The 72,089-nt window shown below is 40.9% G+C and overlaps 4 protein-coding genes across 7 annotated transcripts in view; 2 read left to right on the top strand and 2 right to left on the bottom strand.

Moving 5' to 3' along the window:
- LOC125237464 (nuclear factor interleukin-3-regulated protein) overlaps positions 1 to 10,743 on the top strand; it is an 11,227-nt gene extending 484 nt beyond the window's left edge. Inside the window, exons 1-2 of one of the 2 annotated variants that reach the window (XM_048144563.1) lie at positions 1,821 to 1,862; positions 8,591 to 10,743. In XM_048144563.1, coding sequence (XP_048000520.1) covers positions 1,836 to 1,862; positions 8,591 to 9,730 — 1,167 coding nt within the window. In that variant the 5' untranslated portion in view covers positions 1,821 to 1,835 and the 3' untranslated portion in view covers positions 9,731 to 10,743. Of the gene's footprint in view, positions 1 to 1,820; positions 1,863 to 8,590 lie in introns of those variants that run through there. The other variant, XM_048144564.1, reaches the window with a different exon arrangement.
- Positions 10,744 to 18,889: 8,146 nt separating this feature from the next.
- LOC125237481 (protein THEM6) lies at positions 18,890 to 33,487 on the bottom strand. The gene is made up of 6 exons (XM_048144589.1): positions 33,416 to 33,487; positions 24,798 to 24,966; positions 24,240 to 24,454; positions 20,554 to 20,742; positions 19,558 to 19,651; positions 18,890 to 19,216 (listed from the first exon to the last, which is right to left on the bottom strand). The coding sequence occupies exons 2-6, from the start codon at positions 24,961 to 24,963 to the stop codon at positions 19,185 to 19,187; spliced, it is 696 nt and encodes a 231-aa protein (XP_048000546.1). The 5' UTR covers positions 24,964 to 24,966; positions 33,416 to 33,487; the 3' UTR covers positions 18,890 to 19,184.
- A 2,188-nt stretch (positions 33,488 to 35,675) lies between these two features.
- On the top strand, positions 35,676 to 37,827 carry LOC125237521. Its single transcript, XM_048144642.1, has 2 exons — positions 35,676 to 36,052; positions 36,986 to 37,827. Exons 1-2 carry the CDS (start codon positions 35,851 to 35,853, stop codon positions 37,477 to 37,479), a joined length of 696 nt encoding a protein of 231 aa, XP_048000599.1. The 5' UTR covers positions 35,676 to 35,850; the 3' UTR covers positions 37,480 to 37,827.
- A 1,031-nt stretch (positions 37,828 to 38,858) lies between these two features.
- LOC125237546 lies at positions 38,859 to 61,198 on the bottom strand. 3 transcript variants are annotated; one of them, XM_048144675.1, is made up of 6 exons: positions 50,174 to 61,198; positions 49,791 to 49,937; positions 44,266 to 44,373; positions 43,501 to 43,633; positions 42,414 to 42,631; positions 38,859 to 41,437 (listed from the first exon to the last, which is right to left on the bottom strand). In XM_048144675.1, exons 1-6 carry the CDS (start codon positions 61,169 to 61,171, stop codon positions 40,460 to 40,462), a joined length of 12,582 nt encoding a protein of 4,193 aa, XP_048000632.1. In that variant the 5' UTR covers positions 61,172 to 61,198; the 3' UTR covers positions 38,859 to 40,459. The 3 variants fall into 3 exon arrangements, with proteins under 3 accessions (XP_048000632.1, XP_048000633.1, XP_048000634.1); XM_048144676.1 differs by lacking the exon at positions 49,791 to 49,937; XM_048144677.1 differs by lacking the exons at positions 38,859 to 41,437; positions 42,414 to 42,631; positions 43,501 to 43,633; positions 44,266 to 44,373; positions 49,791 to 49,937 and adding an exon at positions 47,477 to 47,531.
- Between the last annotated feature and the right edge of the window lie 10,891 nt (positions 61,199 to 72,089).

The raw sequence follows: 72,089 nt of genomic DNA, 5'->3' as shown, positions 1-72,089 counted from the left end.
TTTTCGCAAATCAAATTAAACCGCCTCTAACGAATTTTCCCACGAGCTTCCATGAAATTTAAATAAATGACTAATAAAAGTCTGACTCAGAATTTCCTGGTCGAATTCTGACTTCATCGGGCAAGTCAATGACTCCGTCGAATTTTTGTTTACTCACGCCTTGCCAAGATCTCAAACGTAACATATTCGTATGTTTCGTATTAGCGAGAACGTTCGCTTTCCCGATCTACCGCGTTTCGTCCGTTACCGTGTTTTCTGTTTTGCTTCCTCGCTTGTCACCTTTGTTGACGCAAAGTGTTTACGATATTTTTTGTTTAAATTGCGTTGTTCATGCAATCTTGTCAATAACATGATAATGATCGAAAAACATACGACGAAACAGAGTCGTTGCCTGATAATATGCACAATAACAAAATAATCTTTACCTATCTCAACACAAAGTACATTCCAAACGGATTAGCAAAAAACATTCACAAAAATGACGGTAGATTTAAATTTCAACCTAACGTTTTTTTTAGAATCCAACGGTTGCAATTCTTAAATCAAAAAGCATAATTCTCAAAACAATTGAAGATTGAAGTCAAAAGTGATGAGATAAAATCACTGGCCAATAGGTAACATTTTTCGAACGCATCAGTTATAAAGAAGTATAAATCGTAAAACAATTGAACTTGTTCGAAATTTGAAATACGTTCGGTTAATTGTTGCGCGTTGGTGTCGCAAGCCGCTGTCGCAAGCTATTGTCGCAAGTGACAAGTGGTCCAAGGCCCGTGCATTCGCCTGCGGAAACTAGAATATGTCAAAAAAATTGCATGTCGAGCTAACTAGTGTGGAAATGGTCTTTCAACAGTAATAGGAGCATTTGTACCTACTTTTTTATTAAAGCTATTTTTCGGAAAGACAGTTTTGATCTCTTTCCTATTTATGTTCAGGATTCTCAAGGAATCATACCTAGCTGCCTAGGTCGATTTTTCGCATTTTTTTTCCACAACTATTTTATCAATTATTACACACATTAAATAATCTAAAACCTTTTTTATTTCTGTTTAATAAATGTTTTTGGAGGGATGAACTACTTTAGAAGCCAGTATGTACTTTATATATGTATAAGTGACAATGATTTTTGTATAGCTCATACGTTTATAGATGCAGGTTTACCGTTTGAATGATAAATTAGATAAACAACTTTTTTGCGCATTAGAACTTTACAACGCAAAACCGGTACTACAATAATGTACACACAGAATCTATAAATAAACGCACAAAGATATAAACAGCGGCGCTAAATAATAAAATATAGAAAGGTGCATTCCGAACGTTATCTACATACAAGCCAGCTTCAAAACAATGTCGATCGATCGACTAAAGGTCAGTTCGGTCTATGTCACGACATGACGCAACGGCCCTGTTGCACAACACACCGCAACCTAACACATATCTGCGCCTTAACGGCCCCAATTCGAAATGTACCAACTTGAACCGAGCGCGTTCGATATTCAACTGTCGTTTTTCACTTACTAGAGTCTAGAACTGTGAGTTTGAATTTGGAACACCGATGCTCTTTTGTTCTGAATGTAGTAGAAGCTTCATAACGCTCCAATTCAAAATGAATGTAATCTAAAGTAAACTGTCCTGTCTACGTTTAGCGTTTAAAATTAGAACACAACTTCTTTTGTTTTACGCGAGTACTAGTTTGTTACTCGTCACAATTGAGTCATATCAATGACGAGCGATATGATAAACAATTGTCTGTCTGTAAGTATTATAATGATAAATTTTATTAGATGATGTAATCAGGAACTACTTGCAAGGCCGGCCGGAACTGCTGAGGTCGTATGCATTTTGATCCGGTACACGGAAATGTAAGAAGATCAGTGTTTGAATCATTAACCTTGTATGTATTTAGAAACGTTTGTTTACTCTTTCTTTGTGAGGAAAAAAGTTTTTATAACCTCAATTATTGTACCTTCGCCTTGAGCTCTATGCAACTAATAGATGCTTAGTTATAATTCATGATCTAATTAATTACATAACTCGAGCAACTAGCGATATAACCTTCGTATCGAACTAACCGAATCACGCAACAAAAACTCGATATCATCACCGTTACATAAGTACACTTGCGATAATTTCATTCGTGCGAGGACAAATGGAGATAACTTGACCTATTTTTTTTATCTTGCATGTAACCTACATACATATACGCACGTGTACATTGCGACAATACGCTTACGAAACTGGGACGCTGAAATATTTATAATCTCTATTGAGTTTTATTGCCACTTTAAAAAGAGACACGCGGTGAACAAATTTGCGTTTCGTTTTAAATCACCCCACAGCAAACGGCGTCGCTGAAAGAGTAAATAGAACACTTAGAAAAAAAACTTTTAGCATTATCTGTTTGACTCATGAATTACTAATGCTTTAGGTGATTCTGACAATTGTAAGTTACACCTATAATAGCAACAAAGAGATGAGTCAGGAGTCATTAGGAACATGTCTGCTTACGTAACTAGTTGAAACAGTATCGAGGAATCTAGAACGGCTAAATAGGTTAAGTGTTTCTTAATACTTGCAATTAGCAGGTGTGGAGCAAGGTCACCCAAGTAGGACAACGATAAGGAGGTAAACAGAGATCCTCGGGAAAATAGGAAGAGCCCTGACACGAGTCCCGATTTAAGTCATTGTTACGCCACGCAGCCTTGACACCAAAGCATTATCGCAGCGACCGACAGAGGCCGCCCCGAAATAAACCGATGTTGAATCAGGTCTTAACGCGAAAATCGGTCAAGTACACGCTATTCGGTACTCACACACGCCAAAACGAAGTACGCAGTAGTTATAGACAAAACAACGGTTATGCAAGCGTTCGGAAAACGCCATAACTTGGCATAGACAATGAGGAGCTGGCGCCAGTGATGGAAACTAGATTATCTCATAATATTGTCCTCGGTTACTGCGAATAAAACTATTATACTCGTACGCATATAAAACTCGTCACCCACTGAACACTAGCAATTTAAACGTTGAGATGCATTTTCAATCCGTTTACTCTTAATTTGGCAATGTCCAATGTCTGACCCTCTGTCCTAATCGTTGATACTATTAAGCGCCGCGCCGGGGAAACTTGAACTTCGTGTTTTTTGCCAATTGAAGTGTTATACAGTTTCTATTTCATAGATTGCCTCATGTTCTGTTTTCTTATTGGCTATGTTTTTATAATCGTTTAGTTATTTAATTAGTTCTGCACTTGAGCGGTAAGGCGGCCTACTTCGCTCGCAGTCTCGGTAAGTGGAAAGTTACCGCTGTTCTACTTTCTCTACTTTTTCCAAGATGGCGGACAGTCTAGTGCTTAAACGAAGGTCAAGTTTATTTATTATTAATTTAAATATAGTCTAGTACAAATATTATAAACCCATAATAATTATTGCAGGCAGTCGCTTTCGTAAAACTAGTGCCTACGCCAAATCTTGGGATTAGTTGTTAAAGCGGACCCCAGGCTCCCATGAGCCGTGGAAAATGCCGGGATAACGCAAGGAGGATGATGATGATGACAAATATTATAAACCCGAACATATCGAAAATAATTCTACCTATAAAGAAATTTTTTTATGTAATTTTTTACAAACTGTTTTACCCCTCGCTTTAAAACTAGACAAACTTAAATTAGTCTATTTATACTCTTTATCAAGACCAAAAGCGTGATTTAATGTATATACAACTATGATAAAATTGTAATTTTCCTTATATAATCAACCGAGTCTATTATATTTTTAGTTTCCACTTTAATACTTGGGAACTAGTCCAAATCAGTGAAATAAGACGCAATATTCACGTTCAAGGACGCAACCACAAATTTTCATGCAAAATTCACGTTTTTCAATCTAGCTCATCACGAGTTTGTATCCTAACTACGCAACGACAATCTAAATATTTATTTACACTAAATGACTACCTACATTTTCAGAACGTCTATTAGGTACGTCGTGTCATTCACTAAAATGCGTATTGTGGCTCATATTGTCATTCTATTGAAGGCTAGATTTTGAAAATCTGTACGTCATTATGAAAGACACAAATCTACAAATAAAAGAACTTTTTGAGGCAACGATATCAGTGTATTTGGATTAGACATCTCATTTGATGCCGGTCGAAAGTTTTCTACTGTGACGACTTATCTACGACACGACACACGACTATACAATTTTAACGCCAGTGAATAGGCGCCAATCGTGGGCTTGTACAAATGTCTTTACAAAAAAATCTAATATGTGTCTATGTTTTGAGGTAGGCTCCTAGAAGCTATATTTGACGTTCTTAAGCGCATTGTAATATGCCTACTTGGAAAAATAAATATTTCATTTCATATTTCATTTCATTTCATTTCATATAAGCGGCAAATCAACCCCCCCACGGTCAAGGACCAAGTTAATGAAAGGTCACGTTTGTGTTTACATAACGGAGCGCCCTACAGTTGCGCAAGTCAACGTGAGTCGCGCACGTGCTGACGGCCGCGTGACGGGTACACGTGGCCAGACCCGGTCATTAGATTAGCCTAGGTTTAATGTAAGGTTTATATCTGTGTCTGTAGGTTTACAGTTTATAAAGGTTTCGTATTTATTGATTAAAAAAATGGTCAAAATAAAAATTGGACTTAATAAAGAGGGTGCTTGTCCAGGCAACCTATTAGTCATTAGATTAGCCTAGGTTTATGTAAAGTTCTATCTGTGTCTGTAGGTTTTTACAGTTTATATAGGTTTCAATCGAGTGTTTAAAAACTGAAAAACTATCAATCGATCTTGTTAAAGAGTGTACACTTCTCATCTTCAGGTTCTATCTGTGTCCATAGGTTTTAGAGTTTAATATTTAATTTAAACATCAAAGAGTTCGGAGATCATCATAATATTCTATAGGTAAGTGACTTTGAAACGGGTAACAAGACGGTTTTTTTTTGTAAGTATGTATTTAAACAAAATGTATTATGTACATTGTATACCGTTAGCTTATTTGAATAAGTATTACTGTTGAAACCTTTGCGGACTTTTTTATTTCTATTGATTTCAGACCGAAAGATGCTAAGGTGTTACAAATTGTGTAAGTTCTAAATTAAAAATAGCGAGTTTTAACTACAATTTAGGTCACGGACTATCAGTTACTTTTAACTAATCTAACGCAATGTCCTGATTTTATTATCAAATACAAAATAACAGTGTTTTATTTGACATTACGAGTGATAAAAGTAAATACTCCACGTTTCTTCAACGTGAGACATTACGAAATATAAATGCTGAAAATTGAGGCTTCTAGTTTTATCCAGAACGGAGTAACAGGGGGTTGAAAATGGTCTGAAATGCTTCGAGAAAAGGATGGTACGGCCGTGCCTCTTTTTGCTCGACTTGGCGGGGGCACTGCCGTGCCCCCAGATAGTCTTGTTATTATTGACTGATTACATTATGACATCATAAAACAAGTTAATTGCTGACATGAACTTTACTTTACCAACTATAGAGGTAGTTAAGTTACGTAAACGGTTAAAGATTAGATTAAAGTTAAAATAAACATACTTGACATGATATGGGATGAAAATATTTTCAATATTATCATGGGGAGATTCCAAGGTTCTGAAGATATGAATCGATGGTCAGCATAACATAAACAAACATATGACATAGACTGATAATGGGATATCATGGGGAACTCTCAAGGTTTAAAAATACATAATTACAGACATCGTTTTTCTAGACGTAAAATATTTATCACATAGCGATTTACAACGAAAATATTCAATAAATATTACCATTAGGTATCTCTCAAGCTACGTACATTATTATACATTACCATATGAAGGTCCATTTACATAATAACTTAAACATTAAAATCTAATTGCGATGTACCAACGCCTTACTAAACTTAGCCTTGACGAACACATTAGAATCGCACTGAAGAAGTAATAATAGCTGTGTCGTAAGAATTACGGGGCCCGAAAAACCGTAAACGTGTACCGTACGCCCAGATTCGGGTAACGGCAGAAAGTTGATTAGTAAACCAGTGTTGTGTAACCGTTAGCGTTGGCATTGACCGCCGCCGGTTCAACAGACGCCGCCATTTTAAAGGTTAAGTTTTCGCGCCAAAAGAGCCATAGAGGTTTTGAGTTTTTTTTAATTTTGGCCAGTTTTACACTGTGCGGAAAATGCCAGATAGTGATGTTCACTGAGTTCATTACTACAATGTATTCTGAAGACGAAAATCGTAAAACTATGTTTTTGCTACACTCAAAATTATTATGTTATAGTGATAAATTAAATTAGAACGTAGATATCTTGACATTTCATATTTTTAAAGTATTGTAGATAAAGATTGCAATTACACACATTCATTTACTAATTTCGCATAATTTGCAGCACTTTACTGTAATTTTTGGCACGTCACCTATCTGATTACCGGTCATAGAGATTTAAACTGTTTTTCTAACGGAATGGACCGTATTGGTTACTCATTGGTGCTAAGTAGTAACTGCTCATCGCTTTGCAATTACAAAAAGTAACAAGTGTACACACGGCGTTATATCCGTGTGTTCTTCTTTTGTCGATGGTCTAACTGTGTGCCCCGAGGCGTAAATTCCGCAACTACGGGATTTTTTTTTTATTGAAAGCAAACGGACGTTTTATTTTACCGTTCGCGATAAACTTTATTAATTTATAAATTATTTATTAAAAACATTTATTTTGATTTAATAATTCATGTTTGAATTTAGAATTAAACCGTTATTGTTTACAGCTTATAATGTAACGGTCACGTTTAAAATATAAAGGAGAAGCTTAGGAATGCCCTTGGCATTAATGAAGCATTCTAGATTCTCATTTATGCATGTAATTAAACAACATTTTTTCCTATCTTTGTATTAATTTCTTAAGTAAAAAAAAACTAATAAACTGACATTTCGAGTACAATCGCGCTCAATTAGAGTTGGCTCGATTTGGAACAGTTAGGCATAACGGTTCGCAAGTGGGCCGCGGGTCAGCCCACTGACACCGATTTGCGCGGTGCCGGTGAAAAAAAAACTCGCATTGTCTTTGAACTCTGGTTGAGGGTGCGTTCAGTTACATCGTTTTTTGAGTCTGTGGCTTTAAATTAAGAATTACAAAGTACGTGGTTTTAATATATAATACGCTTTGCAAAAATATTGAATATGGCATATGTAAGGTACCTAAAAATCGAACTTATATTTAATTTTGTACTATCTTTGAATTAAAAAGGTATTTTATAGTTATATAAGACTATTTATTCCTTTTTGTCTAAATATAGTTAGTAAAACGACTTAATATCAGTTTAATAGTAATTTCAAATTGCGTCGCTATTAATACCCACGGTATAAGCTTTATTTCCATGTATTTGAATACATTAGTATAATAACCTAGGCCCGTGTATAAATTCGTCTAATTATAAAGATACCAATCTAATTTAGGAAGTCTAATTTAGAATATGCCATATTTTAGCATCATAAGATGCTACTGAAATTCTTGCCCGCGTGTATAGGAACGTGATTGACTTTTCCTTTCTTTTTTTTTTAATTTTAGTGCTGCCAACGTACTAGTTACAGATTGCCGCGGGATTGTTTTAACATTTCCATAAAAAAACGGACGCGCGTAATCACACAATAGCCAATTATTAGTGATTCCATTGTTTTATTGGATAACACCATCGATAAGCGTTTTGGTGTATCGTTTATACATCCTGCAGTTGTTTAAGAATCCGTCTAACCTAACTTTCGACGGACTTAAACAAAGTTTTAGAACGTGTCAATAAAGGTTATATTTTCATAACTTTTGACATTTATGATGAGATTGATGAGTTTACACTTGTTTGTTGAACACTAGATTCAATCGCGCGTGTTTCTTATAATGTGTGTCACAGATTATAGAATCACCTGAGTTAGAGGTTAACGACACGAAATCAATCGATAATTGTAATAGCATAATGCTAACGTTCGATCTGCGAGCTGCGCACACGCTGCCGCCAACGTGACCGGTTAGGTTGCGACACTCGGCGGAAACTGAAGTTTAAACTTATCCATACGCTCACATGGTCAGTACCTTGCGGAGAAATGAGGATCTCAAATTATCTCGATTCAAAAAAAATCTAAGGATAAAAAAAACAATACTTTTTATCTGTGGTGTTTAAAACGGATGTGAAATAACGTTGTAAATTCAAATATAGAACAGCAAGTACAGCACCTTGTGTAATACAGACTCGTTTTGTAAGTTACCTTGAAAACTGTTTGAGCTTAGAAACAGCATTGCAATTGTTTAGTAATTATTTAGTCATTGAAGTGATGCGTTAAAATTGCACGATTTGATTCGGAAGTCTTGCTGAAAACGTAACCTTTAAATCGGTTTTGTGTAACAAAGGTTAGGAAATGCGATTTATTAATGAGGCCGAAGGAGTTGTGGCAACTGGTTTCACAAGGAGCCACGTGCGGCGAGGATCTTACGACAGCATTTTTGCAACGTTTTGTAACCACATTACCGCCGTAATAGCAGCTATTTGGACAAGTGCAACGTTTACTTATTTTTCGTTTCTGTTGTTGCAGGACCACATCGAAGACCCGTGCGGCCCAGGCTTAGTCCGCCGCAACATGGTCGCTGAGTTCATCCTGAGTCAGCAGCAGCTCCTAAGCTCCGCCCCGGCCCTAGGGCCCGCCCCCATGCCGCTCCGCGCGCCCCCGCAAGCCCGAGGGAGGCTGTCCGTCTCCCCGCACTTCCCCATGGACCAGTCCTCCAACGGTCCCACGGGAGACCCCAACAACTACCCCTCGGACTTCGATTACAAGAACCGCAAGGACTTCTTCGGACAGCGCAAGCAGAGGGAATTCATCCCCGACAACAAGAAGGACGACGGCTACTGGGACCGTCGGCGCCGCAACAACGAGGCCGCCAAGCGCTCCCGCGAAAAACGCCGCTTCAACGACATGGTCCTCGAACAACGCGTCGTCGAACTGTCCAAGGAAAACCACGTACTGAAAGCCCAGCTGGACGCGATCAAGGAGAAATACGGGATCTGCGGTGAAACCCTCATCAGCATCGATCAGGTGCTCGCAACCTTGCCAACTTGTGATCAAGTTTTATGCGTGACGAAGAGGAGCAAGCTGTCGAACAGCGCCATCTTCCCCGCGCCGCCCCCGCCGCCACCCGCGTCGCTCCCGCCCGCGTCGCCACCCTCCCCCGTGCCCCAGCGCGCTCCCGAGCCCTACCAGGAGCGACTCCCCGCCCCCGAGTCCTACTACCCCCACCCCGCCCACTACGAGCCGCCAGGCTCTGTCCTGAACCTCTCCAACCGCCGCCGTGCACCATCCCCCTACGAACTGTCCTCCCTCTCCGGCTCAGGCGACGAGAACGCCGAGCAGTACGCCCCCGAAAACAATTGCTTGCCACTCAAACTGCGGCACAAGAGCCACCTCGGAGACAAGGATGTTGCGAGCGCCCTGCTATCTCTCCAGCACATCAAACAGGAGCCCGGTCCCCGGTCCTCGCCCTCCTGGGACGGCGAAGGCTCGAGCGATGAGCGCGATTCTGGTATCTCCCTGGGCGCGGAGTACAGGCCGCAGCGTCCCGAGGACAGACTCGGGGAGGAGGAAGACGCCCACCTGAAGGCGGAGCTCGCGCGGCTCGCCACGGAGGTGGCGACGCTCAAGAACATGATGCACCAGAACAAACGCACGCTGGAGCACTGAGCGTCACGAGCGCCCGCGCCTGAACCGCGCCGCGCCAGTCGGAACTCGTACAAACTCTTCTACCCTCCCGTAGGTGAAGTTACCACGTTGTAAAGAGATTTATATATTTGTATGAAGCGCAGCTGCGGCGGTTTCCGCCTATAATCCTTCCTAGTAGATGTCGTGTCGATGTTAGTGTAGATGGAATCGGTTAGACTTTTCGACCAGATCAGACCTATCTACTCAGTGATAGATATAAACGAGTTGCATTTTTAGTGATGAGCTATGTATATGTAATTAAAGTAAGCGTAGTAGATATGTTTCATCTTTTCGAAGACTCGCTAGCAGAATCGATGGCTAAAGACTATGTTCTTCTAAGTTCTAATTGTAAGTTTGATCTAAGTAGTATATGTAAGTCCCAACAAGATAGTTATTTATAAACTCTTATTGTATAGTCTTTCTCAAATCGGAATGAGTTCCAAACCAAAAAAATGTCTTAATAGCTGTCCTGAAATCGCTAAAATATCTTTAAGATTGCCTACAGTTTTAAAACTATCCTATTATATCTCAGATTGTATTGAATATTCAGATTAAGATTACCAGTGCCTTTGACAATACATACCTACCTAAAATAGCTACCTTAAAATTATATAATATTTTTGTACATTTATTAAAAAGCGATTTCACAACACCAATTGTAATACAAGTCAGGCCGGAAAATGTTTGCGACTACTGGTTTCGCCTTGAAGGACGCAAAGCGTACATTTTGTATATTATAGAATAGTTGGTGGGGTCAGGGGTGGTGAACATTTTCCGGGGCCACAGAGCTAATCGTATTGAATCCTAAGAAGGCTAGTTGAAGTATTGCAGTTCGTTTGTAAGTTACTCCTAGTATTGCCCTGAGGGCATGTGATAGGACTGAGGGGAGTAAAACTAAGTATTTATTTATTCGGACCGCGAATTAAAAATTTACAATTTATTATCTTTGTATAAGAAACACATACGATATGAATAAATTGTGTACATTACAATTATTTCATGATTTTATTTCCTTACCCTGTCCAAAAGAAAATATAGATCTATGAAGCATATTCATTTTTGCTCTAATGCCGAAAGTAGCATACATAAAATTCCTTTAAATATTATATAAAAATGTCTTATAAATAAAGCTATGGAGACAAAGAATAAAAATGGATGGTTTCGTGTTAACAGCGATGGTGCTGCCAAAAACTGGTCAAGTAAAATTACTAAAATTAAAGACAGTTTAAACTTTTTCTGGGTTCGATTCCTAGAACTGTACAGATCATATACCTAAAGCCTGAATGTGCAAAATAAATTACAATCGAATACACACTTGTAATGATTGCACAACATATCAATAACTAAACAAAAAAAAAACTAAACATAAGTCGTCATGACATCATACCATGTGTTACCATATTATGCCAGTTATAATTATGGAGATTTCAGACGCATAAAATGTAACATAAGCATGACATATCAAACAAACATACAAACATAGGCAACACATAGGCGAAACAGTTGTCGCGTCTAGTTTCGTACAAAAAAGCAAAGTCTTACAATCAGTAAGTCTATTGGGAAGAAAATTCCCAATGGTTCAACTGTTAAGACTACAGGGAATAGGTCGGCTGGACATGGTACTGCTCTCATTTTGTGAGCTTTTTTCATTGTATGGTGTCATAGTTCCAACGGCCGCCGGTAGCAATAATGTTGGACATGCCCATAAGATGTGTATTTGTGACAATCATCGCCACTCTGTCACGCACGTACGTTGCCAATAAGAGGTGTCAGAAAGCGTGCGACCATATGTGAGTGTATTTAGTAAAACGTCCTAATACTTAATTACTAACTTTATGTAAAGTACCTAATCTTTATGTGAATAAACTGACAAAGCGGCTTTATAACAATCGACAAGGTGGGACGTTTTTCCGTGCACACTCACATATACAGTCAGTACCAAAGACAAACTGCTAAATACAACTGTATTAGCAGATATTTTATATTCTTATGAGATAAGTATATTATCGTAGAAATAATCTGATATTTATAATTATGTAGGACAGTATTCATTACCTATATATTTGATTTTAACATTTTTAACAGTGTTGCTGCTTTTCTTCCCAGCGCGCAGCGTGCAGAAAAGCAGCAACTCCTCAGTCATAAAGTCGATCATTTTTGACCCTGTTTCAAATAAACTAAAACGCCTACCTGTTTGCTGCAAGCAATCGCAGATCAACTACTTTTTATAACAATAGGCGACGATAGAACTCCGCTGTACCTACAGGATAAAATTTAATTTAAATTATACCGGGTGGGTCCTGTAACAAAAGCAAAAAATTAAACTGCAGTTTTCACATTATCCGATCCGATATCGGATGTCAGAAGGATCTCAAAGGCAAAAATCAAAGATGGCGGCTTGAATGTATGGAATATCGGTCCTACATCCGATATGGGATCGGATAATGTGAAAACGCACATAGGCACTGATCCCACCGCGAGCTATTAAGCTATGAGCTATCAGCTATAAAAACGAGCAAAAGATAAGTAGTCCCGTGCAAATAAAAGAGACAAGGCGATTTTAATAGCTCACCGCTGGGCGAGTAACTATAAACATCGCCGTGTCTCTTTTATTTACACGGGAGTGATTGTCTTTTGTTCGTTTTTATAGCCGATAGCTCATAGCTTACTAGCTGGCCGTGGGACCAGTGCCTTATACTGGCCAACATTTGTTCAGCGACTTATGTTGATCAGTTTGAGGAGTATAATACCCTACAGTTTATTTTATTGCTTTTGTTACAGAGCCCACATAAAGTCTAGTGATATCCGTAGAATCTAGACGTAGCGGTTTAGTTATTCTTATTCCTTTTCAGACTTGTACGATTAGCTGACCACAAATGTGTTGAGATTTTTTTCTACCTGTATTTAAGGTTCAAATTACATAAATCGGAATTTCCCATACTGTGACTCATTATTGAATGAATCACCAAAATCCGTATAGATTTTTTGGGAACCCCTTTTATATCGTGCGTCCTGAGAATTCACCTTTTTCATAATACTTGTATCTTGAAGAGTATGTACTACATTAATCTATACCAATATTATCTGATCATAAGTCATAATTAACTTGCTTTCGTTTCATATCATCTCTTACACAGTCCATCCACCTTTTCTTTGGTTTTCCTATCCCGTTACTTTCTTTCAAATTAATTTGTAATAACTTGACAGTATCAAAATTTAGTAAGTATTTCTCAAAAAGGTTGTACTTACATTGGATCACGTTCACGTCTTCGATATTGATAAAAATTGGTAGTCTGATAGAGTCCATGATGCTAAGCAAGATCCACTCTAGGTTTCCCAAAATGTCCCAAGTAGTATGTATGAAACATTCCTTTTGTGTTACCAGATTTTTATACATTTTCGGTAACAAAAAATAAAAGTCATGGACCACCAATTAGCCTACATTTTTATCAATATCGAATACTTGATCCAAATGTACAATTTTGGTACTAATAAAACTGCGATCAGTTTACGTGATTTTTTTTAAATTAAAAACGGGATTAGTCACGATTTGAGATTATGACAGATCAAACCGTCCGCAAAAATGCAACCGCGTGTACTAAAACGTGTGCAATATGCAGGTCAGTGGGTCACATTACATCAGCGAATCGCATAATATTATATGTAATTGTTGGGTAACCTTGAGATCATCGATAGATCTTAAAAAACGTTTTATGAGTTGCTATGCGTAAAAAGTGCCCGGGGGCCATTTCTCAATACTTCCGCTTGTAACTTGTTACTTTTAGTTTAAAACAACCGGCCAAAAGCGTGTCGGGCCACGTTCAGTGTAGGGTTCCATAGTTTCCCGTATTTTCAAGAACTGTTCAACCTAAGTTTAAAATTATTTTCCTAGAAAGTCTTTATAAAGTTCTGCTTTTATGATTTTTTTATATTTTTTAAAGTTATGGTTCAAAAGTTAGAGGGGGCACATTTTTTCTAACTTTAGGAGCGATTATTCCCGAAAATATGAACATTATAAAAAATTACTTCAGTGCCCCTATTTATTTTTAAATACCTATCTAACAATATAGGGTTAGGGTTGAAATGAAAAAAAAAACTAACCTACCATAATAAAACATTTTTTTCAGCACACCAACTGGTAAAGATCAATTTTGCTATTCGAAAACGGATAGCATAATTGCATTTTATCCACAAGAGGGCAAAGTAATTTCATAAAAAATTTAACTTTGTGCCCTGAGCTGGTTGGTAGAATTTAACTACAAATAATTATTTTGAATCATAAACATTGAATAGATTGCTGGAAACTAAATCTAGTTTGATGTTTTATAGTCAGAGTTTTGTTCGTGTTGGTGTGGTGAAAATTTTAGTATTTCACTCGGTGGCAAAGTTTGTTTAACCTTCGTACCTTGAAACCCTCGCATCGCTCAAGATTCCACTTTTTTAACCACTCGCTACGCTCGCGGTTCAATATTGGAATCTTTCGCTTGCTCGAATGTCAATATTGGCACGTGCGGTTAAACAACAACTTTGCCCCCTTGTACAACAAATAACTATTTCCACTTTTTATTTTACCACTTTGCCGGCGTGAATGATAATATATATGTCGCAGTAAGATAGATAAAGCCGTTGTATAGTTATAATCCTAGGGATATAATTATATGTCGTAACATAGTTAAACGAAAGCGATTAATTGCTATCTTACTAGGAATATAACTATAATACGTTACTAGTTTAGTGATATAATTATATGACTGGATTCAGTTTAGTGAAATGATTGTAGGCAGGAGTGCGGCGGTGCGGCGGAGGTATTATATAGTTATAACCCTAGGGATATAATTATATGCCGTAACATAGCTAAACGAAAGCGACTCCTTACCATCTTACTAGGAATATAATTATAATACGTTACTAGTTTAGTTATATAATTATATCACTGGATTAAACTTAGTCTAGGGATATAATTATAATACGTCTCTAGTTAAGTAATATAGTTACATTACTGGATTAAGTTCAGTAGTATAATTGTAGCATTGTAGTGCGTGGGTGCAGTGGAGACGGGGGCGGGGCTTACCCGCTACCACAAGGCAGTCGTTCGGCATCAGTTGTCGTTCACGTCACGGTTGCGTTTTCGTGCATAATTATTTATTGAATTTTCGCCACTTTTTCTGTGATATCGTTATGTCACGGCATATAATTATATCCCTAGGGTTATAACTATTCCTCCGCCGCACCGCCGCACTCCTGCCTACAATCATTTCACTAAACTGAATCCAGTCATATAACTATAAGTTCCGAAAAATTCATTGGTACATGCCGGGGGTCGAACCCGCGACCTCCGGATTGAAAGTCGCACGCTCTTACCGCTAGGCCACCAGTGCTTCCGAAAAAAATCGGCCACCCAGGTCACAGCTGCTGCGAGCCGATATTTGAGTCTCACGGGTTCGAATTCAGAAAATTGTCACTGAAAATAATAAGCTAGCCACCTCTAATGAACACAAGTTAAATTATAATCTATTGAAAATATTTCAACTTGTGCTGTCTTAAAGTAGTCACACTACTATGTATATAAATTAAAACCGAAATAAATTACACATATGAAAGAAAAAGTGACCAAGTCCTCTAGTGCCTGAGGCTGGAATCGAACCAGCGTACTTTCCAATCGCGGGAAATGCCTCTTTATCCGCTCGGCCACCCAGGTCACAGCTGTTGAGGTCGAAATTATCTCTCATATGAGTAATCTATACAAGGACTCGTAGCGCCCTCTGTCCATCCCTAGGGCAGAACGGTATGGTTCTTGCCCCCCGTTATGGTTATGGCACCAGAGGACTTGGTCACTTTTTCTTTCATATGTGTAATTTATTTCGGTTTTAAGCTAGCCACCGTTTTCAACCGGTATTTTAGCGACAAAAACTGTCCATACTGTGTGTGTGTGTGTTACTGTGTAAAAACCAAGTAAAAACTATCCATCCAGTCTCTATTTGTGAGTTCCTATAATTGGCTCTGTATTGCTATTCTAAATGTATATTGTATCATTCATAGCTGTTGGAATTCCTTGTATAAATAAATAAATAAATAAAATCCCGTATGCGAGATTCAAAAATCGCCCTCCAGAGGTTGAATGATAATGATAGTTATAAGATTGTCTAATTAATAAGTAAGTAGACATTAAATTATTGCATGCGACACACATTACACTACAAAATATTTGCATGTCTCTATGACCAAACATGTAGAACTGTTATACCTAGTATTAAGACCTTATTGTAAATACCATGTTTCAGCAAATAAATTTCTGAATCTGAATCTGAATCTGAAATTATTTGACGACCGGTCTGGCGCAGTCGGTAGTGACCCTGCCTGCTACGCCGCGGTCCCGAGTTCGAATCTCGGTAAGGGCATTTATTTGTGTGATGAGCACAGATATTTGTTCCTGAGTCATGGATGTTTTCTATGTATATAAGTATTTATAATATATATTATATATATCGTTGTCTGAGTACCCACAACACAAGCCTTCTTGAGCTTACCGTGGATCTCAGTCAATCTGTGTAAGAATGTCCTAAAATATTTATTTATCTCTCATATGGGTAATCTATACAAGGACTCGTAGCGCCCTCTACAACACAACAAGTTTGAGTTGTTGAAATATTTTCAATAGAATGTGACTTATGTTAATTAGAATTCATAGCTTTGTTGCCGAGTGTAATAAATTCGTCCGTAATTTCAAGATGAGTAATTAAATAAAAAGCATAGTAAAATGTATACATTTCATGCATTACATAATTTATAGACTATGTACATTTGCTTCACAATTATCGTTAGCGTGAAAAATGGCAACAGAAGGCTGTTTGTCGCCAAGAGGAACATTATGTCATGTTTATATAAGTTACATTTATATAAATAACTTCGTAAAAGATAAATTAAGTCTAATAAAAAAATACCTCGGAAAAATCTTTTCATTTACATGGTACTACCTACACCTTTATTGATAAGCGGTTAGATGGCGATATTGAGTAATATTAACATTTTTATCGCATAGGTACCAGTTCAATCATTCATGGATCAAATTGTCAAAGATTTTAGAATTCTGTGCCGAGAGATGGCAGTGCATGTGCTGTGACTGCCACATTTAATATGAGAATAAGCCACAGACAAGTTTTAGTACGTCGTTACCAGAGATAGGATTTTTGTGCGTCATCTCATACTAAAAGTCATTAAAATGACGTAAACTAGTCACTAAGAATGTCGCAAATTCGTCCGATCTCTGGTCGTTACAAATGAAATTTGCATGATATTAAACTGTCTTAAAGGCAATTCGACGAAAATGGAGTTCAAACTTCAATAAACACTCATTTCACCATTATGAGGTAATAAGCCTTTTCTTCACTTTTATAGTAAATGGCAGTGACATCAGAATAAATATCAAAGTGTCTTCTTTTCATAACTGTATCAATACCAAACCCAGTAACTAAAAAAGTTATCCGATTTTCATTAGAACATACAATGACACAGTAGGTACCTATGTCTAGCCGTCATACAGTAGTGTCGTGCACTAATACAGAAATAGAGATCATAAGATAACCATACTTTATTCATTTTATACAAACATTTTATGTAGTAATATGATATCGTGATTTTATCGATGATAATATTACAATTTTAGTAAATAACCTATCTATAAACACTTGTGTGTAGAGTTGTACTTTGAGTACACGTATGATCAAAAATTAAGTGGTACATGGGCGACCAGAGGGTGTTCAACAAACATATATCGTCACTACTTTAAAAAAAACTTGTATCTTCGTCTGTCAATGAAAAGAAATTGTAGTAAGTATGTATGGAATGCATATAGACTCGCTGCGTTTTAACTTTGAGGAGCAGCGTGAGATACGAGATTTTTTCAAAGTAGTGACGATATGTTCATTATCATCATCAACATCATCATCATCATCATATCAGACCTTTATCGCCCACTGCTGAGCATAAGGCCTCTCTTCTAGTACGCCACTTGTCCCGGTCCTGAGCTAGGCTCATCCAGTTTGTTATGTTTATGTTTGTTATAATATAATATAACTACGTACTTATGCAAACATAAATGCAGAAATCCATGCACCACGGTAATCGCTTATCAAGCGAGTCGTCAATTCGCTCAATGGGAGAACGTTCTATGGGAGAAAATATCATAAAAACGGCGCCTATATTTTAGATTGGATTAGGCATTTGTGACGTTATCCGGGTAAAGGGACCTTATTCGCTTACGTCCCGCGGCGTATTGACAATTTCCTCCTTAAAGCCCTTACCGAAAAGGAAATAAATAAACTTAGGTCAAGTAAGTTCATCACCTTTTACATTAATAACTATTTTTTAATCTGTGACAAAAGGTACCATATACCATAGGTAAAATACCCACGTAATTAAACAATTTAGTTCAAAAATTTGTCAATCCCTCTGGTCAACCATGTAACGCTAGGTAGGTACACTACCAACAGGCACCGTGGGATACAAAATAAACTATAATAAATATCAAGAACATTAACAATACAAATTTATGTAAAATAACTTAACAAATATACTTACACGAAAAGACTAGCAAAGGCATACGTTTGTCAGCTTGGCAGTTTTGATTTAACTACGTAAAGGTAGAAATTAATTTGTATTTAGTTGACATTTCTGAGTAGGTAATTATGTTACTTATCAACCCAGAAACAGGCGCAGAATGAGGAGGCACACTGACATTTTATCCAGCCAGGCGGCGCCTGTGTGTGCCTTAGGCATGTGACTGTCATTCATGTGACAGAGAGAAAAACCATCTTCTCCCTCTCACGTATGAAATTCTTTATCTGTGCAATGGACTAATAAGGTAGCGCCATCTGTCATAACCTTTGAGTGTGCCTCCTGCTGCTGACAATGGTCAGTGTCGAGTGTCAATGTGACTGTGGTAAAATAACCCACTGAATGTATGGCTGCAAGAAAAGTCGTGGCAATAGGCTAGTTTCCTATACTTAAAATAAAATATTTTATGCAGTGCACGATATAAAACAACACATAATTAGAAGAAACATATGGATAGTAGTTATGTTTAAGCACAAATTCTATTTAATAAGTAAAAGAGAAAGATATAAAGTAAATGAATTGACCGTGACGTCACTCCTCAGTATTTCATAGTAATTCCATATTAGCAAATCGTTTTGACAGTTCTTAAAAAGAACCTGATTTGACTAGTAGGAAACTAGCCTATTGAATAAAACCGATAACATATTCTCAGAGAATGTCCCAAACTGTTTTTTTTAGGTCTTGGACCTTTTAACAGCCAAGCTGACGTTCACAAAACATCAAATAATGAACTAGGTAAGTTCTCTTCATCCTCTCTCTCTGCGATCCTGATCCTTTTCCCATGTCTTTCGAAGGCTCATTGCTTCCTTTTGGGAAGGTTTCTTCATTCCGCAGCGGTGATTGATTCGCCAGAACCTGGAACAGAATGACAGTGGAATAATAGATCAGGCAGACAAGTATGGTTGCGCGATAAATGATAAAACATCAGACTTTGGCCGTCCCTATCGCACTTACAAATAGTACGATAGGGACGGTCAGATGTTTTATCATTAATCGCGCGACCATGCTTGCCTGTCAAGTAAGAGTAAAATTTGTAATTAAAGAGTAAAATTACAAAAAAATCACTCTGTATACAGGGCTGCCAGAAGATCCAGATTTGGCGATGACAGAAAAAGTTCCAAAATCCCGAAAACTTCAATTATTTTCCTGTTATTCGATCTGGCAACCCTATGTTATGTATAGACGACACCTGCTACCTATTTGAGGCGAGGCTGGCAGGAACGGAGCTGGCACCAAGTTGGACCGCAGGCGGGCAGAACTTAACTCGTTGCTCTGCACCCATAACTCCAACTGGAAATAAGAAAAATACACGTGTAACATGAGGAAACCGAAAGATTTTAACTACCCACGCAGCTCTGCTATAGAAATTGAAGTTGAAATTTCTTTATTGCCACAGAAACGAATTAACAAATTAGCAAGTAGGTACAAAAATACTTAACTAAATACTAAATTAAATCCAAGTACTAAATTTAGACTAAAGTTTAGTCTTAGTTTCTTATATAATTATGTAAATATGTTAAAAACTAACCAAACTAAATTGTTATAGGCGCGACTGCCGTGTCTATGATACGTTGTCGGCACAAGAGAGAGAGCAATAGTGCTATCTCTCTCACCAAGCTTACCTCAGGAGGCATCTTCCCAAGCTGCGGCTTACAAGTCTCAGCACAATGTAACTGGACCAACAGCTGTGCTACAGGCGCGACTGCCGTGTCTATGACACGTTGTCGGCACAAGAGAGACAGCAATACTGCTATCTCTCTCACCAAGCTTACCTCAGGAGGCATCTTCCCAAGCTGTGGCTTACAAGTCCCAGCACAATGTAACTGGACCAGCAGCTCTGCTATAGGCGCGACTGCCGTGTCTATGACACGTTGTCGGCACACGGCCACGGCTTGCACAAACCGACAAACTCGTGCCGACAAACTCGTGCCGTGCTCCATGAAGATTGCCTTGTTGTCTTAGTAGCTCAATACAAGAGAGAAAGAGAGAGCTATATTGTTGTCGCTGTCTCTGGAAGCTCCCCAAGCTATAATGCAATTGGACCAGAAGTTGGTAATTAGAGCGACGCGGTGGGTCTGGTGATATATTTCCGACTTACTAAGGTCACGAAGTCTCTGTGCAGTTATGTAGTTTTACAGTACACAAGAATCATAAAAGATTCAAGGTCTATAAGTATTTAAAATTTTCCTTACTTCTGGAGGCATCTTCCCAAGCTGCGGCTTGCAAGTCCCAGCACAATGTAACTGAACCAGCAGCTCTGCTATAGGCGCGACTGCCGTGTCTATGACACGTTGTCGGCACACGGCCACGGCGTGCACGAAACGGCCGGGGCCGACAAACTCGTGCTCCATAAAGACTGTCTTGTTGTCCCAGTAGATCACCTGGAATGTGCCAAGATATGTCAAGAACATACTAAACATATATACGCAGTTACACAGGCATACATGAACTTGGGCCACTTTTTTCAAAGTTGTCCATCCCACTTTTTTTCTGGGTTTGGTTGTTTTTATGCGGTTTGCACTCAATCGCAAACTCTTTCAATCCTAATAGGAGAAAAAAATGGCCCAAGGTTTTTCCCCATTCCGTTACCATTTTTTCATACATTTTGTATGGCGGTAACGGAATGGAAGGTTTGAGAAATGTAAAATCTTGGGACATTTTTTTCTTTTATCAGGATCAAAACACCGCGAATCTGAGTATGAATCTCGTAAAAAATAAACATGTTACAAAAAAATTGGGGTGGAAAATTTTGAAAAAAATGGCCCACTTATTAGAAACAGGCGTGTTTCTCAAAAGGTACACTACCGTCAAAAAGTTTAAGACCAAACACGATATATGCAAATAATCAACAGTTCATGAAGTTCCTATGAGAATATTACTTTTCAGTACCTACAACCGACAAAATAATGCGTATAACAATTTTTAAAAAGGGATCATAATAAGAAATAAAAGCTAAACGTTTTTCTCATCGAAAAATCCTCCTCGACGCTTTTTCACTTCCGAGCAGATTCTTGGCATTCTTGCTATAAGTTTGTGTAGCGTTTCTTGGCTAATGGATTTCCACTCGTATTGCAGTATCTCCCATAGAGCTGTTGCAGATGTCGGACATTGTCTTCGGACTCTACGGTCGAGTTCATCCCATAAAAGTTCGATCGGGTTAAGGTCTGGGGATTGCGGTGGCCAAATCATATTTTTTAACACACCTTGGCGTTCTTTATTGACTGTGTAGCTTCTACAGATCTTTGCTGAGTGTTTGGGATCGTTGTCTTCTTGCAGAACAAATGGGTTGCCGAATAATAAGATTACGTTGTTTTCTATTGATTACAAATTTAATTTGATGATTTTTAGAAGGGTTTATAACAATCATACTGAACATTGTGTTTGGTCTTAAACTTTTTGACGGTAGTGTATAGATAAGCTCATGAAACTGCTCAAGTTTTACAACACTTTTAGCAACTAAAAGGTTGCAAAAAAAACGGAATAATTAAGAACCTACAAGAGAACCGAAGATATATTCTTGGGTGATAACTTATTTACTCTAGAAGTAAACAGATTCAAATATCTTCTAAGGTGAATTAGGGTAATTACGAATGACAGAAATGCTCGGGTAATTTCGAAAGGGGAATCTTGATATGATGGAAATAATGGTGATTTTTATGCGACTTTCGAAATTAGACGACTTTCGGAATTACTCTAATGCACCTCATTGCGGACAGTACAAGCCGCTTGGACAACCGAACACACCAGCAGATTTTATATTGAAACTAGTTTTTGCCCGCGGCTTCGCTTAAAAAGAGACAAAAAGTAGCCTATATGTCACTCTCCATCCCTTCAACTATCTCCACTTAAAAAATCACGACAATTCGTTGCTCCGTTTTGCCGTGAAGGCCGGACAAACAAACAGACACAAATTGTGTACTTTCCCATTTATAATATTAGTAGGTATGGATATAGTCCTGAGTGCGTAGCCGAATGGCACAAACGCTCACGAAACGAAACTCTAGTAGATATCTATCTCTATCGCTCTTGCCGTATTGACGCGACAGAGCCAGACAACCTTTCGCGGCGTTTCGTTTTCGTTTCGCATCGGAGAAATGCCATTCGACTACGGGGCCAGTTCTCTCACAGAAGTCGACGCGAGCATAGTCCAACTCCCTACATTGTCATTTGGTAGTAACTTTAGACAGTTTAAGACTTTCGACTTACTCTAGAAGTAATTGTGAACTTGGTAAACGGTTTCAGATATCTCCTATAGCGGATAGTGCAGGCCGCTTGGACAACGGAACCGCCAGCAGCTTTTATATTGGAATATAGCCCAGTTCTCTCGTAGAAGTCGGCGCGAGCAAAGTCTAACTCCCTGCTTTGTCATTTGGTAGTAACATTAGACAGTTTAAAAGACTTTCAACTTACTCTAGAAGTAATTGTGAACTTGGTAAACGGTTTCAGATATCTCCTATAGCGGATAGTGGAAGCCGCTTGGACAACGGAACCGACAGCTGCTTTTATATTGGAATATAGCCCAGTTCTCTCGTAGAAGTCGGTGCGAACAAAGTCTAACTCCCTGCTTTGTCATTTGGTAGTAACTTTAGACAGTTTAAAAGACTTTCGACTTACTCTAGAAGTAATTGTAAACTTGGTAAACGGCTTCAAATATTTCCTAAAGCGGATAGTATAAGCCGCTTGGACAACGGAACCGACAGCTGCTTTTATATTGGAATATAGTCCAGTTCTTTCGTAAAAGTCGGCGCGATCAAAGTCTAAGTGCGTTTTCACAATATCCGATCCGATATCGGATGTAGGAAGGTTTTCAAAGGAAAAAATCAAAGATGGTGGCTCAAACATATGTAATATCGGTCCTACATCAAATATCGGATCGGATAATGTGAAAACGCACTAACTCTCTGCTTTGTCATTTGGTAGTAACTTTAGATAGTTTACAGAAGATTTATTGTACTCACTCTAGAAGTAATTGTGAACTTGGTAAACGGCTTCAAATATCTCCTATAGCGGATAGTACAAGCCGCTTGAACAACGGAACCGCCAGCAGCTTTTATATTGGAATATAGCCCAGTTCTTTAGTAGAAGTCGACACGAGCGTCATTTGTTAGTAACTTTAGTTTAGATAGTTTATAAAAGATTAACTGTACTCACTCTAGATGTAATTGTGAACTTGGTAAACGGCTTCAAATATCTCCTATAGCGGATAGTACAAGCCCAAGCCGCTTGGACAACGGAACCGACAGCTGCTTTTATATTGGAATATAGTCCAGTTCTTTCGTAGAAGTCGGCGCGATCAAAGTCTAAGTGCGTTTTCACATTATCCGATCCGATATCGGATGTAGGAAGGTTTTCAAAGTAAAAAATCAAATATGGTGGCTCAAACATATGGAATACCTGTCCTACATCAGATATCGGATCGGATAATGTGAAAACGCAATAACTCCCTGCTTTGTCATTTGGTAGTAACTTTAGATAGTTTACAGCAGCTTTATTGTACTCACTCTAGAAGTAATTGTGAACTTGGTAAACGGCTTCAAATATCTGATAGTGCAAGCCGCTTGGACAACGGAGCCGCCAGCAGATTTTATATTGGAATATAGTCCAGTTCTCTTAGAAGTCGACGTGAGCATAGTCCAACTCCCTACATTGTCATTTGGTAGTAACTTTAAATAGTTTTTAGAAGACTAGCTTTTGCCCGCGGCTTCGCTCGCGTTAGAAAGAGACAAAAAGTAGTCTATCTCACTCTCCATCCCTTCAACTATCTCCACTTAAAAAATCACGTCAATTCGTCGCTCCGTTTCCGCTCCGCACAAACAAACAGACACACACACTTTCCCATTTATAATAATTTTAGTAAGTATGGATTTATTGTACTCACTCTAGATGTAATTGTGAACTTGGTAAAAGGCTTCAAATATCTCCTATAGCGGATAGTACAAGCCGCTTGAACAACGGAACCGCCAGCAGCTTTTATATTGGAATATAGCCCAGTTCTCTCGTAGAAATCGGCGCGAGCAAAGTCTAGCTCACGAAGGTAGCGCGCGTTGTTCATGTGGTAGAGAAGAGTGTCGATGTCGGAGAGGAGAACCCATGCTGGAAACGGAGAATGCATTCTTATGTTAGTCGTTTTAGTTAATTTTACTGGCGTACCATTTGCGTTGGCGCTAAAACAGTGTCAAGTTAGATAAGTGACTCGATGGTACCATACCATAATTACCTACAGTACCTGCACCATTGCTAGGATTCGATAAGGCATCATATTTACAGACAACCTCCGTTGTTACCAGTAAGCACGTACACTTTCTTCCTACTATATAGCTCTTGTAACAGTGAACAGCATGCGAGCAAAGGCAAGCTACAAGCAGCATGGTGCCATATAGCACCATCACTCCCCTCGCTAGGATGCCATAGGGCATCATTACTGCGTCATACTTACAGCCAACCTCCGTAGTCTCCAGCAAGCACGCTTTCTTCCTAAAGTATCTAGCCCGTGTAACTGTGAACAGCATACGAGCGAAGTAAGCTACATCGATGGTGCCATATAGCACAAACGCTCCCGCCGCCACCGCCGCTCCCCATGCTGGGATGCATAGCGGCCACATTCTCTGGAATTGAATGAACAAGGTGATAAATGTTTTTGTATATTTACAAAAGTGGTGTGGCCCATTTGCTGAATAAATGATTTGTAATTTGATAAATGTACCTCGAGATTTTATGTTATGGAGTTCCGTCCGACACGCCATCGAGGACGGACGCATCCTTGTCCCAAAGGTTGTAAAATCTCGGGACAAAACAATAGAGCCCGCGATAACGCCACAGGCAACTGGCCGACCGACGATCCGTTCCTTTACGTCTTACTTTTAATAACTACGAGTGTTTGTGTATTTTCCCGGGCCGGTGATAATGAATACCCGTAGTGCAATGTGTATAACTACATAGTAATCAATTAAATCAAGTGCGTGTAGCCCTCGTCTCCATCATCGTCCCGCGCGAGCGCGGCGGCGCCTGCGATCCAGCGCCAAAGCGCAGTGACTGCGGCCAGCTCCGCCTATACAACGGCCAAATTGGTGAGCTCGTTCCATCTCTGTTACGTTTAGCCCTGGCATCAACATCCTAGGTGCACTTAAGACCTGTGCCCCCAGGGCCCATGAGTATACCTAGTGTTTAAGTGATTGATTATGAATTACGCGTGATGCGTGATCCTGTAGGCAATGACGCTTTTCTTGTTTGCTTCATTTTCATATCTAGCCAGCCAGAGTTGGTCCCTAGTACGTTAATTCAAATCATAGTTAAGTGTACCTAGTCCCAGTTTATCTTGTTGTGAGACTCTAATTTAGCCAGCTTTAATCTACAACCTACTTCCAGCAACCTGAGAGACAGTGTTGGCTCTTAGTACTGATAAATTAAATTAGGTAATTCAATAAGACTGATCACTAACCACATAGTAAATTTCAATTAATATTTAATTACCAATTTTCATCGAATCTTGTCTTGCCGGCTTATCCTATTAGTTAATTGAGCATTTCTTTTTTTTTTGCCACTTTTATGAAGTGTGATATTTTTGAAAAAAAAAAATGCTATTTCTACTCAGAATTACTAACTAGCCTTTTCAATCCTAGTAGTTAAAAAAATTGTCCCATACGATTTTTTCTTATTTTGTTACCATTTTCCGTACATCTTGTATGGGGTAACAAAAAAGGAAAGTAACAAAAATGTATGGAAATTCTGGGACACTTTTTGTCTCCTAGTGAGATTGAAAGTACTCGTGATTCTGAGTACAATTGACATAAAATTCCCTAAAACAATTAAAAAAAAATTATTAGCAAAAAAAAAGAAATGCTCAATTATTACCTACTGTAAATATAGTTAGTAACCTACGGGAAAGTATTGATATACCTACGTAATCCAGTAAAGATGATGTAAACAAAAATCTTTTATCACCTAATATGAACACTTTTATAAACTACGGAACCCTAAAACGTGACTCTTACGGAAAATGTGTCAAAAACGAAAAGGTATATTGAATACCTACTTACCGTAATAGTCCTAATACGCGATTAGTGATTAAGTCCAAACGTCATAAACTAGCCATTTTTTCTTAGCAGTTACGAAATATGAAACTCTGGAATAAAGGTAATGTTATGGACTATTAATTAATATGAAAGCCTGTTTTAGCTTATTTAGATTTAATTATAGGCAACGTTTCGGTAAAATTGTATCTATATCTGCTACTTTTGGGCCGCGCCGTTAATTTTTTACTGAATGACACAGTAAGAGCGTTTTCACATTATCCGATCCGATATCGGATGTCGGACCGATATTCCATACATTACAGGCGCCATCTTGGATTTTTTCTATTGAGATCCTTCCGACATTCGATATCGGATCGGATAATGTGAAAACGGACTAACAGTAACTTTCTTAGGTACTCATTCAAAACCCGAAAATACACCTATCCGGAAATCCCGGAATATCGAAATGTGCCGCCCGAACAAAAGAGTTCTTTTCTGGAGCCTGGCAAGCTAAGGCAACATAAATATATGGTGCACAATAAAACTATTACCCCCTATAAAAAATAAAAGCAGAAAAACAAATACATAATTTAACTTATTGTAACTTCTACGAATTCCAACGCACATATTAAAACAATCACATCTGGCATCAAGATGTAGTGTTTCTGCAAACTAGGGTCATTAACAAAGACAAGCTCATTACGTAAGACCCTTTTGATGCAAGGATTGTTTTTTACCCATCGACGCTATTGTCTTCAACTACAAAATACCAGCGTGACCTTAAACTACTCGTAAAGAGAGAGGTATACAATTTCGGGCTTTTTAGTCAAAATGTATTACGGAAATGGACCGGTAAAACAATAAGCGAAAGGATAATAGTTATTTGTTATAATTGTTATGCAAGGGGGCAAAGTTGTATTTTAAGTGCGAGTGGTTCGAGAATAGAATCCTGAACTTGGCGAGTTTTTCAAAACACGAGAAGAAAAAAAAACATTTGCACCCGTGTTGTAACACAAAACTTTTCCCCTCACTATAGCGAGGAAATTACAACGCAAAAAAACGCGTTTATCACTGCTTCCAGTAGTTCCACAGGTGGTAAAACATCTTCATCACTATAGATTAACCCGCTTTTATCAATTTTAGAGCAGAAAATTTGGCTATATTCAAGGTCAAATTACTTTATCCACTAGTGGATAAAATGCGTTTTTACCCGCTGGCATTGAAGGACAAAACACGTGTTTCCGAGCTAGTGAGGGGAAGAATATCTTCGAATTTGCTATCTGAGGAACCCATAAAAGACATAAGCCTCGAAGCTTCACATGGTACATGGTACAAGCACCAAGGCAGGAAAACTCACTGATACAAGACATGGAATATTACTCACACCCCTCCGAGTGGCTTGACATGGCCGACGACAAAGATGTATCCATCAAAGCAACAGTAGAAATAAATAAACCAAAATAAAATCGACCGACAGCAAGTCAACAGACCCCTAATTTTCGAGCAAACAACATTTCAAGATGATATTAATCCTGCTGAACACAAGATACATATCACGAAGACGGAAATTGAAGCGACGTGTATATTCATCATCAACGCTCTCCTTCGACGACATTACCTACCCCTCCTACCTTCCATATTGGCTCAAGACTGCATAGGCGGTCGATTTACTATCCCTAGTACCTCTCCCTACCCTATCCCTAAGAGTCTCACTCCCTACAAAATTACGTCCACTGGGTATGCCGGCTATAGTCTGGAGCAGGCATGTCCTGGCTGGGTGCTTCGTCTCTTGTCATTTCTTGTGTACCTCGAGATTTTATTAACCGCCTTCCAAATCTCAAAGGAAGGGGTTATCAAGTCGTCTGTATGTTTTTTTTTTTATTTTTTTTAATGTTTGTTCCTCGATATCTCCGTCGTTACTAGACCGATTTTGAAAATTTTTTTTTTTGATTGAATGTATATGCATACGGATTGGTCCCATTTTTCTCAGAACCTAGTTCTGATGATGGGATCCTGGAGAAATCGAGGGAACTCCTCAAATCTGAAAGGCATACATATGGTGATTTTTGTGTTTTTAAAGGAACAGCATGCATTTACGTACGGAACAGTGACATTTGGTGCAGTGGAACTCCTGATGATGGTCAGAATGGAACTCCTCAAATCTGAACGGCACACTTATAGTGACTTTTTTTTTTTATGGGATAGGAGGCAAACGAGCAGACAGGTCGCCTGATGGTAAGCGATCACCGCCGCCCATGGACACCCGAAACACCAGAGGTGTTGGAGGTGCGTTGCCGGCCTTTAAGATGGGTGTACGCTCTTTTCTTGAAGATTTGAAGGTCGTATCGGTCCGGAAATACCGCAGGCGACAATTCATTCCACAGTTTAGCTGTGCGGGGCAGGAAGTTTCTGGAGAAACGCACAGTTGAGGACTGCCAGCCATCTAGATGATGACGATGGAAATGTTGTCGCGTAGGGCGATGGCGGAAAGAAGCGGTAGGGATTAATCCGAACAATTCCTCGGAGCACTCCCCGTTATACATGCGATAGAAAATGTAGAGCGAGGCCACATCTCTACGCAGCGCCAAGGGGTCAAGCCGATCGGAGATATGCTGGCAGTTGACAATTCGAGTCGCTCGTCGTTGGATGCGGTCCAGAGGGAGAAGCTGGTACTGAGGTGCCCCTGCCCATAGATGAGAACAGTACTCCATGTGTGGGCGAACCTGCGCCTTATAGAGCTGAAGGCGGTGGGCTGGAGTGAAATACTGTCTCGATCTATTGAGCACACCCAGCTTTTTTGAGGCCAGTTTGGCCTTACCTTCTAAATGACCGCGAAACTGGACTGCACTCGAAATGTCAACGCCTAGAATTCCTATACTGGCTGTGGCAGTGAGGGGAGTGCTCTCAAAATAGGGTGATGCGACAAACTCTAACTTTTTTGCGGTAAACGCACAAACCTGTCTTGGTAGGGTTAAATCGGACTAAGTTAAGTCGACCCCATTCAGAGACTTCTTTCAAGGAAGTCTCAATTTCAGACACAAGTTTGTTCCGGCTCTCGATGACGTTTTCCCGAGAGATATTGGTGCGGCCGGTGTAAGTAGCATCAACCGTACTATCATCCGCATAACAATGAATGCCGCTGGTTTGCAGCATGTCATTGATATGCAAGAGGAATAGCGTAGGTGATAGCACACAGCCTTGGAGAACACCAGCATTCACAGGCATGGAGTCAGAGCATTTACCGTCAACTAAGATTTTTATGCTTCTGTCTGCCAGGAAGCTACCCACCCAAACAATCTCTCGGGAAGCCCGTAGGATGGTAACTTCGAAAGTGCTTTATGCCAAACGCGATCAAACGCTTTCGCGATGTCCAAACTAACGGCCAATGCCTCACCCTTCATCTCGATTGCCTGTGCCCAACGATGTGTCAGGTTAACTAGAAGATCACCAGCCGAGCGGCCTCTACGGAAACCATATTGTTGGTCACTAAGCAGCTGGTGATCCTCTAGGTATCGTAAGAGCTGGCAGTTGATGATGGATTCCATTATCTTCGAGAAGAGGGAAGTTATAGCTATTGGCCTATAGTTGGACGGATTTGAGCGGTCGCCTTTTTTAGGGATCGGGTGCACCAAAGCTGACTTCCAAGAAGCCGGGACTACGCCGGAAGAGTAAGAGAGCCGAAAGAGACGCGTTAAGACCGGAGCCAACTCAGGAGCACAAGTTTTTAGCACAATGGCAGGGATTCCATCGGGCCCACTCGACTTATGACTGTCGAGGGAACGAAGTGCTTCGGGTCGGGGCGGGGGCGCAAATTAATTTTAATCGGCGTCATTAGACCGCCCTTTCAACTCGCCGGCGGTTTTTGCCCCGCAATTACTCGGGGTCTAGAAATGGCGCAGCACGCGAGGTTTTTGCCCCTCCGTCCTTCCATCATCACAATAAAGCTGCCGCGCGCGGAATCTCTTTGATAATTAAAATAGAAGAGCGTTGTCTGGCGTGGGACGTGACGCGGCAGATAACCCTCTCTCAAGGAGGATTCTCCCCGGCATTCAGGAATCTTGATAATGCAGAGGTATCAAGAAAACTCAGTGACTTTGGTATTTTTATAAGAACAGCATGCACTTACGTCCAGAACAGTGATATCTGGTGCAGTGGAATTGCTGATGATGGTCAGAACGGAACTCCTCAAATCTGAACGGCACACTTATAGTGACTTTGGTATTTTTATAAGAACAGCATGCACTTACGTCCAGAACAGTGACATTTGGTGCAGTGGAACTGCTGATGAAGAGTGAGCCGCCCCTGGTTAGAGTTCCGTTCTGATAATCATTCTCATCTGTAAGTACTTCAGAATCATCCAGTTTTCAAAATTGGTTCTGAAATGACGGAGATATCGAATAACAAACATTAAAAAATATACAGACGAATTGATAACATAATCCAACATTTGAAAGTATTTATCACCAGAACCCCAAAGGAAGGCGGTTTTTTTTCTTAAAAATTATGTTATCATATTCGGGGACAAAACACGATGGAGGCACAGTGTGCGTAGCCAAATTCACAAACGCTCACGATAATATCTCTTTCGTATCTATCTCTATCGCTCTTGCGTAATGGCGCGACAGAGCCAGACTACATTTCTGAGGCGTTTGGCATCGCAGAAATGCCATTCAACTACGGGGCCTGGTCGCACCAAAATTGAGTAGGTATAACTTATAACTGATGAGTTATCGGCGATAGAAACGAACAAAAGATCAAATCAAATAAAAAAAAATCAAAAACAAAAATATTTTATTGCATAAACATGGGTACATAAAGATCTTAGGTAATGTTGTTTCGTTTCGCCATATTTTGCCTTACAAAGGCGACTAAGAATACATATATATGAAACATGACTAAGAATACTCCCGACTAACTCAGCTTTCAGACAAAAAAAACTAAATCTGAATAGGTTCATCCGTTCGGAAGCTACGATGCCACAGACAGACACGGTCACAGACAGACAGACAGACAGATAGACAGACAAACAGACAGACAAACAAACAGATAGACAGACAGACAAACAGACAGACAGACACGTCAAACTTATAACACCCCTTCGTTTTTGCGTCGGAGGTTAAAAAAGAGACACGATGATAGTGCGAGCGAGTTATAGTCCGTCGCCGAGCGATGCTATTCGCTTGAATAGTAGCTTTTGGTGGGGTGGGACCAGTGCCTGAGTGCGTTTTCACATTATCCGATCCGATTTCGGATGGCGGAAGGATTTCAAAGGCAAAAATCAAAGATGGCGGCTTAAATGTATGGGATATCGGTCCTACATCGGATCGGATAATGTGAAAACGCACTTACTGTAAAGCATAATTTAATCTTATTAAAAGTTTAAAACCAACAAGAACTAACTCATATCAAAACTCGTATTAAACAAGAAAAACAAAATAATTAAAAAGAAATTGAAAGAATCCGTACTTGAGGAAGCCGTGGAAGGAGATTGATTGATCGTGCATTCATCAGTTTTATAAATACTTATGTCTGTAGGTATATGTTATAGACTACACTAATAAACTAAAGTAGAATAATAAACTACATATGTTATTACTGTTCTTCAGAAGTGCGTATGATAAAAAAATACTTAGGTTCTGTGCTTAACTGCTAACCATAGATGTTGCAATACTTACCTATTAAAACATTTGGCTTAGTGCCTGAAAATTTAGGTTAGGTACAAAAAACTCGATGTTTTAGTAAGCTCCTGTCGTGTGCGTAGCCGAATGCACAAACGCTCACGATAATATCTCTTTCGTAGCTATCTATCTCTATCGCTCTTGCGTATTGGCGCGACAGAGCCAGACTACATTTCTGTAGTCTGAACGGGAAGAAAAATGTCGTTGATTATAAGTGCGTTTTCAAATTATCCGAGCCGATTTTAAACATTAAAGGCGCAATCTTTGACATCGCCTTTGACATACTTTCTAAGATATCCGATATCGGATCGGATAATGTGACAACGCTCGAAGGGAACCTATACTCATACATTCTCGCCCTAGGCCAGTTACCCTTCGGATTGAAAGGTCAGATGGCAGTCGCTTTCGTAAAACTAGTGTCTGCGCCAAATCTTGAGATTAGTTTTCACAGCGGACCCCAGGTTCCCATGAGCCGTGGTAAATGCCGGGATGAACCAAGTTCGACGAGGAGCAGGAGCAGGAGATCGAGGACAACTAGGCGTCCTCTCGACTCTCGTCCCAAGTCCCTCTACTCACACTACCCAGTCCCGTCTCCCGCGAACCGCGTCGCGTGATGACTGCATTTTTTTGCTTCGATAGTATTTTTACTGAGTACTTTTTTTACAATATTTTTGACATTTTAGTTCCCCACCTCTAGGGAGTACACATTGATGTTGCGATGTATGAATAGCGGTTACATTCCCGGTTGTTTTCCTTGCCGAAGGGCGGCTCTCTCTAATGTTTATTATCGAATAAACAGTTTCCGAAATGACGTGGCCCCTTCCCTACCATCGTATGGTGCTGAATACGCGACACGAAAGGAAAAGATCTTTTTGATAAGGCTGAACTTGAGTTTTTAATACCTAAGTTAATTATTAATTCTTTGTTTTGTAACCAGTGTGATTTTTATTGGCTTTTTTACTAAAAAGCTAATTGTCGTACAATTTTTCGAAGTCGATCAAAGTTTTTAATTATTATATTCCAGCTGGTGAATAATAAAAAAATACATTGAAGAAAATGTAATATTTAAAACATTTAAAGAACAAAATATTAGTTTCTTCTTTTACAGTGTTATTAAGTATTTAAGGAACTACCTTATGTGGGTTTAAAATTCGTAAAATTTAGAAATAGCGCATGCTACCGGTACATAACCTTCTCTCCAATGACGTCACATTATTTACATATTATATACCTACCATATTTCTTATCTACATAATTATTATTTATATTAGAAAATATTAGTTATACCCTCCGCCTTTAAAATAAGCTATAATTAATTATTTCTTAGCCTAACCTCATTAAATAAATTGATTTAAACAACTTACCCTATTGGATTACAAAGAGTACATTTCTTCACACAAAAAACACGTCTTGCCGGTAACAAATGTATACAATTGTGATTAATTTAGTTATTTTGCGCTAGAATAGGTATAAAGTGAGATGTCAACTCAAATATTTTCACGTTTTACGTTTGACAGAAGAAGCGGCGCGCGCAGAAATCGATATGCCTGGTTGTGAAATAAGGGGTTATATACAATGGAAAAGATTTATTTATATCGGAAAATACATACAAATATTTAAATAAAATGTAATGTAATTTGCAATACAACTTACCCTTTTAACTCTAAAGTAATGCAAGTGACCACTGTATAGGTTTAAAAAATCTTAAAGCCGGCAACGTACTTGCAACTCTCATGGAAGCTAAAGTTGTGGACAAGCTGTGTGGACAGCCAAATCGAAACAAATCTCTACAGAGAAAACTTTATCATCATCATACTTAGAAATCTGTTAAAAGGGTGTCCATGAACAACGTTAAGCGGTTACCATCAGGTGATTCGTCTGCTGGTTTGCCTACTGGGCATTTTCGCGAGAAGAATTACCAAAACATTTTTTTTAAGGTAGGTAAATTTTATGGTTTTCCTACCCAGAATCACGAGCCCTTTTGCATACTTTCCACTTTGTAACCGATGTGCAAAGTGTTTGAAAAATAGTAACGAAGTGGAAAAATTAAATTTGGGACGCTTTTTTCCTCTTAATAGGATCGAAAGTGCTCGTGATTGTGAGTAGGAAAAACATTAAATTTAAGTAGGGTAAGGTGGTTGACAGTGGGTCACTGGTGCACAATAGGTCACGCACACTACGACGAATCCAAATACACTATTATTAATTTATTACGCGCCGTGGATACCTCTGGCCAACACGTACCTACTAGCTCAGTGCCCAGGGGACCGCGCGAACAGAACGTAGTGTGCAGGTGTGAACGTGATATCACTCCGCGGGTAGCATATTTACGTAAGTTGGAATTTATCGTATAATTTCGAATTATATGCCATTGAATGTCTTGTTGTCGTTTTTATTACTACCTTGATTAAAAAGCTATTGTGTGTTTTAACATTTTCCGCTATAAATATTTTTTTTGTATTTGTTTTTAATTATTTAATTTTTTTGGCGTGTAGGTTGACATTGGGTCATATGGGTCAAGTACACAATGGGTCAGATTTAGTACACATTCCTATGTTACAGATTGCCTCGAAAAAGGGTCACACCTGTAGAAATGAAGGAGGAATACCAAACGAACGAGTGGAAAAAGCATAGGCTGCCATAAAAAAATCTTGGAAGACTATTTTTATGTGGCTCTTACTTATGTTGTATGGTCAGAAATGTTCATTTCAGAAATATTGATCCCATAAAAGCATTTTGAGTAGTTAATTATTTATATACGCATAATAATTATTGGTCTAATTTTCTTACATTATAAAGTTTAAGTTAGATAACAAGAAATATTTATTTTTGTTTTATTGTATGGCTGTTTACTAAGCTTGTATGGCCGAAAGTGGAAATTCTTAGAAATTGGATCTTTTAGTTAGATGATCAGTACACCTATGTTACTAGGTTTTGATATTTAGTATTGACTATTTTAATAAAAATTAATACATGTTCTGTTTCATTCTTTTTCCCCTTATCTTTCTGATATGATTCTCTTTGGTCCACTGTGGACCACTGGTATATCCATTGTTCACACCCCTGTTGCACAGTGGATCAAATTCCATTTTTTTTAAAAAGCGTTAGTGACCATACATGTCTCATAATATAGCTTTTAAACCACAACACAATAAATCTTAAATAAATGATGTATATAAGAGTCCAAACAAAATGTAAATATGTCAAACCTTTCCTGAGATATGGCCTCCGAAAAATTGAGTGATCCACTGTCAACCATCTTACCCTACCTATTTTAGAAAAAAAAAGTTTTGTATCTTTTTTCGCGAAAATGCCCTACTGTATCATAACACTAGCTTTTACCCGCGGCTTCGCTCGCGTTAGAAAGAGACAAAATGTAGCCTATGTCACTCTCCATCCCTTCAAATATCTCCACTTAAAAAATCACGTCAATTCGCCGCTCCGTTTTGCCGTGAAAGACGGACAAACAAACAGACACACACACTTTCCCATTTATAATATTAGTATGGATATGCAGAAAGTATAGTTTAGTTATAATCGCCCACTTTCAGTGTCCGCTATTACAAACTACCTATTCAAGCCGTAGTAACATGAACCGGTACTCGGTATTTACACCCGTCACGAATCGAGACGGAACGGATGTCCTCCCCGTCCTCTCTTCCAGCCCACTCTATCCCCATACGATAGACAGGGACGCTCACACGGCACGGCCCGATAACGCACGACCGCCCACGAACCGGCACGAACGTCAGTGACGGTCCGTCTATCCGACTGTAGACAGCGTTCATTCCCGTCAAAAATGCCGAAATTCTACAAACCAAGAGATTTTAAATACGATGTGGTTGAATTAATTCGTGGCGTGGAATTACGACCGTGTTTATGGGATAAAACGTTGGAGAATTATAAGGATAGAATAGAAAGAAGGCACGCTTGGGAAGAAATTTTCGCGTCGTTGGACGATAAATACGAGAGCATGACGCCCGAGCTAAAAAGGATTACCGGTGAGAGTTTTTCAATCTTATTTCTTAGTGTTTGAGTCTGTTTTAGATTGATTGTCGATCGAGGATACAGGACATCACAAATGACTAGTTTTGATACTTATTTATTTATATTATTTTGATACATATGTTTTAGGTGTTTTTTTTGGGTTGTATAGGGCTTGACGTTATCGTATCGTATCATGACGTGTCGGGTCGATATCCGGTACTATCATATTTAGCATAGCATAGCGAATGTATATGGGTGTAATAGTCATCGAATGAATTTATTTCATGAATAATGTGTCGATAACAAAAAAGCAAATGTAGGTCAAGGACGTTAATTTCACTCCATTATTAATGCATTTTACTACTAATGATTATTTTACTTTTATTGCTATAGGTAGGTATACTTAGATGACTAATTGGCTAGTGTAAAGAAAATGATCACGTCTGATGTATTCTTCCTACGTAGCTTCTTAGTCAAATCCAAACCAAATCCCCTAAAGGGACCATAAGTGTCGCTTAACTTCAAACCTGGGTAAATCCATTCTGCTTTAAGGTTGAATATATAAAAAATATAATCTGATCTGAAAGATAATCAACCTTATAGCAGAATGGATTTACCCAGTTTTGAAGTTAAGCGACACAGGTCCTTCTCATTTCTCGTCATTAACAAGTAATTTTTGAAACTCTAACCGTTTGGATTAAGCACAATGTTTTTAGACTGATTGTCTGTAGTACCGTAGCTTTCCAACGGATATACCGATTTCGATAGGGTTTTTTGCCTATGTGTAATAAAAATAAATCCAACAGTTTGAAGAGTATCTCAGCTGTTTCCAAAATGATATAACATATAGGTACAATCGCTTGGCGGTTTTAAATTTTAGTTTATTTTTACATTGTTACTTACACTTAAATTCTAAAGCTATTATACTTATTTTCGATTTATTTCAGGCGAGCACATCTTAAACAAATGGACTAACATTCGGGACACCTTCGTCAAATCTCTCAAAGTCAAAATGGGGAAGCCAAAGAAACGGTATCTCCTCTACAAAAATTTGTCATTCCTCTTAAAAGTCATCGACGTTCCAGAGGAAGAAATCAACACTAACATTACGCATGAATCGAGTGACGAATCTAGTGAAGAACCTGTGGCTTACCTTAAACAGGAACAAGAAGAAACGCCGACGCCCAGAAAAAGGAAGAAGATAGAGTATAACGAAGATTATGTAGTGCCTACAAAGGAGTCTGAGAAGAATTATGATACCGGTATAGATTTTGTAGAAGTCGATGATAACGAAGCTAGAGTTATGAACGAAGATGAGGCGTTTTTTGCTTCGCTTCTGCCGACGGTGGTGAAGTATAGTGAAGATGAGAGACTTGAGTTTAGAATTGAGGTTTTGGGGGTTATGAAGAAGATAAAGGATAAGAGAAATTGGAATGATTAAGTTTAGTGATAACTTGATAAGTCTGGGACTCTTGGAAGCGTGAATTGAAATGTCAAGGGCTTTGAATGTGGCGGAATGGTATTAGGTACCTACCTGTGTTGTATGGGCATGCTCTTATAGCCTGTCCGCTTTTCTAAGATCAAGTACTGATCAGAAATTGTCAAGGGCGCGCTGTTATTCTGTGTGCGGTGACAGATCAGTTTATTATGAAGAATGTAGTTCTAATGAAATTCCGAAACATGGCGCGTATTCTGGTCAGGCTTACGGTATATTATATAAATAGCTATCCAAACCGTGACGGCCTGATATTTTATCATTTATCGCGCGACCATACTTGCCTGGCAGAACCATTGTAGGTATAATTATGAATACCTATGAATGGTAAAACAAATGTGTGCTACTCTGCGGCGGCGCCACCTTAGTGAAATTCAACTAATTATATGTTAAAATGATGTTCGTAAGACGTACAGTATGTACGTGTAATGTTATGACTGTACCTATAGCGGGAAATGAAATAATGGGCTTTTATTGTGGCGCCGCTGCAGAGCATGCTCTGCAGCGGCGCCACTCAGTTCTCATAGATAGAAATTACATCATCTACTTTTTTCTTATGGAAATTGATGTACCAATGCTGTTTATTATGTACGTATGGAAAAAATCACTATAACTTAGTAAATTTATGTACTTTCAGTAATTCCGCATTCCGCCTGAACGGTATGAGATAGTATGTAAGGAGGTGTACCTACGGGTAAGCGAGAGGGAGATATATTCCTTCCCGCGCTTCCGCGCTCGGCACGATTTGCTCTGGGTTTCAATAATTATTATTAAATTTATGCCCCTGTTGTATACTCTGCTTTTCACTTCGACTGCGAGGAATTAATTATATTTTTCTCGGCAATTTACACCACGAAATTGTCGCAAAGCGAAAGAACATAATACATAACCAACTCCCGCCAACTTTTTTTTTCAACATGTAATCAGAGTTTCAGACGCTTGGTTTTTTGCCAAGTCAAACATTTTTTTAACGATAAGTAATCGAATCCTATTTTATTTGATTTACTAAATTCAATGAAAGAAAATACGGAATTCTAATAAATTGTAGCAAAAGTAAAATTGTGCAATATTTTTTAACTGTTTGTCGCTTGAGACCGATTTCCTTAGTCTTAGGCCGGCAACAGACAGTCTTAAAATTCATAATTTGATAAAATCATAATCAGTACAAAAATCAGATCGAGTGCACGGAGTTCCATACAATTTATGAATTTTAAGACTGTCTTAATTAATAATTAGTTGAATTTCATTAAGGTGGCGCCGCTGCAGAGTAGCACACAAACAAATGACTATTATTAAGCAAGTAAGCAGTAAATTAAACACCAAAATTATTTAATAGATAAGTTTTAATGATCATTTTCTCTTTAGCATTTTTAAAAAATAATGTTCACATAAATTCACGAAAACACAATCTGGTGATTTTTAAAAAATAAACGATGAAACCTATACACAGGTAGTTTCATTGTATATCTAATATTTTTTATAAACTTCTACTTATGTATGTGAAATAAAACGTAACGGAATACTGGAATCGTAGATAATATCGTAGAGCGTCGCCCACTGAACAATAACAATTTGATTATACAAAATTTGAACCTTAATTTTAAAAATGGCAGATACCCAGAAAAAATGATGACAACTTCTCGAAAGACTTAAAAGTGCCTCTAGTCATAAATCCGAGAAATGATTGCCATAGGGCACGTTAAGAAACTATCTCACATTAACCAATACACTATGTATACGTCTACTGAAGTAACTTCTGAACTATGGATTATTATATTGAGTCGGGCGTAATGACGCCTTATTACATTTCACTATATAATTATGTTCGTACGATAACACATTCTTTTATGTACAATGCGTTACCCGAGCAGCTTCGCGCCAACCTCGGGCGTTATGTACAAAAAGCGTAGATAATGCGCGATGCCCGTTGGTAGACCTCTCTTGGCCTTAACCAACACATTTATACTATTATTACCGGTATAGTGACTAGACGGTCCCCGAGACAAAATTGGGGGACAAAATCTATTATTTACATTTTACTTACTATGAATACCAAATTCACACTAAGGCCTACTCACACTAGCGTTTCTTGAGCGTCAGCGTTTAATCAACTATGGCTCGATGCAACGTTGGCGCGACAGTAGCAACGCCATTTTCCATAGTGCTGAGTGTTCAAAAGACGATAGTGTGTGTCGGCTCTAAATCAACACATTCTCTAGTTAAACCAGTTGAACAGCGTCCACGGAACGCAAGCGCAGGTCGACTACGGTTTGGCACCGATCGTTTATTTTTAGAAAAATCAATTCTCAAAAATAAATCGCAGTCAGACGTACGTAAAAATCATTTTGTGCAGTTTTCCCTTGGAAGTTGGTAATCAACTTAAGCTACGGTATGATACAGTATTCGGGACGTACGGATGGAGGCGAAACACTTCGACGACTACAAGTGAAATTAAAGTCACATTTACCGCGTAAAGGAATAAATTCACAATGAGTATGGCCCGTAATCACTATCGGAAACGCTTACGCTAAAATGGAGTTCACCTAGAAATACGTTTTTATACAAGTACATATCAATACAATATGTATACGGATATATTACACGACGAAAATTTTAACAATCAAATACAAAAGTCTCACAAATCATTCGGTACTCACCGTTAAAAAATAAGATACCCTATTCGAACCGACCGGTGACAAGATATCGCGGAAAATCATACGGCTAACGTCTAGAAATACATCACTTAAACTTAAAACTAAAACTTCAACAAAATAAATCACTAATCGAATCTGCTGCGAACGGAGCTTATAAAAATTATATACAAAACGAGTCAACAAGTTTATTATACTTTAAGTTTATAATACACCTACAAGAGTCGGAACCTCGGGAGTGAGATCGCTTATCAGTCGAGCGGCGCGCCGCGGTCTCAGTTGTCGGTGTTGAAGTCGAGCGTGGGTTTCCTCTGGCGCGGCTTCTTGGGTCTCGGCGGCGCGGGCGAGCCGTTGCAGCAGTGGCACCCGCGCTTCACCACGCCGCGCCCCGACGCGCGCCGCCGCACCTCCAGGTCCGGCGAGCGCTCGCCGGCCAGCGTCTTCCCGGAGAGACTCCTCTCCGCTTCCCCTTCGAGAGGGTGGTACGCGCGCTTGGGCGGGTACGTGCGGAGCGGAGGATGCGTGTCGTCGGCCGACGACCCGTCGGCGCTGCCGCTCCGCTCGCGTGTCCGCGCTTCCTTGATCACGGAGTCGAGCCTCATATGAGTCCCGACCCCGCTCGAATCTGTGGAATTGGTCTCGTCGAACGACGGACTCTTGCAGCATTTGTCGCTGTCGCTGCTGAAATCTAAAGGTCTTCTGCTCTCGGAGCGTTCGGAAGCGGAGTTCGACTCCCAGAATAATTCAGCATGTCGCTCCGGGCTGGACCTGTCGTCGTCTACGTCGGCCATAGACTCTAGAGTCGCGTCTCTGGAGCTGTCTTCGGCGATCATTTTCGCGTCGTCGCCGGCGATTAGATTATCAGGTTCGTCTATGAGATACCTAGCATCTCTTTCTCTTTTATCGTCCTCGTAGCAGACTCTTCTGATGACTTGCGTGGCGTTGCCTGAGGAGTGCACTATGGCGGAGGCTGTGTTGGTTAGGTGTAGTTCTCTAGAGTCTGTGAGGATGCTGTCAAACCTGGTGAGACCATCGTCTTTGACGAGGACGGAGGAGAGGTTGATGTCGTTGTTGTGCGAGCCGGGCATGTTGATCATGTTCTCGATCTCGTACTTGACGCTGTGGTCGGGCGCCTGCGAGATGACGGTGGCCTGCGGCGCGGTCATGAGGACCGTGGCCGGCGCGCTGTTGGAGTGGAAGATGGTCGATGTTATGTGGCGCCCTTTCAGACCGGTTATCGTGAAGGGTTGTACCTGAAATGAGAAAGATCAACCTTAATTAAAAGATTCTTGATGGCTACAGCCAATACTTGTGAAATTTTCAGTGCGGATAATACGTAGGTTCTATGACCAAAACGTTTCGCCATGGAACGTCGTACAGATGTAGTGCGGAAAGATTTGCCTTCGTATTGTTACGGAAACATACGAACGTGTCATGCTATTTCAGTCAGTGCACAGAATATATAATAGTACAGAAGGCCCACTGCTTTGATGTTCACGAAATGCCGCCTTTTTAAATGCCTACAAAATTCTAACAAAAAAACGAGCCGCACGTGCGCGGCGTCGGACGATAGGGTTGCCTATGGATTACTGAGATAAAATGTTGTACTATTATATTCAATTCTTGGGTACTTGGTAGAGGTATATATATACAGTATTTATATATTTTTGTTTAATTTCCAACATCACAAAAGCCTTATTGAATTTTTCTGACAATAGTAGATCTGTGTAAGAATGTCCTAAGTATGGTATTTATTTTATTCATGATGACATTAAACTGAGCATTAAAGCCATTCCACACGCGGACATCGCATAAAAAAAAACTTAAAAAAAACTCGTGACGTAAAGTAACAATAGAAAGTGCGACCGTGCGTTCCGTGAGAATGCACGCCACCCCTGATTAGGCCGCGAACTCGCGGCCGCCAGCATGTACTTGTAGCGCGGCGATTGAATCGCGGAGTGAGCCGCCCCTGGTCAGTGTCAGTACAAGATGTACTGACATTGACTGAACTAGCATGACAAATACGAACGTTTCCGAAGGAAACCCTTTTCGCACTACATCTGTATTAGGATGTGACCTCGCCAACTCCTCCTGATCCAACGCTATGGTAGCACTGCCGTCTTCGCTAACAGCCGCCACTATACCAACATCACCCAGATCTCATCTCCCTCTAGATCTAGCTACTATCCTCAGCTTCAAGTTATAAAGACATCAGATAAGTATTCTTACCTCTCCTTCCGTGGGTTCGCTATGGAACGTCGTATTAGGATGTGACCGTGCGAACTCCTCCTGATCCAACGCTATGGTGGCACTTCCGTCTTCACTGACAGCCACTATGCCGACATCACCCAGACCGAGGCTGACGTCGATTTCGCGCGGGATCAGGTGGTCTGTCGCTATTTGGTCGTCCATGTCCGGTTGGGGTATCGAGCTTTGGTGGGGTTGAGCTGAAAGGAAAAAGTTTTACAGAACATATAAATACTAAAATAAAGGCCGAAGACCCGAGTTTAACAGATCCTGATGTTCTGGCATACTTTGACCCATTAGCAGAACTGATTCAGTTCTGATGATAAAGGTACAAGCCCAATAAAACCGATACGCAACTCTAAAACCAGGCCTCTCTCTGTACGAAAGGCTATACCAGTCATTTGCTAATTTGAATTCCTTCCCTGATCATCAAACCATGTTTTTTTCTTAACTTACAGATGTGCTAATGATGATGAATGGGGCACACGAAGGTCTTTATTAATCATCGCTCCTATCATGTTCTTGCCCTGTCGCATATATAGCAGCTCCGAATCGGGAACCAGTTCTGATGCAGAGGGGATCTGCCCTACCTCACTTGGCATTGAGGAAGTGAGATGTGGACAAGTTTTGCATTCTAAAATACTACTAGCTCGACCTGTAGGCACTGGTCCCACCTCGAGCTAATAAACTATGAGCTATCGGCTATAAAAACGAACAAAAGATAATTACTCCCGTGCAAATAAAAGAGACACGGCGATGTTAACAGTTACTCGTCCAGCGGTGAGCTATCAATATCGCCGTGTCTCTTTTATTTGCACGGGAGTGCTTATCCTTTGTTCGTTTTTATAGCCGATAGCTCATAGCTTACTAGCTCGCGGAGGGACCAGTGCCGTAAGCTGTAGTAGCAAACAGTAAGTACATATCTACGAGTGTGCGAATGATGTTCTTGGTTGTGCTGGTGAGCAAGCTCAATTCTGGGCTAAATTTGCGTGCTATAGAGGAAATGAGAAGGAAACAAGTCTTGCATTGTAACTTGTTTGAGCTATAAGAGTAAACATGAGGTACTTACGAGTGTGCGAATGATGTTCTTGGTTGTGCTCGTGAGCTGGTGAGTTGGCAAAGAGCAGCTCCGCCTCGGGAAACAGTTCTGACGCGGAGGGGGAATCTACGCCCAAGTCTTCGCACTCCTCGGATAAAGATTTCTGGAAAACGAAACATCTTATATTGAGGAGAATAGTCTGGAAATTATGTCCTAAAACGTAGTAATGAAAGTATGTATGGGCATTTTCAAAAATTGGTACCCAAAATTAGTGAAAGTAACTAACTAACTAGTGAAAGTTGTTAACAAAAATTAACTCGATGTCAGTTGTGTGACTACAAATTAAGCATAAAATTTCAATAAAAATATTGCTTTTGTGTTAATTACATAAACTATTAGCAATAATCTACATTTAGGACATGAAAAAAGTTGGTTTTTAGACAAAATTTATTCTTAATTGACGTCATAAAACTGACATCGAGTTAATTGCTGTTAAGTTGTTAACTGTCACTAATATTGTGTCCCAATACTCCCAATTTCTGAAACTGCCCGTATATCTATACTGTCCTGTCACGGATAAGGTTCCAACTTGCGAAATTTGCAACACTAGATCACTAGCCCATCGCTCCACCAACTAAGCTATCGAGATTTCGCTCGAGGACAGCGATTTTTTTCTCGCAATAGGAAATCGCCTTGTGATATCAACTGTAAAGAGATTAGGTCTACCAGAGCTCCAAGTAGTATTGGAAAATCGCTAATAGGAAGTAAATAAAGATAATATTTAGTAAAACTTACTTGTAGTCTCAATTCGTGTTCCAGTATAGCGTACTTGTGCCTCAGGGCCGCAGCCGACACGTGGGCAAGCCTGTGCTGCCTCTGCGAACCGTCTTTCTTTTGCACAACCTACAAATTATAATACTCATTAGTACAGGTTTTGATTTAATTATGCATGTGCCACATTAGACATATAAAAAAGACTTCAGTACTGTAAATATTTTAAGACAATTTTATTTCTTAATCAAATAATTAAGTTTATTAAGTAATGAAATTTCCCCCTAATGTGACACTTTGTGATCTAATTTTTATGATGTGTTTGTAAGTCTGATGCACTGCCCATGATCAAAGGAGTTGTCCTGTTGAAGTATTGAACAGATGGCGCTTCAACCACCTGAATACCTATCATTTCTTACGCTGCATGCTGCATCCACACATATAAGGAGTATGCGAAAATTCGTCCCTTTCATTTTCTAAAGGTAGCAAGGATGTGTCATCCTTATTAATTGTGCCGAACTCTAGTTTGATTTCGTGGTTTTTTTTCTGGATGTCAGATCTCACTTGAAACAAAACTTGGACTTGAAAAAACTTGAAAGACAAGGTTAAGGTCAAGTTATGATGGCGCCATCTATCCAAACCTTTGACAGTTGCCAACCCCAATTATTAATTTTAAAACTTAAAATATGACGATTAAAAACTGAAACTTGGTAAACAAAAATCAGCCTATTAATTTATAGGCGATTTACATCAAACTTAGAAGCGCAGTTTTAAGACCTTGTTTTTACACATACTTTATGGACTTTAAGATTATGGCAAAAAAAAAACTGGCATCTCGGTAATTTTCCAATGAGGTACATTTTGTGTTTTGTAAATTGGCCGAACTATCGAGACAATCAATGAATCAATCAATCATTTATTTTGTTAAACATAGGTTACAAAAATGGTGATAAATGGGCATTTTCAAAAATTGGGACACAAAATTAGTGGAAGTCGGTAACAAAAATTAACTCGATGTCAGTTTTGTGACGACAAATTAAGCATGAAATTTGAACAAAATTATTGCTTTGTGTTAATTACGTAAATTATAAGAAATAATCTACTGTTTTTAGACAAATTTTATTCTTAAGACGCTGACAACACCCAATGACCTTGACGCTAGCGGACACTGTCTATTCGTATGGGTGTAAGTGAGAGCGCGATGTCACTAAAAGAGGGCTGGGTACGAAAAGTACGGAAAAATATTAAAATAAAATAGAAAGATGCATTATTTGTGCAAAATGTTTCGTTAGTGTTTTAGATATGTATATTTTTGTTGTAATTTTAATTAAAGACAACTAAGTGAATAATTAAACGATATAGAACCGTTTAATGACGAACTCGAGACCAATCTTTGCAATTTTTTTCTATCGAGCCGATTTCATTAAATCCTGTATCGAGTACGGCTATGTTCATTGAAATATAATGAATAATAACATATAATTTACTTGCCTTACTAAAACTAATAGTTTCTCTTTAAAACTGCACAAGTAACATCAATTTTGCGCAATTGGGTCATTGTCAGCCCCTTAATTGTCGTCACAAAACTGACATCCAGTTAATTTTTGTTAACAACTATCACTAATTTTGGGTCCCAATTTCTGAAAATGCCCAAATACATTAATGTCAGCGCTATTCTATGTTTTACCCACTATGCAGGTGTACAAAATTGTCTCGTGCGACAAGGCCTTAAAATAGCTGCAATAACTCTAACATGACGATGACCGCGACGAAGCTAAAAAGCTTGAAAATTTCGATGATTTTGAAACAAATTTTAATGACAAGTTAAATTTAATGACTTACAACTAGGGACATAGTTAGATTGGGGGTAACGAACGACTAATGAAAGATACCGTACAATGAAGATCTTTAGGGTGATTCTATGGGCCTATCCACTTGACAGTCCAGCCCGCGCGACCATATTCCGGTCAACCGTCCGGGTTTTTAAGCGACGCGCGCAGCGCGCTGCGCATTCACAACTTTTTACAAAAACATCTGTATCTTCTAAACTACACAAGGTATAGTTCAAAAAAAAAATACTTCGGTATAAATGAACGTACAGTACTTGAAATAAAATTATAGTGATAGTAAAATATGTATGATTATATACTATAAATCAAGGTTAAACTTATGTAATCGAAAAAAAATGAAGAATTTTTTATTTGACTATTACTTAAATTACAGGAAATTTTGAGCGATGACCCCCTTTTTTATTACGTATTAGAGAAATATACTATTTTACCTTTATAATCATACCACAACCAACACATACAGTTCTCATGAAGATATCCAAAAAAATTAAACAAATTCAAAATCAAACACAAACACGCGGAGTTTGACAAGGCACTGCCGAATTTATTTTTTCATTCACTAAGTAACAAGCGTACACTGCCATCTATACTTTTTGTAGCAAACTATGTAGTTAGGCTACGTTATTGTATCAAGATAATAAGTAAATAATGCCGCAATATTTCGCTAGATGTCACTTTAATCAACTGTGTCTCCATCCCCTCTTTTGGATAGTAAGGTATCGTAGGACTGTCTACCGGAATTTTTTTTTGGATACTATGCTATCGTAGGACTGTCAAGTGGCTATAGCCTAGTTCATAACATAATATTTCGCTCTAAAAACAAACAATTGATTTTTTTTGCGCTGTTTTAGCGCTTCAAATGATCGGCCATATTAGAAATTGCAATTAGACTATAAGGAAAAGCTTGGTGCCAGGTGCAGTTTTGTGACAGTACACCGGTATAATTGAATTTAGGTATCTATTTACTTATGTTACTCGCTAAGATAGGTACCTACTGTTTTTATCTAATATTGATATCAATATCCAGTAAAGATGTAAGTATCTATTACTATCTCTCGACTAGGCAAAAAGTGTATAATATCTTCTGTAGTTTCAAAAACTCAAAATGTTCTACTCTAAATTTGACTGGAAAAGGGGATTTTATATGAGTGGTATTTTTGTTGTAAATGATCACAATCATGTAATTATACTTTAACCCCCTTATTCATAAACGTTCACTAAAGTTATCTAGCCGATAAAGTTCGTTTGTCCCTTTCCGACGTATTGGTGTGATAGAAAGGGACCAACGAACTTTATCAGCTTAATAACTTTAAAGTACGTTTATGAATAACGGGGTAGAAGTCTACATACCTAGTTACCTACTTTAGATAATGTAAATAAATCTTACTTTCTTTAAACTTCCTATAGCGATCATGGTAGTTCATATTCTGTAGAATCACCCTAAAACAAGGATCATGCACGATAGTGATGCAGGGTACTCGACAATGGGAGAACCGGCAACATGCAAAATAAAGACATTTAGAGTTGAAACACTAACTAATCCACGAAGGAAGCTTAACCTGGTCAGAACTTCAAAACAACAACTAGAAATGAGGCTGGTTTTAGTGTGACGTGGACCGACCGCACGGAGCGATCCGCACCGGACTAACATGACTGTGTTAAGTTCAGGGAGCGTTTTAAGCTAGGAACATACTGCGCGGACGTCCGTCGTCGCGCGACCGCGGACGGGGATCTGGACAATGAATATACACTTAACCGTGCAAACTATCGGTCGACGGTCGTGGACGTGGCCTTGAGCGCATGGACGTCCGATCGAAATCTGGCTCGCTGGATGTTTTGATGACCGTGCACACTGATCGGTTGCGGTCGCGGTGGATTTACGACGGACGTCCGCGTAGTATGTTCCTAGCTTTAGAGTAGAGCGGACGAGTCCGCGCGGACGACAACATCAACTTCATACAAATTAGTCTTGCTGATCGCTCAGCGCTGTTGGTCCACGTGACACTAAAACCAGCCTAAGGGCGAATCAAAATGTCCTACGACGGTTTTTGAGATCGTAGAGTGTGAGGATGCCTTAAGTTTTTTTGGAAGCGACACCGAACTTTTTCAATACTGTGTCAAAATTATTGACATTAGAACGTCAAGTTGAAATGACATTTTAGTGAAAATTAAGAGTGAAATTGTGATCTGCACTACAGTTTCGGTAAGTGCTTGTAGGTATTTATGCTTATTTCTATCGAAAGCAAGCTGCATAAGAGGAAATGTGGACTGGCATTTTGTCCACGTTAAAGTTGTTAGGCAATTTCTTCCTCAAAATTAAAACGTAAACGATGTCACACATTAACACGTGATATACGCTCGCTACCACGAAATACCTACTATGGACATCGAAGTCGCAAATTGTGGACATATTTGACGAATTGCGGACGTATTTGTCTCCTGATCATTTCGGTGTCCGCGATAGCAGCAGAGAAGCGAACAGGAAGAATTTATGTTAAAATAATAGTTCTACAGTGATAGATCCATTCTTTAAATCGGGACAGGTGATTCTTATGGACTTTAGGCACTGGTCCCATCGCGAGCTAGTAAGCTATGAGCTATCGGCTATAAAAACGAACAAAAGATAATCACTCCCGTGCAAATAAAAGAGACACCGCGATGTTTATAGTTACTCGCCCAGCGGTGAGCTATTAAAATCGCCGTGTCTCTTTTATTTGCACGGGGGTGCTTATCTTTTGTTCGTTTTTAGAGCCGATAGCTCATAGCTTACTAGCTCGCGGTGGGACCAGTGCCTTAGGCCAGTCAGCATTTCCTCAAAGCGTTTGCAGCAAGCGATGTCGCGTCCAAGCGCACTTAGGCAAACTAACACCAAACGAGAGCTGCCAAAATAAACGTATGCGTGCAGGACTACTAAAGAGGCTCGCTAAGTTACTCGTTTACACGCCCTGCCTTGCCACTTCCCTACCATTTTAATAAGACGGACTGGAAACAAAATATAGCAAATACTATATTATTTAGAGATTGACTCTAAATCCAATACAGAATCCAATACATTTTACGATCCTTCTCTTACCGCAGACTTTTAAAAAAATTACTTGACTTTTCCAAAAAACAAGCTAAATTTTGCTATACCGCAAAACTTGGTTCAACAGAAAGCAAAATTTAAACTACCTTCTCATTAGAAAAAAAAAATGATGCTCTTAGAAAATTGTTATACATTATTACGATAATAATTTTCAGTCAGTTTATCTCTTTGTTTGAAATAAATTGTAAATTTACAACTTCGACTTCAGAGTATAAAAGGGCTTAAATATTATAATCATTCATCTGATAAGTAGTATCAACCTGTCAGATGTTCGCTAAGTAACAATGGCGATTAACAGACATCGTCCAGCGAACTGGAATTTATAGTGAAGCATACCAATTAAAGGTAAGTATTTACATACGTTACGCCGTGAAATTGCAATTAAATTATCTGTTATCCTCGAGCAACACTCTCAACTATATCTCAATGACAAGGACATGTAAACGAGTGGGCCTATAATAGTCGAATTTATCGCGCGAAAAAGACAAGATGAAGCGTTCATCTCTGTCAATTTACAAGTGATGAATGCATTATCTTATATTTATCACGGGATAACTCCGACCATGACACGCCATCAGATCTGAAGGGGCAGCGACGGCTCTACGATATATCACCTGGTAGGCCTTATCGTCATCTGACGGGTCTATATCGTACGCGCAACGCGGCGAGTCGGCGTACGACTTTTTCGAGTCTACGTCGAACATCTTATCAAATATCCTTTGCGCTTCCATATCGGGACTGTACCGATCTGGGATCTGATCCTGTGGTTGCAAAATTTGTGTCACACGAGTTTTACGGTAGCTGAGATTAGTGGAATCATCAGTAGTAAAGTAAAAACTTCAGATATCATTTTTAAAATACGCCAATAGCTTTCAAAATATTATTAGATTATTGAAGTTGTATTTAGAAGTCTGAACTAACTAAGTTGAAATCCACTGATGACTCCAACGATTTTAAAATTTACAAATAAAGGCTCATAAGTTAAGTTTGAACTTACCAGTACGGTTCTATCCATGTTGTCAGTGCGCACGGTCTCTTCGTAGGAGTAATCGTGCGCGTCGGTGGAGGGCAGGTTCCACGGCTCGGAACCCTCGGGGCTCGAGCTGCGCTCCGGCTTCACCTCGTCCCGGTCCGTCCACGGAGAGCTGGTGGCACGCGTGTCCACTAGTTCCGGAGGCGTCGGACCCGGCGTCGGCGACGCCGTGCTGTCCGGAGGCTGAACTGTTGTCGCTGGCGCCAAGTTGAACGCTTGCAGGTTATGTAAGGCAGCCGTAGGTAATCTCACGTGCCTGACCCCCGGACGGGCTAGCACAGGCTTCAAACCCGCCGGCCCTATCAACCGCTGGAGCAGCAGGGCGTTCGTCGCACCGCCTTCGCCTCCAACAGTCAATAACTTCGGACCTCGATTGGTCACAATAGCTATCTGCTGACCGCCTTTCACCATGGACACGGGTAAGATGTAGTTCGCAGGCATCAGAACGGCAGTGGCCGGTTTCCCAGTCGTCCCACGTGCTACGGTGATTGTCTGCCCATCTGCCACTATGACGTTTCGCTGAGGCTGCGGCCGTGGTTGGGTCACATTCAGTTCTTGATCGAAGGTTATCTTTCGGGCCACTTTACGCGGGCTGTCTTGTGGCGAATGACTGTCTAGACAACTCTCCGTGCAGTCCCCTTGAGAAGTGCCACAGCTACTGTCTTCCGAGCCCATCGTGCGGCAGGTGTCTTCACCGTGGACTGGGCTCATGTCTCTCGTTCCCGATCGACGTGAGCTGGAGCTCTTCTTGCGTTTAGATGACCCTGGGTTCGATGGCGGATTAGACCTCCTACGGGGCGCAGGTTTATCTTTGTCTGGCGAATTTTCCACTTGTTCTTTGTATTCAGCAAGTATGTACAGAATTCTTTGAGTAGTTTGCTCGTCTTCCAAAGGTTTCTGGGATGAAGTTTTCGGCGGAACAGACGAGCTTAATTTGAGTGTGTTTGGTGGATTTGAGGTCGATTTCGGTCTTGATTTTGATTTAGAGCTTCCTCCCACTTTCGCCGGTTTCGACTGAGAAGACATTTCCGTGGGAGACGAGTCTGTGGTCACAGTGTGAGCTATTTGAACGTGTGTCGAAGATGTCGGCGAATCTGCGATACCAGATGAGTCAGGCGAACGCACATAGGTTGACGTTGTCGGAGTCGTCACAGTAGATTTTCTGTTGACATAAGCCACGTTTAGTGCCTGATTGTTTCCGATAGAGTATAGTACTTGTGAGGTTGATTCTGTAGAACAGTTGCTAGAGGCATTTCCATCAGTTGTATCGGATGAAGCATGTATTTTAAAAGAGCTATTATTTGAGTTTCCACTGGGTGTCGATGTGCTTCTCTCTTTCACTTGTTCTAAAACCATGTCGAATTCTCGCAACTGTTCTAACGTGGATGAGCTCATTTGAGATTCAGAAGAGGACGATTGATTTTCAGAGGGAACTTTGACGGGCCGGCTTGCCTGCGATGGTAGTCGTATCGTTTGTTGGCCCAGTGGCGGGGCAGCGGTCAACACCAGTTGTTGGTATACCGGTTGGTTAGCACCGCCGATAACGTTTCTTTGGATTTGGAAAAACGATGGCCTGACGACTCTAGCTCCGGGTACCATTTGCGGGGCTTTACTCAACATGGGTAGTTTTATTCTCATTTGGGTTAAAACTGGCTGTGGCTGAGGAGTCTGAGGGTTCTCGTTCGAACCACTTGCGTGGCTGTTATTTTCTTCTTGCGAACTGTCGTTGTTTGTTGAAGTTTGGCTTTGAGGGACAATCTTAATAATAGAAGGCTCAATGTCTCCTTGATTGTTTTGAGATTGCGTCTTTGAAGAGTCATCATTTATTAACTCCGTACTAGGGACTGTTATTAAATTGATTGTTTGCCCTCCTCCAATATTGACAGGTATTTGACGCGTGTAAATGACGCCACCGTGCATGGTTTGTATATTCATAGGCGCGATGGTTTGCTTGATTTGTTGCACGATATTAGATTGCGATTGAGTAGTCACTACTGGTTTCCTAATGAGCAGGGGCGGACTTGAAATATTACCCATGTGCTCCAAGTTTATTGCATTATCGTTCGGTGGACATTCAGCATTTTCAGAGTTATTGTTTACGGAAGGTAAATGAGAATTGTTAGTGGCAGTTTCTCCCTGCTTTTGACTGCCTTCTTGAAATACTGGTTTCCCAAATGCTTGGTTAAATTTTGGCAAGCTGGTAGACTTTTCTAGCCCTGGCGTTTTGCTGGACGAGTTCTGTATGAATTTGGCATAATTTTCTTCGTAGATGGAACGAGATTTTATTTCTTGTTGGCTAGCGCTTTCTTTATTTGCAGTTGTAGCGGTTGGTGATGAATTCAGTTCTTGAGACTCCGCAGATTTCGCTGGCGGAGTCTGAACATTGGGGGTCTCAATAGGCTGTAGTCTTAAAACCATACTTCTCTGGTGTGGTGCGTTCAGTTGAATAGCTTTGCCGTCCGCAGACTTGCAAACGAATTGTACCATTTTTTGCTCATTTGACCCTTGTACGTTAGTCAGATTCGTTAGAAGATTAACGCGCTTTAGTAATTGGCCAGGGCTGGCAGTTTTCTGGTTTCCTGTATTGACAATATGAAGAAGTTGGTTCCCGCCCTGTTGAAGACCGGCATCGACCAAGGATAGACCACTAAATGAATTAGCTTGTGGTGTTAGGGTTCCATTCGAAGCTTGGCCCGATGTCGCATTTTTATTTTGTACGATATGCAGGACTTGGGTGGCGTTAGGTGTGCTTATAACAGACTGTTGAGAGTTGTCTACAAGTGTAATCTGATTGCCCGAAGAATTTTTTCCTTGTACAATATGCAAAACTTGAGGTCCAACAGGGGTCGACTGTGTTTGGTTGTTTTCACTGGATCCAGTCTGATTCAGCGGCGGGGGCAAAATTTGGGCTAAGGCTTGTTGCAGAGCCATTGCGTTAATTGATGTCTTCGAGTACGTATTTGTGGTAGTTTGCGTGGTGTTTACTGAGCCTTGCCGTATCTTCTGAGACAGGATATTTACTAAAGCGTGAGCTCTAGTGTTAGTTACAGTTTCTGGTGTTGTAGTGATGCCAGCAGCACTCATCGCATGCGCGATTTGATCAGTCTTCTCAGAGTTTCCATTTTGCTGACGCTGCTGAGAAAACGTTTCAGAACTCTTTTTCTCAGAAGAGTCATAATTTACATTGCTGGCATCAGACTTGGCTGTATTATTTTCGAACGAGTAATCCATATTTTCAGGCGTTGCATTGTTTAGAGTATGCAACTCTGTATCAGAAGAGTTACTTTTCTCCTCTTTAATGTCGGGCAGCTCTTGTTTTATTTCGGGGCTTTCTTCTGCTTTTATTTCCATTTCAAGAGAAATAGTTTGTTCAATAAGCTCAACATTGTTATCTTGAGATGCGAGATTAGCTTGATTTTGTTGCGCATATTGTTGGAGAGGTAATGACAAATCGGCAGTAGTTAATTCTGTATATTCGGTTTTTATTTCAGATTGAGAGTCATCGTTGGGGCTATTGTCCACCGAACACTGGGATGGACTGGCGTCCGACACCTGTGTCACTCGCGGGTCACAAGTTACTGGATTTTGAGCAGCTGCACTCACGGGAAGCTGGCCTACTTGAACCACTTGAACTATGACGTTTGTTGGGACTGGTTTTACATAGTCTAAGCTACAAAGACCAAAAGGGAAATCTTCTGGATGAAGTTCATCTTTTGTGTTCTGATGCACCCAATCAGACTTCAATTCAACGATTGATTTCTTGAAAAATTGCCTAACCTTATCCCGCAGTTCGATGAAATTTACATGTTGTCTTATCTTCTTTATTTGATCGTCGTTGTTCGTTGTTACATCGTTGCAGTCGTCGGAGTTTACGGACTTAAAAACCGGCTGAGATTGCTTTACGTCCGGCAGAGTCGCAGCCGAAATATTTGATTTGCTTTGTGTATTCAAAATTTGGATGACTCTGCCGGACCCCTCACCAAAACCCATATTGAAATTGGTTTCACTAGCCTCAATTGTTGGACCTTCTCGGGCGGCATCATTTCTATTATACTCGTAACTGATTTCTTCAACAAATGTCTGCGTAGCGGGATCCGGTTGATAACTATCATAGACTTCTAAATCAACAAATAATCGTTCATCGGCAACGTCCGCTGGAGTGACATCGTGACAAACACTATTTATGGGCCAATTGACCATTAGATTTTCAATTTCAATACATTCTTTATGAAAAGGCCGCGTATATGAAAATTTCACTGACGAACAATATTCTAATAGTCTCTTATATTCTTTGCTGTAGGCTAATTCGATCATGCTGATTTGTGTTTGTTTTGAACAGTCAATATTTTTACCTTTTCTGTATTTCTTTTCCGCAATCTTTACGTCTCTCATGTCCATTTTACGTTTTCGGGAATAAGTCATTTCAGGTTCTTTAACGTGAAATTCTATATCGTGTAGGTCATCTGGTAAGTTGCCGGTTACGCTTTCACTGTGTAATTCTTGAACAATGCTGTCGCTAGATAAGTTGCTATTATTACTTCCTGCTTGGCTCAGTGGAAATATGTATACGTCTTCAAGCTCAAAACCTTTGAGATTCATATCATCAGTATTATTAGAGCAAGGCGACGCAACAACGGTGTCTTCTTCAATATCTTTGGGACTTATGATAGCTTTTGTTTTATTATCTTCGTCATTTTCAGTTGTGATTTTTACAGTTAAGAAATCATCCTCTTGTATTAGTTCATATTTTAATTCCGGCTTTGATTTATGATAACAATCTCTGATAGTAGGTATTTCGGAAGATGGCTCGTGATGTATATACCGCTCGTTTAAAGTTATGCTTTCGGTTTTCAAATCACTTACAGAAACATTATCTCTTGTGGGGTCACTAATATGGTTACATATTGAAGTTCCTGTAGTAATGTCTTGTTTATTCTTGGACCTCTTAGTGTAATCATGGTAGTTAAAAGCAATTGTCTTGTTATCTATAAAGTCTGGTGATTTTAACTCCGAATCGCGATTTATTCCCGAAACATCTTTAACCATTAGGTTCATTTCTTTGCTGGTGTTAATCAACGTTTCAGCAATATCGTCATCGTAAACGTCTGTAGCAATAACCACAACTTCACAAACTTCAGTGGTTATCTCGTCAACGGAATCTTCATCCAACCCAACACTGTCTTCTATTTCTTCCACATGCAAAGTGTCAGTAGTTAAATCTTGGCCACCAGCAATTTCACTTAATTGATTTTCTATTGTTTCAATATGCTCTTTGCGCGATATTGGAGATTTCAATGATTTTCTATCCTCCGTAGCGTCTTTGTCGGTGGCAGCTTCACCGGGGTCTGTAATTATCCGTTCGTTAAGTGGCGGTGACGCAGTTACAACTGGGATGTCCTGTATATTGTCGTTATTGGAGTAGTCAGTTTCGTGTTGTGAGTTTGCTATAGGATTTTCTGACGCCTTCGAAAATCTTTCGCTATTAATTAAGCACATTTCATTCTTTTCATCGTCAGTTTCAGTATTATCGCTAAGCGGTGGCGGAGACAAATCTACTAGATTATTATCGGTTATATCTTGGTCGAAATCATTTTTGTTGGTTAATGAGGTAGAACTTTCTATCTCCTTTAATGGAGATAGGTTTCCTTCATCTTTGTCGCTAATTTGACTAATATTGCTAAGCGGCGACGGAGAAAATTCTTTTTGATGGTTCTCAGCGTCATTCAAGTCGAAACTTTCAACATCCTGCAGTTGTAATATCTTATTTGTAGTTTCTTCATTAATCGGGTTAATATCTATTTGTTTCTCTTTGCCATCTTCAGAATCATCGTTTCTTGGCAGTGGATAGGTTGACTGTTGGTTAGCCTCTGTAACATCTTTACCCAAATTATCAGTTACTGTAGATGATGCCACTGAGTATTCTAACTCGGATTGTGATACATCTTTTACTGCCTCTTCGTTATTGTCATCTTTTTCTTTGCCCGATTTATCATAATCAGCAAGCAACGAAACTACTTCTTTGTTGACCTCTATATCGATAACACTAGTATCCATTAATTTCTCTTTGCACTCTTCAGGACCATCCTTGTGTAGGAATGCAGACATATGTTCTTTTTCTTTAGTATCTCTGTCTAAGCAGTCAATTTCGCTAGATGATGTGGATAATTCGACCTCCTTCGATTGGGATACATAATTTTCGGTCTTCTCTTTATTGATACTAATACCAGTGTCATTTTCTTTGTCAAATTCATTATTATCGGTGAACGACGATGATGTTACGTCTTGCTTTTCCTTTATAGAATCCGTGAAGGTATTACCTTCATTCTGATTGCCATCTTCAGAATTATCTTCACGTGGCCGTGGAGAGATTGTTCGATGTTTATCCTCTGTGATATTTCTGTCTAAACCTTGAGTTTCTTTAGAAGATGCGACGAAATGTTCAACATCCTTCGAGTGCTCGTTATGTTCTTTGTCAACTTCATTATTATCGGTCGGTGATGGTAACGTTACCTCTAGGATGTCTTTCTTTTCATCGCTGGTTTCAATGTTCTTACTATAAGATGGATGGTTTAGTTGGTCGTTGTCACCGGCTATTGTTACACATGAGGAAGAATTGTCACTCTTCGCATGCGTAGGTAAATTGTTTGAGGTCTGTTCACTATCCGCATCTGCATTAATTTGTTTTTCTTTATCACATCCACCAGTAATGCCGCTAAGCGATGACGAAGATGTAAGTTCTTGAATGTCGTCTTCGTCAAGTAAATTTTTATTGTTTTCGTTTTCTTTCACAAAATTTTCAGTATAATCGCAAAGCAGTGAAGGGGATGTTACTTCACGGTCGTCTACTAAAAAATCGTTGTCGAAAGTGTCAAAACCACTAGTCCTGCATGCGACATGACTGTTTACCTCTCTGAAGTGCGAAGTTACGCCATCTATTATTACTGTATCCGATTGTTTATGCAGTGTTTCTATATTGTCCAAAATATTACTAGGATGGTGATTTTCTTTCTTGAATATAGTTTGAGTTTCAATATCGGTTGGACTCATTACAGAATCAACGATCACCTTAGTTTGTACACGATTTTTCAGGCTTTGTACTTTAGCTTGCTTACCGTCTTCTAAATTGCCGATAGTCACAGTGTTGTATTTGCAGGAAGCTTCAAAGATATCTGGCTGGAGCGCCATGTGTTGATCCTCTATGAGAATACTAGGGGTTTTAATATGGGAGTTAAGAGTTTTTAGTGCAAGTATCTTTAATTTTAATACTTTACTGGCAACGACATCACTTACGACTTCTTCAGCCTTTCTTTTTAATTTATTTGGCGAGGATTTGTCTTTTGATATTAATTCCCTCCTTCGCGCAGATTCCCAGCAACATAGTAAATTGGGAGTGTCTTCTAAGAATTTCAGCGTTATCGTTAATAGTTTGGGTGTTTCAAATGTCATAAGTTTTTCTGCGGTCACAGTCCTATCACAAGTGGGAAGTAGGATTTGGTTTTCTGTTACTGGTATATTGGATGATGATAATATAATTTGTTGAGTGCTGCATTGAAATTTTGTCATATTCCATTCAGAATCACAAGTCATTGGTAGCAGTTCTATAGATTCTCTGAGCAAGTTTGTTTTTAGTTTATTACGCAACTGTACTAACATATCGTAAATCTCCATAACCGGTGAAGTGCAGTAAGGATTTTCAAGAGAAGGTTGACTGTCATCATCCCAATTATTTAAAATTGATAATGAAGGACAACGTGACAACTGTGGTGTACTACATGGTTCATCAACATCAAAAGCGATAAAATCTTCAGCCATGTTTTGGTTCATTTCATCTGTTTGTCTATCACTCAATTTACAAACGCTAGCAGATGGAAGAAGCATATTTTCGAGGCGCTCCATTTTTACATAGCAATTCTTCATTTTTCTCATAAGTTCATATTTCTTTATCAGTGTTTCGCATTTCATCAGTTTCACAACACATTTTTTAAGATTAGATTGTTCCACGTTTCTAGTCTTATTTTCTTCGGTAGTCACATGAGAATTCTTCTCGTCATGATTTGTATTAGCTTTTTGAACGTCAGTTAGTAGAAGTACTTCATCATCATCATCATTTTCAGTTATGTCAATTACGGGAGTTACCGTCGGAGCTATGCCAAGGTCTTGTAGTAATGCGCTCTTCAAATTCACAACAGCGGCTCCGCTTTTAACAGGAGACGGGAGTTTAACAACTTCGTCTTGTTCTAAACCCAAATCCTGTAACAATAAATTCGCCAGGGCGTTGACTTTCACAGGCTCTATGTTTTTATTAGAGACAGCATTAGTGTCTAGTGATTGGTTTTCGAAGCTGTCATTAGAGGAATCGTCAAGTTCGATGACATCAGGCGTTTCTGAGACAGTAGGAGGTTCACTCTGTTCCAATAAAGGAGGCGTAGGTGAGGTTTGCGCTTGGCTTAATGTATCAGAGTTGGAATCAGTTTCTTCTTTAGTAATTGTACTTGTCACAACAGATAGCAGTTTACTCTGATGTCTAGTCAGCAACGAATTCTTTTCAGACGGCATTGATTTTGATTTAGACTTCGTTCTATTGCTTTTAAATAAGTCACCTTTAAGCATTTTCACTTCACATCTTTGGTCAAACTTTTTCTGGTGTATATCTATTGTTTCTTGGTCATGATTTGTGACATATTTGCCAAATTCAGTGTTAAAACTGCGAGTCGGAACGTCGTCTTCGTCATCACTGATTAAATTTACAGTGTCAATAGGAGCAGAGTGTGTCCCTTTAATTTGTAAATCATGAATTTTATAAATTGGTTTACTGGGATTGGTTTTCACTTGCACCTGTTTATAATTTATGGTATATCGACTTCCGTCGTTATTAAGGCTGCTCGATAGGATTGCTCGCATGCTGGGTTCAGCGAATAAAGAGTCGAGGTCACCGTGTACTTTACCAGAAATCGTAGCTTTGAATACTTTGCCATTAGGAAGAAAAATACGTACTGCCGTTTTAGTCGGATCGTCTAAAGTAATTTCTTTAATTTTGATATCCCCTTTCATGTATGTTTTGCTGTTTTCTTTATTTTTCGTGTCAGTGACATCTGTATGACTGGAGCTGTTTGTCAATGCATTAGTGGTTGTTTGCACTTGGGGCTTTTCGTCGCCTTCAAGACTTTTATTTTGCATTTCTGGTTTGGTATTTGTTTGTTTCTGGTTTGATAATTGCCGATCCAGAAGTTTGGGTAAGTCCACCTTTTCAGTGGTTATCTTCTGATGTATACTTTTGTCGTTATGAACATCATTAACGATTTCCTTGGATGAAATAGACTTACTTGTATCAATCGTTTCCTGTTGTTCTTTAATCGAGGTTTTATCAGGCAGATTATTTGAATGCACAATTTTTGTTTGCGTATTAGCTGCTGCTGATGATGTTTCGATAATTTCCACAATATCGTCTTCTACCTCTGACACAGGATTAACATTTTCTTCAGGGCACTCTAAGGATGCTATTTGTACCGGTTTTTTTGCGCCAGTTTCAATAGTTATTTTATTTTCGGTATTTTCCTGTATTGTAGTGCCTTCTTTTAATACAATTATTTTTCTGTTAGAATGGAGAGCTGCGGTTGCATCCGATTGATCCGATTCGATCACTTTGTTTGGTACAATTTGTGACTTATCACTTTTTATGTCATCTTTATTGACATCTATAGAATCCGTGCCACAACTTTGAACAGAAGTTTCTGCTGTTTCAGAATTTTTAACCTCTTTTTGATCAACAAGTGGTAAATTGACTGCCAATTTTTGTTTGACATCTCTTTCGTCATCAACTATAGTGGACTTAATTTTATTCGTTTCGTCAAGCAAAGGCGATGAAGCAACTGAAGCAGTTTCGTGTTCATTTTTCATTACTGAAACTTGTTTCGTGTTTTCTTCGATTGCAGTTGGCTTTAGCTTATTTCCTTCGTCTACAAAAACTCCGACAGCGTCAGAAGTTTTGGTCATTTCCTTTTCTTCAATCTTGTTGAAAATACACCTTTCGGATTGTTTACCTTTTTCTATTACTAGAGTATTTGTTCCCAGTTCTTGTGTCGAAGTATTTTCTAGATCGTGAGTCTCAATCGTGGCGATGGAGGTCTTTAATATTTTAGAACTATTTAGCTCTTCTTCAAAATCAATTAGTTCGTTACTCTCAGCAACATTTTGTTGTATTTTTACTGGACTCATAGGTTGAGATTTATTTGCTTTATTGTTATTGAGTTTTCTATTTGAAGTACGTTTTGCAATTTTAATGCAGTCTTTATTTTTTATCTTAGTAATAGTCGTATTACCGTGCTTAATTACATTATCGGTTACTTGTAGTTTCACTATTTTTTTCTTAAGAGGGGTTTGGGACTGTTTAACCGGTGCCGCTATTTTATTTGTTATCTTATTCGATGATCTTAGACTAATGCGACGGATAGATTGTTTATTCTCTTTTGCATCTGACGCTTGGACAGTTGAAAGGTTACTTCCATTATTCCCTTCAGTCGCTGGTACACCGGCAGTTGCAGCTACAATACCATTTTTAGGGCTTGGTTTTAATGTGGGATTAGGTACAGCAATGCCATTTTTCGGCGATTTTGGATGTAAAATATTTCCTACAGTCGCTTTCTTACTTAACGGTGCATATGTGAGAACTATAGGTGGAAGTCCGCCAAAGTGACTTATTTTTCTGTTTAAAAGAGACTGGCGCTTTAGTTTCATTCTCTCTTTGTCTTGTTCCGTTCTTAAAGGGACATCGTCATTTGATATCCTGCTTTTATGACATTCCTTGTCGACGTCATTTGCATTATTTTCTTGCACTTGAGATAGCACCTTTCTTTCACAATTTTGGTTCATATTAAAATCTAGATTTTGTGGTTCAGGAGTGTCACTTATGGCATCTGAAATTCTAAGTGCAGTTTCCAGGCTTATGTTACTTTCAACTGGCATGTTCAACTCTTCCTTCGCGAAGTCTTGTGTGACGGTCGGGTTTGGTGCATTAGTGGTAGTCGTAGCGTTGCCGATAATTATTGGATTTATGATCGGTGCGGCAAACTGCGTGGTTTGGTACAGTGCTAAATTAGGTGCTGCGTTTACAGCATATACATTTTGGTTAATCGCGCAAAGTTCGGCATTCACTTGGCTCTCATGAATACGTATTGTTGGGTATGGATCATAAACAAGATCTTGGCGAATAACGACAACAGGCGCAGTTTGCGGAACTGACGCGATTATAACATTCGTAGGTATAATACTGTTTACATATTGGTTCGCTTCTATGCGCGTCAGTATATTGTTAGCTGTATTCTGAGCTACTTGATCAGTTATGATTGTTGTAGTTGGTGCATATTGCTGCACCATCTCAGGTTTACTTTCCCGTGAACTGTTTTCTATGTGCGTCGTACCTGGCTGACTAGAATTATTTACTATCACATTCGGATAGTCAGTTGTGGAGAATGTACTCACACCAGTACTAACTTGAGTAACTACCGCATTTGAATTAGTTTGATTCTTACGTGTTGTCTTAGGATTAGCAATGTGAGTCTTCTCCTTAGACATATTAGCAGCCTTGGAAACAATAGAGTTTTGCTTTGGAATGTTTTTCTGACTTTTCCCTTTACATATAGGTGCATTTTGAATGGTATAAGAATCTTCATCAGAAGATATCTCCCCTAATTCTCGACGTAAATCGTCATCTATAAGGTCATCTAGCATATCGAAGTCTGAATTTGGATTCGCGGAAGTAGGAACTTCCTTCGTTATATTGGAACTAGAATGTTTATTTTGAACTTCGAGTCTCTTAAGCACATCTGGAGAAATTTTTTTGATAACTTCAGCATGTCTAGGTTTTTTGGGTACTTCGGAATGTTTTTCAGTGCTTGGATTGCGAGAACTTGAGCTAGCTTTTGAGCTATGATGTTCACGTTTCTTACTGTCAGAAGATCTATTTTGTAATAAGCTTTGTCCAAGATCACTCACACGCTTGCCAATCGTCAGCGAATGTCTTTCTTGGTCTTTTTTTAGCGCTAATTCTAGCGCATTAGGACCAAGCGGCTCTGTTTTTCGGGCTCTTAAATCATCCATAACGCGTTTCCACTCATTTTCATCTGATGTTGTATCTTTTTTCGTCGTACAAGATTCTAGAATATTCATGTTTTTTATTTTGGCTCCCACTAAGGTTTGGGAGTTTGAAACTTGAGTTTCTACTTTGGTTTGAGGGTTTAGAGTCTGAGGCGATTTGTCAGACCCTGTCGAGGCATTATCCATGTATGTACTGAGATTTGATTTCATAAGAGTTGGGTTGCGCAGTAGGAGCAGTAAATCCGCGTCTTCTCTATTCGGTAGATTGTCAGCAGGATTGTGACTCGAGGTAGACGTACAACTCTGAGGCGGAAAGTTAGGTGACACTGGTGTAGCCTCTAACATACTTGACAGTAGGGGACAATTTTTCTGTATTCTCGTGCCAGATTGGTCGAGTCTCCCTATAGTTTTCTGTGGGTCTGTAACTGGATGCGTCAAGCCGATCCTAGATAGTGTAACATCATTTTTTATACATTTAGCCTTACTTATTTTGTGTTCAATGATCTGTCTGTTTAGTTCTTTATTAACACAGTCTGTTAACGGTACTTTGGATTCGTTTTGCTTATTCTTATGCATGTAACTGAGTCGAGAGAAAGTGGTAGGAACATTTTCAGTTTTCTTTTGCATCTGTGGTTTGGCACATTGAGGAGTTACTTTCGTTGTTGAAGGTGTTTGGATAGACAATTTAACGTCTTTATTTAAATCCACGGACACATTTTTGCCACCTGAATGTATAGATTTGTAAAGTTCCTTCAAAAGGTCATCTATCTCACTGGTTTCTGATATAAGTGGAGTCCTAGTGTCAATTCTCTCTCGGTTTTGATTTAAACCACTTCGACTGATGTCTGTGCTATTGGAATACAAGGGTTGGGCCGAATTAAATGCATCATTGTGTAAGGGAGCATTGTACGATTTAGCGTGACTTACTTGACGACCATGGAGCATATCTTGAGGGGTAGAGATGTGTCTATTTTGCATAGAACTATTCTGCTTTTGCCTCTCGTATAACATTTGTGTAAGCGTAAGGTCGCTATTCAAATTCTGCGTGGGTTTAGTCATGTAAGTTCGTTGTATATTACTTTGCGCTTGCGATTTTTTGAAATCCTCTGTAACAGTAATGTGACTTGGTGGTTTTATGACAGTGTTGCTAATAATTTTTGGAGAGAGCTGTGAAGCATTGGCTTTTTGCTGGCTGAAGTAATTCGGGTCGTTTATTAGAAGCGGCTTCTTAGGAGGTTCTCGTTTATCCGTCGATAAGTTTTGCATGGATTTGTGGAACGGGTGATATACTATTGTTGGCTTCTGTGGCGTAAAATTTACGTCGCGCGGCCTCACAAGTTCCGTTTTCGCAGGGGAAGTATAACTAGTTTGAGTACTACTTGGTAACTGATCAAGTACTGGTTGCTGTACAACTATTACGGGTCGATGTGTTGTGAAATCACTAAAAGTTTGGCTTTCTTTTCGAAGATTTTGTGGCACCGGATTAGATTGCAGTGGCTGATACTTCTGTGGATATACATGTTGATTCTGTGGTTTATCTTTATATGTCCTAGGCTCGTTATCACTAGTGTCTTTTAATAGATTATTCAAGTCATTTGAAAGACTTTCCAATTGTTTAGATTGTTTTTTGTTCAGGTAGACTTTCGGTACTTCATCTGGGTTGAATACTTTCATGCCAACGAGTGAACTGCTCTGCGTCGGAGTGTGAGCCGGCGGTGGTCTCGCCATGTTGGTATGTGTTGGAGTATGGGCCGGTGATGGTCGAGCCAAATTCGATTGTGTTGGGTTATAGGTTGATGTTGGTCGAGCCAAGTTTGTCTGCGTTGGCGTGTGGGCTGGTGATGGCCTAACCGCGTTGGTCTGTGTTGGAGTATGATGGGCTGGAGCGGGTCTGGCCACAGCTCTGAGTTTATTTTGATTCCTTCTAAACTGTAGGAGTTTGTGTAGACTGGATTTAACTTGCGGATTGACTACGTGTCTGTGAGCTAGTTGGTTAGGCGTCATGTAAGGCGATTTTGCTCTTGTCACGTCCGAGTCACTACTAGTCGTCGTAACAGTCGGTGAGCTCATGGGTCGAGTTTTAATGTCATTTATCACAGGGCTTTGCTTCTCACTTTTAATTGTAGTTTTAGTATTGTCTAGTTTTTGACGATCCGTGCTGAGTTTTTCTGGCGATTTCAGTTCGTCCATAGAGAAAACTCCATCGACCAGAACGCTGGGATCGTCGGAGATCTGATCGCTGTCAGTGACACTGACGTAGCTGAACGAGGACTCTCTTCGACGTTCCTTTTTCTTTCTCACTCTCTTTTCCCCGTCCTGCACCGGTGAGGAAACTTTAGCGACTTTCATTCCCAGTAAACTGTTCAATGACCCTGCCGCCGCTTGTTCAGACTTGTCTTTCTTTCTCTCCTTTTTGGTTTTCTTATCTTTGTCTTTTCGTCGCTCCGTGCTGCCATCTTTGCTGTCATCACGTTTGTGTGCCTTTTTCTTTTTCTGTTCTTTATCTTTCTCTTTCGCGCGTTTCTTTTTTTCCTTCTTAGCGTCTGCTATAGTGCTGAGCGGGTCTTCGTCTTCAGAATCGACGACGGCAAGTGCCTTAGACTTTTTCTTGCCGAACCCCCGATCTACCTCGCTATCGTCGGCACTCTCCGTCTGTTCCGGATCGAAGAATGCATTTTGCCATATTTCTTCTGGCTCTTCGAACTGGACCTCGTGTTCATACCCTGTGGACAATTAAAAAGTAGGTTTAAACTCCTGAAGAAAGAAGTAATTGTTTTGAATTTTGATTTTGATTCTGTTCAATGATGCCACTGGACGCAAATCTTAATCAATCCCGTATTATACGTCATACTCCTCGGGCTGATGCTGGTATACGTTGGGGTCAAGTTTGAGGTTGGATACTTGAGCTCAGTTAGGGACGTTGTTACCGTGGAAAGTTAAGCGTCATTAAAAGGTAGGTTGCAATTGTAAGAAAGCTATGTAATCTGGCTTACCTAACATTCAACGCCGATCGTACATGGCGACCGTGACAGGACACCGTCCGTATATTACTCAGAACATTCTCGTGTGGATAAAAAACGTCAACAAACTTCTCAATACCGTAATGGACGTCATTCTCATCATCCTCCTCTTCAGGTAGATGATGGTAGGTGTTGGGGTAGAGGTTGAGTTACTTGAGTTCAATGGAGACCGCGGACTCCGTTGATAATCGGGCTTCATACATACCCAATTACAACTCTTTTCAAGCATCCAACGCCGACCGTACATGGCGACCGTGACAGGACACCGTCCTACTTAGATCATTCTCACATCGTATACCTACTTATATCATTCTGGTATAGCAAATAAGAGTAAAAAAACTAAAAACAAACCTTTCTCAATGCCGTAATAGACGTCATTCTCATCATCCTCCTCTTCAGGCAGATGCTGGTAGGCGTTGGGGTCGAGGTTGAGGAACTTGAGCTCGGTGGTGACGGCGCGGGTGCCTCCGTGCGTCTTCTCCATGTAGGAGCGGCAGTTTTCCAGGAGAACCTCTCTGAAAGGAAAAAGTAATATACTGTAGTAGTTCTTTGAAATGTGGTTGTAAACTGTGTGGAATTAATGTCACTAACAGAAAATACAGAATTAATAGACAATATACAAGTAGGGATCAACAACAGGCAGATGTTTGTGCAGACATTCCAAAAAACACCACGCATGTGATATGTTTGTTGGTTTCGTGATGTTGCGACGGCTTCAGTTGGAGATTCATAAGAGATTTTCCACAAGTTCCTGGCTACATTACTCTATTTAGACCCTCGGCCCAGAAGGCAGAACAGCCAGGTCGTGACACAATGCAGGATCCAACTCTAATGCCTCCCTTCTGTCAGGATTGTTGCTGTTGGGACTACTTCAGTTGGGAGATCCTTAGAGATTTTCACCAAGGTTCTGGCTATTTTAGTATCCGTAGTATTTTATTGACCTGTCCATATCCCACGACAGAGTCTTGACCCTCGGTCCAGAGAGCAGAACTGCCAGATCCTGACATAGTTCAGGCTCCAGTCCTAATGCCTCCCCTTCAGTCAGGATAGCCGTGGACAGCACATTGGCCTGGTGTTTCTCAGACTGCTTCAACTGGAGGGTCTCTGACGTTTTGACGAGGTTGCTCTGCGTTCGGCTGTCGTTCGCCCAGCTGCCGTACTCTGATGTGGTTTCTGTAGTAGGTTCTTGAGCCTGGAAATTAGAAAGGTTGTAAGTTAGTTAAAGTATTGGTTTCTGTAGGACAAAACGACAACTGTAGTTACAGCCCCATATCAACCTTAATGTATTTAGATAAGGTTAAAGAGAGTGAAACAGCATAACCTGTATGTAGTTTATTACTTGAAACTATTTCCCCAAAGCTATCGACGGCGACGCGGAATCGGCTGTAGCCCCCCAAGACGCTTATGCGTCGTCGACGCTGAGCGCATTACGTACGCAATGTGTCGAGTGATTTTTGGTCAGTGAAAGCTGATTCCTTGTCGATAGATTTAGGGAGACTAACGATGTGCATTGCGCCTATTCGAGACAAGGACAGATTTCTTTTGGAGCTGACTAGAGCCCGTTCAGATATTTGTAAGAGCCTTGGATGCTCGGGGCTCGGTTAGGTCGGGTCGGGCTTGTACGCTCACAGACTTTAATTGTTGATCGACTTTAGTTCATTTTGTACTGGACACGTCATAGCTTAACTATGAATTAACAAAATTATTGTGACATCTAAGGGCCCCTTGCACCACCCGCTTAACTCAAGGTTAGTGGGCTGTCAAATCTTATAATTTTAAACCAGCAATTCTTGTATATTTATTTATTTATTTATATATACCGACGATCTCGGAAACCGCTCTAACGATTTCGCTGAAATTTTATATGTGGGGGTTTTCGGGGGTGAAAAATCGATCTAGCGTAGCCTTAGATCCCGGAAAACGCGAATTTTCGAGTTTTCATGGGATTTTCTTTCGCGTTAGTACACATAAAATATGGTCATTAATTTCGCCGCGCGCGTTTCGACTCCGCTTAGCTCAGTCATACGAGGTCGGTCTAATGTTCGCAGATAGATCGCAGGTGTCAGGGTTTCGAATCCCGGCCACAGTTTTTGTTTTTCGTTTTTGTATTTATAAGTTTTTTTTTTATCTAAAGACGTGATATAATAAAATAGAACCGAGCCAAGCTCGGTCGCCCAGATATTAGAGGTTAACTCACCATTTTCGGTGGCGCAAGTGACCCCAAGTGGCTCAACAATGAAAGTCCTAGAGTGTACCTGAGGCAGCCTGACGGGCGGCGCGGTGTTGGCGACGCGCTCGTAGTGCTTGCGCGCGGGGTGCACGCTGAAGGCGGTGAGCGCGCACTGTCCGTGCACCAGGCCGCTAGTGTGTGTACAGTGTTACTAGTACCTGAGGCAGCCTGACGGGCGGCGCGGTGTTGGCGACGCGCTCGTAGTGCTTGCGCGCGGGGTGCACGCTGAAGGCGGTGAGCGCGCACTGTCCGTGCACCAGGCCGCTAGTGTGTGTACAGTGTTACTAGTACCTGAGGCAGCCTGACGGGCGGCGCGGTGTTGGCGACGCGCTCGTAGTGCTTGCGCGCGGGGTGCACGCTGAAGGCGGTGAGCGCGCACTGTCCGTGCACCAGGCCGCTAGTGTGTGTACAGTGTTACTAGTACCTGAGGCAGCCTGACGGGCGGCGCGGTGTTGGCGACGCGCTCGTAGTGCTTGCGCGCGGGGTGCACGCTGAAGGCGGTGAGCGCGCACTGTCCGTGCACCAGGCCGCTAGTGTGTGTACAGTGTTACTAGTACCTGAGGCAGCCTGACGGGCGGCGCGGTGTTGGCGACGCGCTCGTAGTGCTTGCGCGCGGGGTGCACGCTGAAGGCGGTGAGCGCGCACTGTCCGTGCACCAGGCCGCTAGTGTGTGTACAGTGTTACTAGTACCTGAGGCAGCCTGACGGGCGGCGCGGTGTTGGCGACGCGCTCGTAGTGCTTGCGCGCGGGGTGCACGCTGAAGGCGGTGAGCGCGCACTGTCCGTGCACCAGGCCGCTAGTGTGTGTACAGTGTTACTAGTACCTGAGGCAGCCTGACGGGCGGCGCGGTGTTGGCGACGCGCTCGTAGTGCTTGCGCGCGGGGTGCACGCTGAAGGCGGTGAGCGCGCACTGTCCGTGCACCAGGCCGCTAGTGTGTGTACAGTGTTACTAGTACCTGAGGCAGCCTGACGGGCGGCGCGGTGTTGGCGACGCGCTCGTAGTGCTTGCGCGCGGGGTGCACGCTGAAGGCGGTGAGCGCGCACTGTCCGTGCACCAGGCCGCTAGTGTGTGTACAGTGTTACTAGTACCTGAGGCAGCCTGACGGGCGGCGCGGTGTTGGCGACGCGCTCGTAGTGCTTGCGCGCGGGGTGCACGCTGAAGGCGGTGAGCGCGCACTGTCCGTGCACCAGGCCGCTAGTGTGTGTACAGTGTTACTAGTACCTGAGGCAGCCTGACGGGCGGCGCGGTGTTGGCGACGCGCTCGTAGTGCTTGCGCGCGGGGTGCACGCTGAAGGCGGTGAGCGCGCACTGTCCGTGCACCAGGCCGCTAGTGTGTGTACAGTGTTACTAGTACCTGAGGCAGCCTGACGGGCGGCGCGGTGTTGGCGACGCGCTCGTAGTGCTTGCGCGCGGGGTGCACGCTGAAGGCGGTGAGCGCGCACTGTCCGTGCACCAGGCCGCTAGTGTGTGTACAGTGTTACTAGTACCTGAGGCAGCCTGACGGGCGGCGCGGTGTTGGCGACGCGCTCGTAGTGCTTGCGCGCGGGGTGCACGCTGAAGGCGGTGAGCGCGCACTGTCCGTGCACCAGGCCGCTAGTGTGTGTACAGTGTTACTAGTACCTGAGGCAGCCTGACGGGCGGCGCGGTGTTGGCGACGCGCTCGTAGTGCTTGCGCGCGGGGTGCACGCTGAAGGCGGTGAGCGCGCACTGTCCGTGCACCAGGCCGCTAGTGTGTGTACAGTGTTACTAGTACCTGAGGCAGCCTGACGGGCGGCGCGGTGTTGGCGACGCGCTCGTAGTGCTTGCGCGCGGGGTGCACGCTGAAGGCGGTGAGCGCGCACTGTCCGTGCACCAGGCCGCTAGTGTGTGTACAGTGTTACTAGTACCTGAGGCAGCCTGACGGGCGGCGCGGTGTTGGCGACGCGCTCGTAGTGCTTGCGCGCGGGGTGCACGCTGAAGGCGGTGAGCGCGCACTGTCCGTGCACCAGGCCGCTAGTGTGTGTACAGTGTTACTAGTACCTGAGGCAGCCTGACGGGCGGCGCGGTGTTGGCGACGCGCTCGTAGTGCTTGCGCGCGGGGTGCACGCTGAAGGCGGTGAGCGCGCACTGTCCGTGCACCAGGCCGCTAGTGTGTGTACAGTGTTACTAGTACCTGAGGCAGCCTGACGGGCGGCGCGGTGTTGGCGACGCGCTCGTAGTGCTTGCGCGCGGGGTGCACGCTGAAGGCGGTGAGCGCGCACTGTCCGTGCACCAGGCCGCTAGTGTGTGTACAGTGTTACTAGTACCTGAGGCAGCCTGACGGGCGGCGCGGTGTTGGCGACGCGCTCGTAGTGCTTGCGCGCGGGGTGCACGCTGAAGGCGGTGAGCGCGCACTGTCCGTGCACCAGGCCGCTAGTGTGTGTACAGTGTTACTAGTACCTGAGGCAGCCTGACGGGCGGCGCGGTGTTGGCGACGCGCTCGTAGTGCTTGCGCGCGGGGTGCACGCTGAAGGCGGTGAGCGCGCACTGTCCGTGCACCAGGCCGCTAGTGTGTGTACAGTGTTACTAGTACCTGAGGCAGCCTGACGGGCGGCGCGGTGTTGGCGACGCGCTCGTAGTGCTTGCGCGCGGGGTGCACGCTGAAGGCGGTGAGCGCGCACTGTCCGTGCACCAGGCCGCTAGTGTGTGTACAGTGTTACTAGTACCTGAGGCAGCCTGACGGGCGGCGCGGTGTTGGCGACGCGCTCGTAGTGCTTGCGCGCGGGGTGCACGCTGAAGGCGGTGAGCGCGCACTGTCCGTGCACCAGGCCGCTAGTGTGTGTACAGTGTTACTAGTACCTGAGGCAGCCTGACGGGCGGCGCGGTGTTGGCGACGCGCTCGTAGTGCTTGCGCGCGGGGTGCACGCTGAAGGCGGTGAGCGCGCACTGTCCGTGCACCAGGCCGCTAGTGTGTGTACAGTGTTACTAGTACCTGAGGCAGCCTGACGGGCGGCGCGGTGTTGGCGACGCGCTCGTAGTGCTTGCGCGCGGGGTGCACGCTGAAGGCGGTGAGCGCGCACTGTCCGTGCACCAGGCCGCTAGTGTGTGTACAGTGTTACTAGTACCTGAGGCAGCCTGACGGGCGGCGCGGTGTTGGCGACGCGCTCGTAGTGCTTGCGCGCGGGGTGCACGCTGAAGGCGGTGAGCGCGCACTGTCCGTGCACCAGGCCGCTAGTGTGTGTACAGTGTTACTAGTACCTGAGGCAGCCTGACGGGCGGCGCGGTGTTGGCGACGCGCTCGTAGTGCTTGCGCGCGGGGTGCACGCTGAAGGCGGTGAGCGCGCACTGTCCGTGCACCAGGCCGCTAGTGTGTGTACAGTGTTACTAGTACCTGAGGCAGCCTGACGGGCGGCGCGGTGTTGGCGACGCGCTCGTAGTGCTTGCGCGCGGGGTGCACGCTGAAGGCGGTGAGCGCGCACTCGGCGCGCAGGCGCACGCTGTCCGTGAGCCGCCCGCCCAGCTGCGTGAACCAGCCCGCTAGTGTCTGCTCGTATAGACGCGCCTCGGATTCCTGCAAGTTATACAAACGATTACTTTTCAAACTATACTCTGTCAAACAAGTCTGTCACTAAATAAGAACAAAGAAAACTATAGGTATCCTTTTCTCTAGCACCCTAAAGGAAAGGTTGCATATAGTTTTCTTTGTTCTTATTTACTGACAGACTTGTTTGACAGAGTATATTTGACCGCTGCTCGACTACGTTATCTTATAGCACACTGGCAGGCAAGTATGGTCGCACGATAAATGATACACCCGCATACATCATCACAGTGCGATAGGGACGGCCTGATGTTTTATCATTTATCGCGCGATCATGCTTGCCTGCCTAGTGTATCTAATGCATATTGGGTGTTCTCTAACCCCCTTATTCATACACGTTAACTAAAGTTATCAAGTCCATAACAATGGATTGCCCCTTTTCGACGTATTGGTGTAATAGAACTAAAGGGACAAACAATTTTTTATCGGCTTGTTAACTTTAGTGAACGTTTATGAACAAGAGGGATAAAATATATCCTAAAATATTACAATCAATTACACTTTTCATCAATCAACTCTGTCATAAAATAACGTAGCCTAATTTTGAGCTTGTCTGAATTTTCTCGGCGAGTACCTATTCACTGCCTGTTTAGAAAGTAGAGTTACCTGTTAAAATTACATGTTTATAAAAATACCCATTCGGTATACATACAATAGGCTAGTTTCCTCTACTTAAAATAAAATATTGTATGCAGTGCACGAAATAAAACACCACATAATTAGAAGAAAAATATGGACAGTAGTTATGTTTAAATATAATTTATATTTAATAAGTCTATGTAAAGTGAAAGAATTGACCGTGACGTCACTCCTCAGTATTTCATAGTAATTCCATATTAGCAAATCGTTTTGACAGTTCATTTCATTTTCATTTCATTTATTATCAACCAACTTACACTAACAGGTAAACCAAACATGTAAGTTCATAAAAAGAAGCTGATTTGACTAGTAGGAAACTAGCCTATTGAATGTAAGAT

This window comes from Leguminivora glycinivorella, chromosome 21 (genome assembly GCF_023078275.1).
Source record: "Leguminivora glycinivorella isolate SPB_JAAS2020 chromosome 21, LegGlyc_1.1, whole genome shotgun sequence".
In the NCBI taxonomy this organism is placed as follows: Eukaryota; Metazoa; Arthropoda; class Insecta; order Lepidoptera; family Tortricidae; genus Leguminivora; species Leguminivora glycinivorella.
The sequence above is the reverse complement of the archived record's forward strand: the minus strand, read 5'-3'. Positions and strand labels throughout refer to the sequence as shown.

Bases quoted from the DNA above. Each gene is read 5' to 3' on its own strand.
- LOC125237481 (XM_048144589.1), bottom strand. From the start codon at position 24,963: ATGTGGCCGCTATGCATCCCAGCATGGGGAGCGGCGGTGGCGGCGGGA. The intron at 20,743-24,239 runs GTGAGTACAATA...GGCACATTCCAG, and splicing joins AGTTCACAATTACATCTAGA to GTGATCTACTGGGACAACAA. The intron at 19,652-20,553 runs GTAAGGAAAATT...TCTTATTTCCAG, and splicing joins TTGGGAAGATGCCTCCAGAA to TTGGAGTTATGGGTGCAGAG.
- LOC125237546 (XM_048144675.1), bottom strand. From the start codon at position 61,171: ATGCCAGTTGAAAGTAACATAAGCCTGGAAACTGCACTTAGAATTTCA. The intron at 44,374-49,790 runs GTGATATATCGT...TATAATTTGTAG, and splicing joins ATGACGATAAGGCCTACCAG to GTTGTGCAAAAGAAAGACGG. The intron at 42,632-43,500 runs GTAAGTACCTCA...TTTTCCTTTCAG, and splicing joins AGAACATCATTCGCACACTC to CTCAACCCCACCAAAGCTCG.
- LOC125237521 (XM_048144642.1), top strand. From the start codon at position 35,851: ATGCCGAAATTCTACAAACCAAGAGATTTTAAATACGATGTGGTTGAA. The intron at 36,053-36,985 runs GTGAGAGTTTTT...GATTTATTTCAG, and splicing joins CGAGCTAAAAAGGATTACCG to GCGAGCACATCTTAAACAAA.